Below are 72089 nucleotides of genomic sequence, written 5' to 3'. Positions count from 1 at the left end.
CACTTGTATAATTACTTCATCTTAAAAATACTTATTTATCTATGCTCAACGTTTTTGAAAATCAGAAAGAGATTGCCGCCATAAAAACTTTCACTGTAAAAATTGTGCATCAACATGTCCTTAGATGTGTGAATCCCATCTGTAGATAGAACAGATCGTTGTGACTATGAATCATTGTAAATGTAGTATATTTGCAGGCAATATTCCGTAGAGCAATTTTCCTGTGGGCAAGTATGTTTCTTTTTATCATAGATCCCTTCGATAAAAGGCTCCAAATTTTTGATCTAAAAAAAAAATAAGATAAGAAAAGAAAAAGACTCGAATGGAAGTTTCAAAAAATTAATCAATTCTAGGGAGTGCAAAATCGAATGACGATCTTAAATGTATTTTGAAAAAGAATTTGCTTGTTACACGAGCAAGAAGTAAAGGGGTTTTCATTAACAGCGCTCACATTTTTTTTTTTTAAATAAAACGAAAACGGTTTGAGATATCGACAATTTCTTTATTTGCCGTTAAAATAAATTCAAGTTAATTTATGAATGAAATTCGATGTCGTTTGAATGACCACCACGTGCACGTTTTACGAAGTCCAATCGTTGAACCCAATTTTCGACTACTTTTCCGCATAAATTGGCTGAAACTGCAGCAATTTCGCGTTGAATATTTGTTCTGAGCTCTTCTAACGTCGACGGATTATTGATGTAGACCAGGGCTTTCACGTGACCCCAAAGAAAATAGTCTCGAGGCGTTAAATCGCACGAGTGAGGCGGCCAATTGACTGGTCCATTTGAGGAGATACGACGCTCACCAAACTTACTCTTCAATAAATCGATTGTAACATTTACTGTGTGTGAAGTGGCAACGTCTTGTTCAAACCACATATCGTCCAAGTCCATATCTTCCAACTCAGGCCAAAAAAAAATTGGGTATCATGGCGCAGTAACGATTTCCATTCACAGTAACGTGGCGATTGTCATCGTCGACGAAAAAGTACGCCCCAATGACACCGCCAGCATGCAATCCACACCATACAGTAATTTTTTGGGGATGTAATGGCGCCTCATGAATCACGTGTGGGTTTTTTTCGGCTCAATAGCGCATATTTTGCTTGTTAACAAAGCCATTGAGCCAAAAATGTGCCTCATCGCTGAAGATGATTTTACATTGAAAATCAGGATTATTTTCGAATTTTCCTTCAGCCCATTTTACGAATTCCCGACGTTTGAAGTAGTCAAGCAGCTTCAGTTCTTGTGTCAACTTGATCTTATACGGGTGTAGGCCAAGATCTTTTTGCAAAATTCGCCACAACGGTGTCACAGAGATGCCCAACGATTGAGAACAAATTTGGGTCTTCTTGAATTGATGCACTTGCGGCAGCAATATTTTTTACACTTCGTGCATTTCTTTGTCTCACTGGCACAAGAACATTATGTAGCGTGTATGTGGACTCAATTTTTTTCACCAAACGTTGAATTGTTGATTTTGCAGGTCGATTACGTTGACCATAAATTGGCTTTAATGCTCTTAAAGTTTGGATCAAAGACTCACCACTTTTGTAATACATTTTAGTAACTTGCAAGCGTTGCTTGAGTGTGTACTGCTCCATGATGAAACTACAATTATTTCTGAGCACAAATGTCAAAGAAACAATAACAAATATGACGTCGTTTTCGAAACCTATCAACGTAAAATGTGAACGTCCCTATTGAAAAACCCTGTATGAAAAATGAAGTTTTGTAAATTTGTTACGTAGAGGCACTAAAACTTACAGATGGTTTCTCCTCTGAAAATCGTACCACTCCGTCATTGGCCCTGGGATTACTTTTTTGAGAAATATTCGAATACAAGTTTTAGAGTGATTAATTTCTTAATAATATTAACTCCCATAGTATCAAAACTGAAATATTGATTAATGCCATAGAATGATTTTATTTATTTTTTAAAAATGATCATGCTTAATACAATTTATCCCCCCCCCCTCATCCCCTACCTCCTGCATTGATTATTAGTCTAAAAAAGGGGGCATCAGTCGGAACAATCGGAATATTTATTTAATAACTGATAATTTTTGGAATGTATTACTTAAAAAATATATGTAGACACGTTGTTACCTTTATTTTATCACATAACCTATCATACGAAAATAAACATTAAAAAAACCAAAAATCAGATGGTAGTTGGCCCATTCTAGGCCAACTTTTCCCAAATATTAAATTATTATTAAATAATTGTTGAGAGGTGTTCACAGCTTAAAAGAATTAATTCAAATTAAACCAATCAACGTTTAGAACACCTATTAAGGAAATAAAAACATAATCATCGATAGCTGCAATGCAAATTTTTACGTTAATGAAGTAACGCCGTGACATACATTAAGTAGTATATCTTCTTAACATGCACTCTGATAATCCAATTTTTGGTTTAAATAATAGTATAAGAATGTTTAGCAGAGCACTATTTATAGTTTATTCCTAATACAGCATGGTTTCAATCTATGACAAATCTGTATAATAATTTTATGCAATTATAATCATACCTCAACGATTCAATTATAATTACATCCGCTTCAACACTTATTTATTACTATTGCAAAAAACCAACAATCCCAAAAGTCCCTTAATCAATACGTTATTTTAGGGGAATCATATTTTGATTTCCAAAAAAAGACTCTATTTATCTCAGAGTAGGTGTAAATATTTAGGAATTAATAAATTTAAATTGATTCTTGTTTGCTCTTTAGAAAAGATTTTTTTAGCTTCTTGATATTTTAAGTTATTATAATACATTTTTTTTTTTTTTCAAATAATATTTTGATTTTTATTTATTTATTAATTATGGTTGTATTTTCTATTTAAACCGGCGGGACCTCGCTAACACAAAAATATATGTACAGTATATTTTTTTCTCAGTTGTCTATGTTTCTGCTTCTTCTCTCATAATTAGAGATGGGATGTTTGTAAGAGCACAAGGAGAAGGTTTGAGCAAGACATATGGTATTACTGAATTAAGACACTTGTTAATATCAGCTGCTTGTTATATGATTTTGGTGGGAGAAAATGAATTACTACTATAAATAGGAGAACCATCTACATTTAAAATAGTATTAGTGCTGGAAAAATATTATAAATTCATTGAAATTCATATATATTTATTTTATTAGGGATTTTTAAAATTATTTACCAAAAAGATGGGCAAAAATGCTTACAACAGAGGGAGAAGTTAACAGCAGGACCACCTATTAAATAATGCTTATAAAAGAAGGAAGATAACTTGCAACAACCGTTTTTCCTTTTCTAATCTCTAAACCATTTTTTTCTTTAGACAGTTCCCTTATTTACTCATATTAAGTGTTTAGATCTTTGATTAGTTGAATTCGAATCACTTTTGTTAGGCTGTGAATATTCTCCGCAAAGATTGAATAATAACTCCATAGTTGGGAAGAATGGCCAACTACTAACTGATTCTGGGCCTTTTTTCTATTTCTCTTCGAAGGAAAGGTTTCTTGATACAATAAAGATAACGACATGTTAAGTCAATTTTTAAAATGTGCCCTTTGTCTTTAATAAAGCCGTATAAAGCCCGGTATTTTCGCCTTAAACTATTTGGCCTTGTGACATTTTGCCTTAAACCAATTCGCTTTGAATCTATCTTGTCTAAAGGATATTTCCCCTTAAAATAGAAATAAATGAGGTTTATACGTCGTTATTGTTTAGTTTTGTTTGAAATTGATGTTCCCTTTGAATTTTTTTTTTTTTTTAGAAAAAACGGAAATGTGAATTTGAATAAAACGCGCTAAATGGTTGTATTCCGTTAGAATAATTATAGATTTCCTCATATTATACTTTTTCGTCAATCCATGAGTCTTGTCCAACATGAATAATCCATCATTTCTAATGATAATTAATAACGGAATAGTGATCAGCACTTCCTCCGTTCGAATCGTTGTCCTGTTTTTATTTCCTTTTTTCTCATTATATTTATTTTATTAACTCTTAACATAATGAGACTTTAATAATATTTATGTATTGAAATTTTGGGGAGTAATTATATTATTATTTATTTTTATTTCAGGCGAAATATCCTTACAGAAAAATGATTTTAAGGCGAAATGGTTTAAGACAAGATAACTTAAGGCAAAATAGATTAGGACGAAAGTATACCTAGTGCCAAAGAGTACGTTTCTTGAATTTATTAAACTGTCCCTGGGAAGGATGTAAAAAGATGCAAAAGAGGTCGATTTGTCACACAACTTTATCACAACGATACCAAATTACGTGATTTTTTCTAGATCAATTTTTTAGTCCAGACTCCGGTCAGAGACCGTGGACTAATTTTTTTTTTCGGTCTCACTTTATGGAATCATTTCTTAGGTCTTACGCTATGGACCGATTTTTTTCGGTCTTACATATTAATTTCTTTTTTTTTTCTAGATCAACCATTATTAATTTCAACAAAATCTCAAAAGTATACAATATATACAATTGCTAAGGCATTAGATCATTCTTAATTCATCAAGACCGGAAGAAGTGGACTTCTATGTTCTCCGAGAGTTAGGACCAAATGTTGGAAGATACTTCTAACTTGAGCATCCATCTCAAGAGATGTTCGAATTCAGAATTCCGTATTCCAGGACAAACGACAGGCTTAAAAATCATCCCATCTATCTCTGTTCAAACATCGTATGACATCATTGTACATCAAAATACATATGATGTCATGTTATAAACAATTTATTAGTAAAATCTGTCTAGGCCGATTTTTTTGGGACAGAACTAGATAGATTTTTTCCTCTGGACCAATCTAAACCTAATTTTTCTATGTGACCGGTCCTTCCCGAGCCTTTTTTTGGACCGAAATATTTTGATCCAGGAGAAAATATAACAGTTTAGGATTCCCACACTGAACCCTAACATTAGAAACAATATAACATGTTCGTATCAAGATTAATAGAACTACAAGGTTATACCATGACGCTTTTACGAGTGATGTTTGACTTCCCCCACGCTTTTTAATAGTGACGTCATATTGTATAACTATTACCAATAGTAGCTATATATCGCCCTCCTAGGTTGTTACTGTTAGATAACCGCTGTTATCCTCTATGACATCAAAATCGGTCTGTTTTGCCTGGCAGTCGGAACGGTACATAAATCGAGTATTCTAGTAAGTCCGACTACATGAAGGTCTAACCTTATAGTTCTATTAAGCTTGGCTCTTATGATATTGTACTATAATGAAAAAAAGAATATTTTTTGCAAAGCATTTGAAATTCTCTTAACACATATCTCATATATCTTATTTGGCTTAATAGACAATCGATATTTCAATGAAAAATTCTAAAGGCCAACAGTACCACGGACTGGACTGAATAAATAAGGACCAAAACAACACTATTTGCCTGCATGTAAAAATAAAGAACTCAAAAATTAACTTGGTATTCCTGACAATTTGAAGACTTTTTAGGAACAGGGCAACTTAGCTGTCATGACGTTTTATAAGATCATCTGCAAGCCGCCGTGAGAGGAAGAAAATAAACACAAATCCCACTATGTATATAACGAGGATATATAGACTGTAATTACTCAAATGTCGATCCTCAATTATAGTCCTATTCTTACGAGGACTTAAACTTAAATTCCCAAGTAACCCTTCATTGTTACTCCCAGTCTTTTATAACACCAGTTCAAGAGTTATATAATCATGATGAACAGCTTTGAAAAATAAAAACCTCCCCTGCATTCTAGGACATATTTTATACATTTCTGCACACATATTCGTGTTTACACTTTATACTTAGGGTGTGTTTTCCCTTCAAGAATGAAAGACTACTAGTTGAAGAAAATAAAGGACACTGTTGAGTTCGCCAACAACAACTACAAAAACTTGCAACCTGAAAAATTGCTTATGACTTACATCCCTACTCATAATAATGAAATTACAACTTTAGTGACAAAATTAAACGTAATTTGACATGATTCATATTTCTTGAATATAAGTACAACATTGATTAAAAAAAGGAAACGAAGTGGAAGATAGTCTACATACTACATAAGTAGTAGTTTATACCCTTGTTTCAGTAACTAGTAATAATAATAATAAATATATATTTATAAAATACAACATTTTTCCAAATGGCCAATAAAATTCATTTGAGGGACATACAAAAAGCAAGTAGACAACGTAAGACTCCGATTAATTAAGAGCCTCTGGTTTGTGTATTACGATTTAAAAACATATTAATATGTAAATGAATACTGTAATAAATAATAATTATAAATAAATATAATGCTTGAAGAGATGAGTGCGAGAAGGGCCTTTTAAGTAATTTTACATATTCTTAAAATAATGATAAAATAATAATTGCATATAAAGATGACTGATGATGATCTATTAATAATAATAATAATAATTATTGAAGCATAAGGGCATCCAAATTCTTACGAAGTATGGTTTCCTTCACAGACGTAAAAACAAACTGTATGTTTCTTGTATCAACAGCAGTGGTAAAATGATGATATAAGGCTTTGGAATGAAGTGTCTGAGTGGATAAGAAGAAATAAAGAATGAAAGCTTTTACATCATCGATGTTATTTGGATCCCCACCAAAAGAATCCACGTATTTACGTATTCGACCACCATCTTCCATAAATTCTGGAAAATTTATAGAGATATCCAGGCCTTTTGTAACAACTTTCTCTATTAACAAGTCCATTTTATTCAAGAACAGAATGAAAGAAATGTGATTGAATATTCGGTTATTGATGATAGTGTCAAAGATATTGCGGGATTCTACAAGACGATTGACTCGTTTATCCTCGGAGAGAACTTGATCAAACTCTGAGGAGGCAGCGATAAAGAGTATTGCAGTCACTGAGTCGAAGCATTGGAACCATTTCTGCCTTTGAGTTCTCTGTCCACCCACATCCACAAAAAGAAAAGGCACATTGGAAATGGTGAGCGGGAATTCAATGATGCCCTTAGTGGTTTTTCTACAGTAAAGAATATCTTGGTGAGTTGGAACGTAGTCAATGTCCGCAATACGGTCCAAATTTTCATAAAAATACCGCAACGAATCTGTAAGCTGATATTCTGAACGACGTTCAAAGGCTGTACGTATCCCGGGATCTTTCCATAGGGACTCTATCATGGTTTTAAAGTCTCTAAATGACTCATTTGTAGAAATAAGATTCACTGAGTCAAAGAGAAGAAGTTGTTGTCCATAGAGAACATTCTCTGGAAACATGAGGGGAATTTGTAGCTTACGATTCGCATCAACCAACACGCGCATTCCTTTAATTATATTTTGGAAAATGATTTTTCGAAAATCATTGAGCTGATCAGGACGGAAGGTCACACCGTGAATAATCTTCATTTGCTTAAGGAATGTGGATTTTCCAGACTCTCCCGCTCCTAGAAGCAAGAGCTTCACTTGACGCCGCATTCTCCTTTTATCTGACTCTAATTCACGATCAATTTGCCGACTTCGTCTCTTGAGTCTCCTCTCCTCTGGATCCTTTTGCATACAAGGAAAGAGCCAAGAAGAGAGGAAACCGGGATGGGAGTCTCTGTTATTCTCGTGTAACTTGACCGGCATTCTAATATCTTATTCGTCTCTTCGGTACCCAAGGAGATGATTCCCTTTGGATCCTCTTGGAGATGATGGACAAAACTCAACACACAACTTTTCCACACGTAGTGGAAGTAGAAAGGATAGAACTAACAAGGAACTTGACCGGTATTTTATCCACAAATAAATAAAAACTTTGTATACACTATTCAGGATATGTCGATATCCTTTTTGACTTTTGTCCTTCCCTGGATTTGTATTATTGTAATGAATTTCCTCACTGACCCAAGAGTGAGATGCGCTCCAGTAGAATGACCACACTACACATCTCAAAATTCCTGTTCTTCATTAAGGATATGCAGAATGAAAGAAGACATATTCACACTTGGTTGAAGAGAAGCACATACAAGAGTCAAGGCACAGACGTACACTCATAGAGAATCAAATCAAATTAAATACTGCTACATAGAACAACTACTAATAAGCTAGAAGCAAGCAAGCAAGCAGCAGCTAGCAGCCAGGATCGACTTTATCTTCAAAAAGTTATTTTTATTATTCTTATGTATGATGATGATGAAGAAATAGAAGAAGAAGGAGTACTCCTTTATTCACACACTTACTCACTCCTTCAAAATCAACGTCCACTTTTCTTGAATGTAATGTAATGTTATGTACGTGCTAAGTGTATACAGTATACAGACTACATATAGTTAGTAGTTACAATACAATATCATAATAGCTAGAGGAACAAACAGCGTTCTTACCTGTCTCAGCTAGCAGCTCCTCACTCCCAACTACAGTACTACTATATTGGCATTGCACCTCCTCTTCCTACTAGGATTACAACCTACTTTGCATATTATTACATATTGTTGGCATGGTTACACACACATGTAAGTTGTAACCATGTAGTATCTAGTAAGTTCCTACACCCAAGCAGGTCATTCCTTGACCATTCATTAATCACATGTTATATAATTTGGCGACTCCCCTATACCTATACGCCATTATATTGGCATCAAAAGAGTACTACATATTTTTATTCAGAAGTCTTAATTCCATTTTAAACGATTCATGGCTACAGACTGTCATTGACAGCAATCCATCGCTTAATTAAGGACAATGAGAGCTAAAAGAAGGTGGAGTCCTGGCTCAAGATAGATCCTGGGATTTTTAATTAACATTCTTGAAATTATTTTTAATAATTTTTTAGTAAGGAAGAAAAGTTATGATTTTAGTATCCCAATCTTAGTCATCATATACAAAGTAACCTTCACGTCCACATAATGAGAATGAATTTGTTTGAGAGAAGGATCCTACCTCTTCTTCTTTTTTTCATTACCCGGATACTCTTCATTATAGTGTTGTGCCAGTCCTTATTTATTCGGTCCAGTCGAGTTTTAGGAACGGTCATATCAATCCTTGGGACCGGTCCTTCAGCAGGGACGTCCACAGGATTATATATTTATATATATTTTTTTGTGTGTGGGGGTTTTTTTTTTGAATATTTTTTTTAAAATAATTAAAAAATTCATGACTATTCACAATAAAATAATTTTTTTGGAAATAAAATTCAAAAATTAAATTTCGAACATTAAATTTTTTGAAAAAGATTTGAAGTATTAATTTTTTCGTAAAAAAATTTCAAAAATTCATAGGTATTCACAAAAAATTTCAATTTTTTTTGCTCTGCTCCATAATTTGCCTGAATGACTTTTTCTTAAGGAAATAAATCTTTCAAAAATAAATTTAATAATATAGAGGGGGCCCCTTTTTAGACCACCTTCTGCCGATTTCCTGTTCAGATTGTCAAAAAAAGAAAATAAATAATGTTGCGTAACGTCATCTATGGCCCAAATTTATAATTTTTTCTAATGAAATGGACGGGACTGCACTCTGGAGTCTTTAGTCATAACTCATAAATAAGGCCTGACACAACACTACTCTTCATGATCATTTCGCCCTTGTAATGACTCATTACTTGCGTAATTAAGAATTGGTTTGTTTTTTAGTAATGGCCAATATAAATCCAAAGTATCCTTGATTAAATAATTTGCTATTGAAAGACAATCTTAGAAGAAGCATTGACTGTCTTCAATAGGTAGTGATGTGTGATGAACTACCAATGAAAGCATGTCTGCATGTTCATTCATCCAAGTATGTGTGAAAAACACATAACTTATTCGCAAACTAGACTTGATATCATGAGGTTTAAAGTGATGAACTTGCAAAAAATAATAATAATTGTTTCTCTCATTAATTATATTATAGATGTGTAGAGTGAAAAAGTCATTAATCAAGTGTAATACAAAGCCCAGCTCTTTTGGTGCGTATGTACATAAAGGTTTTTTGACACATTAAAATGTCTTAACCAAGTATAACTACATAATATAAACAATAAAAGGCTGAGTATACTTGCATAGAGACGTGTCATTAAGTTGCTTGAGTCAACAAATTAGTTGTTTTGTTTTTTAAATATTTATTTATACCTAAGAATGTGATCATTAGGGCGGTTCATGTGTCAACTTTTTTCCAAATTTCAATTACAGCTAGTGTGAAAAAGTTGCGCATTTCTTTTATACATTTTCCGAAAGGAAATATCAAAATATTTAGTCAAAATGAATCAATTATTTTGAATGGAATATTTTTTCCCCATATGTTTATATCCTTGCCAATAAAAACAGTGCTTACATGTAATGTTATGTTGGTCCTTATTTAGGACGGAAGACTGCAGTCCCGTATAGTTGATCCCTCCATATCCGTTCTAAAACTTTTAAAGTTCGGTCCTTGACAACGTCACTCAACTTTTTTTCATATCAGTTCTAGTACTGACGGTCCAAAGGACTGATAAGACCCAATAAATAAGGACTGATACAACATTACTTAAATGACGGTCAAATTCAAGGATCTCTATTATTTTATCCACATTTTCGACAAAGCGTGATTAATCTTTAACATCAAAATTACAGAAAGGGTTAAACAAAAATAGCGCTTGATTAACTGTTGCAGTATCAGGATCATAAACACTATTCACATTTCAGCTGCCTGGCTTGCGTTTTCGCCTTGTTTGAAGACAAACTGTAAAGTAAAGGGTATTTTCTCTTTGCTGGTGTACATCTTTGACACGTGCTCAAACAATACTGAGACAAACAATCACGAAATTGTCTCAAAAGTTTTTTCGTACTAAATCTTATCTCTCTAAAACTATCTACTGTAAACCGATCGCACTTATACAACGGGAGATACACATTAAAAAAGCTATCTAATGAAAAAATAATGGATTCCTTTTGGATACACCTATTATATGTTCAAAATTTCTTCTGGTAATTTTTTCTTTTTCTTCCATTGGTAAACGTCCGAAAAAAATTGAAATATTCTATAAATTACCAAATGACAACAAATGGCAAAACTCATAAGCATTTTAAACGATAATTATTAATTATCATTCAAAAGCATAATGAAATGTGAAAAATTAAAACTCAAAGCAAAGTATTTATCCCAAGAAAATGATATTACGGAGCAATTGGAATTTTTCGATAGAAATTTGACGTCTTCTTTGTGCTTAAAATTTGAAATGATCGTCAGATTTCGACTAGATAGAGGGCGCCACAGTAGCTATTCTTGAGTATTAATTAAGGACATTGAAGGAGTTGAAAAGCTATTTGAATATAGGCCGAAATATGCATAATTTATTTGGATGCAACTTTAATCCTCCCACTTAGCCTGATATCTGTGAAGGAAATAATTTTTTGAGTGATTTTAGGTGTGATAACTTTGAAAACTACACCGCATATCCCCCCCTCCTTTTTTTTTTCATATCATAAAGAAGCTTCAAACATCTTTCTCTGTTCAACAAACGCTTTGAGAACCTATGTGTAGTAAATTCTAAATAGTAATAATAACTAATAGCGTGCCATCAAGGTTACTCATGAGTTTTTAGCAGGTATTTAAACAGAGATGTATGTTGTATTTAAAGGATATGACTATGAGTTACACCATCACGGCCGTTGCTACGGGAAGAGAGATCCCCATGGAGTATAAGAGTTCAAAATAATGGGATGTGACTCGGAATTTTTTATGGATTCACTACGTGAATGTATTAAATTTTTTGAAAAAAAATTAGAAAAATTAAATTGTTTGGAAAAAAATCTAAAATTTTAATTTTTTTTCAAAAAACCACAACTATTCACACAGAATTAAAGTTTTAGGAAAAAGAATTCAAAAGCTACATCTATTCACAAAAAATTTCCAGTCATAAATTAGAATCCGAATGACAAATTAAACTTTATTTCCCCGATGCCGATTCCATTAAAAAACACCCCATTCCGATTAATGTCCCGTCACTGGATACCATGAAAAAGTGTGGGACATTTACGAAATTAGTAGGAATTTTAGTCAGTTATCAGCATAATAATAAATATATTTGCTTACAAAGAAACGTCATATTATTATATAACATAATATTTGTACATCATAAAATTAAAAGGAGAGAGATAACATTGCTTATGTAAGTCAAAATCTTTCAGACTTTGTTCATTCAATATATAGGACAAATGCATATACAAAAATAATGAGATTAATAAATATAAAAAAACTATCAATGGTACAATTTGGTATAATCCTGAGTGGAGTGTCGATTGAGTTATTTATTTAATTTCCCCTTATCTTTTCCCTTAGCTCTTCCAGAATTGCGTTTGTTCGATAGGCTTTTGTCTTTTCCACTTGATTTTGCGAGTAAAGGATGCACTTCTGTAAAATAAATTAATCATGAAAAAGTAGCAAATACGAATAATATAATTAATTTCTCAGTAATGATAAGAACTCTCATGGACAATTTTAGCGTGAGCCAATAAAAAATTCCCAGGGCTCATTCCTTTCTCACCATTTTTAAAAATTATTGTTCTTCCCAAGGAGTTGATTTGAACTCTGATTTACAAATACAAATCTTGAAAAAAAAATGAATACTTTTGATTCAATATAAAATCATTGAATCTAAGGAAATTGGCTATATTGAAATATTACTTATTAACAGAGCTTTTTCACTGACGTCATAAATTGTATCATAATTGAAGGAGACGTCATTTTGAGGGCCCAAATTTGTCCATTTTACAACATAAAATGTACAAATTTCCAATAAATCTTCAAGAAACTTCATAAAATGGCTTAAATAATGAAAAAAAAAGACTTAACACATGCATTAAATACTTCTTTTACAGTTCTAGGACAATTGGCTAAAACATTTTTGCCGAACGGACATTTCTCCGAAGGACAATTTTCCGAACGGATATTGCACCAAATACCCATTTTTGACAATTGGCCGAAAAATTATACTAAATTAATTGATATATACGATTCAATATTTTAATTTATAAGTATTGTTGATATACAATATACGTCAAATAGGTACATTAATGAGTTATCTTATTATAGAGAAATATTTTATATTAATTATATACATTAATAATAATTTTCTAAGCACAACACAGTAGTATGTGCTTCGAATGTAGTCCGAATCTACCACTGGCGCGTTTCTAAGTACGAAGGACCCCTTCTAATATGATATAATACATTCCGACCCACGGGTTGTGTAGATGAGCTGCTGTTCCCCGAAGCAGGTTAAATTCTTCTACCGCCGCTTCTCTGATCATCAAGGAATCCTCCTAACATTCCAAAATACACTCCAGCCCTCAGGTGCTACATGTGAAGTACTGGGACAAGAGACCGTTTAAACTCTACCCCGCCGCCGCGTTTCTAAGCGCCAAAGATCCTGTTTAATATAGTATAATATCCCCCAGCCTTCAGGATGTGCAGGTTAACTGCTGAGCCCGATGTAACTTAAATTATTCCGCGGCCACTTTTCTCAACATCAAAGAGCCCTCTAATATCCGAAATACATCCTGGGCATCAAGTTGTACATGAAAGTTTTTGGCCAAAAGGGGCTTTAAACTCTACCATGCCACGTTTCTAAGCATGAAATATCCCGTTTAATATTTCATAATACATGCCGGCCCACAGGTTGAGAAGGTAAACTACTGAGACCCGAAACTATTCCACTGTTACTTTCCTGAGGATCAAAAAACACTATTAATATCCAAAATACACCCCGGCCATCAGGTTGTACAGGAATGTTCTTGGCCTAAAGGTACTTTAACCGACTCTGAACTTGACCACCGCCACGCTTCCAAGCACCAAGGATATCTTCTAATATGCTATGATACACCCCAGTTTGTGCACGATATATCCCTTAAAATCGGATATGTATTATATTTCATTAGTCCAATAAATGATAACGAAGACATATATAATACATAGCTATTATATTTCTAAGTATTTCTATTCAACGCCATAAATCACGTAAAAGTTGCAAAAACAAGTACAAGTAGATGGTGCACAACCCGTGGGCGGGGATGTGTCATAGCATATTAGAAAGGATCTTTAGGGCTTAGAAACACGACGGCGGTAGAGTTTAAACTACTTTGGGGTCCAGTACTTCACCTGTACAATCTGAGGAACAATATGTATTTTGGATATTAGAAGGGTTTCTGGATGATTAGGAAAGCGGCGCCTGAAGAATTTAATCTGCCTCAAGCCCAGGAGATCTATTACTCAACCCATGGGCCGGAGTGTATTCTAGTATATTCTAAGGGATCCTTGATGCTTAGAAACGCGGTGGTGGTAGAGTTTAAACTGCTTTGAGGCCCAGTAATTCATCTGTACAACGTGAGGGCTGATATGTATTTTTGGATATTAAAAGGGTTGTTTGATGCTTAGAGAGTCTGCAACGATGAAATTTGACATACCTCGGAGCACAGCCGTTCACCAAAACAACCTGTGGTTTGGGGTGTGTTATAACATATTATAAAAGGGTCATAAATACTTAGAAACGCGACAGCCGTGGAATTTAAACTGCTTCGGGGCCCAGCGATTCAGCTGTCCAACTTGTGGGCTGGGGATATTAAATGGGATATTTCATGACAATCATCTTCATCATTCAATAATTTTATCGCCCGAATATAATATAAATTGCAATGAAATTGAACACGATAATAATATGTAGCAATGAAATTACTCACAATCATATTGCTTACAGTGATGTTGCTTGACGATGATATTACCCATAACAATTTTGTCTGGCAATGATAATGGGGGAGGGGGTATGGGGGGTACAAGAAAATTTTACAACGTAACGATTTTGTCTGCAACCTTTTTACCACTCATATAACAGTGAAACACTACTGTGTTGTGTTTATATAATGTTCTTTAATGAATATCGAATATTTTTCACCAATTTACCTATATGACATATATAACATATGAGCAATACCTACATATATATCATAATATCATTTTAAATTGAATTTAAAATATGCAATCGTATATATCAATAAATTTAATATCACTTTTCGGCCAAATGCCCCAAATAGTCCTTCGGCGAAATGTCCATTTGGCAAAAAAGTTTTTGGGATAAAAGTCTGCTCACGATATTTATAATAAACTTTAGGGTCAGATATATAATAAAACTAAGCAATAGAGGGATAAATCTGTGATAGCCAGTAAGGTTTTAGTCATTTTATTTGTTAGTCACATTTTAACATTAACATTTAACTAATTTCCCAAATATTAATGAAAAAGGATTTTCATTGTTATAAAACCAGGTTGTTTAGGCCCTCAAAAAGGCCTACATCAACAAATCTGACGTCACGTGAAAACGTTATAAAGTGAAAAAGTCTAGTTGTATTTAAGTCGTAGTTACCATTGGCTTCAAATGAACTCGAATGGCATTTTTTATCAAATAGTTCCTTCTAAATTTTCATTGAAACTTTTTCTACATTACATAAACTTTTAAGAGATATTGCATCAAATTTGGCCATATAGGTTTTTTCTTTCTCAAAAAGGTCATAAAAAAGTTAATCAAGGTCAAGTCATAAAAATGACAAGTTCTTTGTTTATCTAATTAAAAAATAAACGTATTTCCAAATTAGGGTATACAATATCAAATCTAAACCATTGTCTGTGATACACGAAGGAAAAGACACTTTGCGATTGATTCATAATCCCCTCCAGACTCTTCCAGTTCCTACCTGACTCTCCAGACAAATCATTTGTTAAAGCTTAAAAAGTTTGTAATCTCAACGTTGTCTCGTCGGGCCCGGATCGCAACAAAGAAACTCTTATCTTTCCCACGATATTGGACCCACTTCGTTGATTGATGCCATTTTTTTAACTGACACCAAACACTTTGGCTGGGATACGCTAACAAACCGACAGATAGGTTGAATCGAGGGTAAATTTCGTTTAAATAATATTATAGCTCTTTTAGACAGGTAAATACTGAGTGCTCATAAAAATATATAAAAAAATTCTAGCAATTTTTTTAAATGTTCCTTTACCAGATGGATTTGCACTGATAAAGTATAAGTAAACAATGTAGTCTTACATTTACTTCGTCTGAACTAGGAATCTTCTTTAAAGTCCATAAACATTTATGTTATATATATTTCCTTCTCTATGAATGATCGGGGCGAACCTACGCACATTGAGTTCAATAGAATAAAATATCCCGAGCGTGTTGTCCATTGAGCTACGACGTCCCACGCAATTGTATTTATCTAAATTTGTTAATTTAACGAAAAAGCTCTAAGGTCTAATTTTTCCTTCCCTTTTGACTAGTTTTTTTATTCTTTTTCGACCTCGACTGTCAAAAGGAAATTTGTATTATTATATTTTTTTTTTGTTGCCAACTATTAATTATTATTAATAATAATAGTTTTGAATTATTATATACATTGAATTGATAATCTAAATAATAACTCAAAATGAAATGACACGAAATCCCAACAAAGCCCCTGAATTGATATAAATTAATATAAAAATCCAAATCTAATGTAATAACTTTTTTGAGTTCATAAAGCGTAGAGACGACTACTTTAAAAACATATAAAGTCAACTCAAGCAAGCCGTGATGTATACGGATGATATTGAAACAAAGTCACGTTTTTTTCTTGTTTTTTTAAAGTTGTAAAATTTCACAACTATAGGGTTATTTAGCTACTAACTCTACATATTTATATAAATGATTCAAAAACTTTGTCAATCATATTTTTATAAAAAGGAACAATTTTAAACCTCCATTTCTTTACTTTTTCACAAAAAAGTGAATTAAGTTACACTTTAGTCTCCATATTTCATTTAATGACGGGGTTTTTTTTTTGTTCTTATTTGTGTATATACTTTAATTTTTTGTAGAACAATTTCAGCGTGGGCCCCTCCCCCCTAAAGCCGAACCTGAAAATACTCTCCATGGATATTCCATTCACATGATTGTACTCACCGTCTTTTGGAGGGTTTTGAAGAGTAACCTCTGTTACTTTAGTTTTCTTCTTCTTTGGACTAGAGGATTCCTTAGAGTCTGTGGACGTTGTTCTCTTAATAGAAGAATCTTCGTTTGTTCCATCAACGCCGTGAACCCAATGCTCTTCGGGTTCCTCAATTTCAGGAGCTGTAGGCAAATAAAGTAAAGCATTTTTATCCTCTTCATCTTCATCACTACTACAAAATGCTGGAATTGCTGCATTATTTGAGACATCCACCTAATTCAATGATATGATTTCAATATTTGTTATGATATTTTATCAACTACTGGATGGTAAAACTGAAATTAAACCTTACTGTCTATCAAATTATATCCCTCTAATACCTAGTTTGATTATATATCAGAGACTAATATATTATTACAGCATTATACAATCTTATTTCCATATTATAGACAATACGTTAACAGTTAAAATGGAAATAATATGATATATTTCTCGGATTATCCTACTTTTCCCATATAAATGCAACATGCAATGCCTGTATGGAAGAGTGCAGACCTGAACTCTCGTACAAAATATATGAAGTAATAGAAGAAGAAAATGAAGAAGGTTGTGTTCTAAAATTTATGAAATATTCAAAATGAAAAAAATGTTGAATACAATTTCAAGGGCTAACTACCATAGAGAGATATCTCAGGTCGACAATGATGGATCTCTAGATGGCTGTCTTACTCAAGTTCCTGGTCTTTGCGAGCTTGGCAGTGGGGGAGGTGGGATTTGCATGGATTGACTTTTTGAGCCCCACCACGAACCGGGGGGATCGTTTTTTGTCAGCTCTCACCTTATAGAGTTCCCCTTGGCGTCAAATTCATCACAAATCCAGTAAACTGTACTTTTCGAGTACTTCAGACGATTGATAAACTCATGGAGAGTGAATCCCGCTCGACGCAATTCTCGTATTACAGTGCTTCTGGTCTGCTCAATCTCAAACTATTTTTTTTTGTTTACAAACAGGTGACTAACCGAAACTCCAGGATTTTTTATCATACGACCTATATAAGCCAAGATATAACAGAATGAAATTGATGTTTATCTGGACCACCATGGAAGTAATCAGGATCTGACGGTAGTAGCACAAATACCCCAATCAATTGTCGTGTTCTTTACTTTTGTATTGGTATATTATTTACACATATATGTCAACGGTAAACAGCAATAGCAATACATTTTAACTAACTAAAAAAAATCCATAATTTATATATACAAATAATTACAATAAATTACAAATCTAGCCATATTATAGGGATTTTTAGCACATACAATTACTTTGACTACATTCATCAAGTAGTATATTTATTTTTAAAACCATTTAGTGGAATATAATTAAGATTTATTTAAAATTTGTACATTTTATGTAGTAAACATATCAACTTTGAACCCCCCTCAAGATAAAATTGACAAATTTCTATGAAATCTTGATGAAACTTCGTCAAAAACATGACACCTGCATTGAATATTAGTTTATGCCAATGATATCTGAATTAAATCAAACTAAAATATACTGAAAATCCCTATAAAATATATAAGCTTGTACATTTTTTTTGATCGAGTAGGGATGAGAAAAGTAGGATAATTATGTAAAAATATATACTTCTTTCGAATATAATTGTTTATTTATATTCTAAAATATAAAAATAAGATTGTATAACGATGTAACAACATATTTTTAACACATCTTAGTGCCTAATCTATATAATAAAACTAGGTAATAGAAGGATATACTTTTGATAGACAGTAAGGTTTTAGTCATTTTATTGCTAAGTCTCATTTTGACTTCAAATAGTCAAATATTTTGCAAATAATCTAAATTTTGGAATGTTTTGAGTAATACTAATTCAACAGAATGAAAGATTAGTAACTAAGTAAAATATAGATTAAATACTCATTATGAATTTGTAAGTTTTAAGATTACTCAAGGAGTAAAAATTTAATTTTTTTGCTTTATTAGAGATCCCACGAGTGGAATTTAAACACCAAATTTTGTATGAAAGTCTTGGTATTTATAGTTACAAAATGTATTTAATAGAATATGTCCTATAATAAGTCCATTTCCTTAATATACAGTTTGTGACAACAAAATATAAATCCTCCCTATATCTTGTCCAAATGCTCTTAACTACATTTTTGCTTCATATTTTTAGTCTAAAAAGTATCAAAAATGCCAATGGTAAAAAAATAATGGTATCGTAACAACACTAACGTATATAAATACATTTGATAATATGACAAATTAATTATTAATCTTACTTCCACATCATCATCCTTTTCCTCCTCATTGAGTTGAATAGACTTATCTTCGTCCTCAACATCAAACTCTGACTCCCTTTCTTCATAATCGACATTCTCGTCCAATTCCTTAAAGTCGGGTGCAAAGGCAGACCAATTTTCTACTTGTTGTTGAGCCCAGACAGTCACAACACCCTGGGATATAGATGCTACAATGGGTCGGACAGGATGCCACTGTATCAAAAAGAATAAAAAACATATTGCTGATAATTAAGGAATTTAAAAAAATCAGGATTTGAACTTACAACCACATCCATTAATATTTCCCCTTTGGTTCCATGTAAAATCTTAACTAAATTTCCAACCGATTTTTCCCAAATATATAATGCGTGTTGACGAGCAGATCCTGCACAGACATACTCTCCATCCCCTGAGAAGCAACATTTTTTCCACATTGTACGATTCACTAGATCTTGCAGTTTTTGAGTTGGATCTGGATCTCTATTCAATTAAATATAAATACAGTAAATATGAAAACTGAAATTGTAAAGATATAAATATGAGGGATCCACTAGCTAAAAAAATTAATTGGTAAAATACTCGTGAGCATACAAAGAGTTGCAGTATAGTTTTGATTGTGATCTTTGTCAGCAGATATGACGACAACCAAAGTTGCATACATATACATTTCTTTTTGATTTAAACTCACAAGGATTAAAAAAAAAATTAACATCCCTATCAATAACTTACTTTCCATCTGGCTGGTTGAAAACCTCATCCATACGGTAGACTCTTATCACACGATCTGCTGTATTAACTAAGAAGCTTTTAGATCTTCGCGCAAATTCAATACTTTTGACCGCCGTTGTCGATTGAGCCGAGACACGGAAGGAAGTGATAAGTTCCAGGTTACTAGAATTAAATATGGACACTTTTCCCTTGGAATTCCCAGTGAAAATGTATTTTCCTCTGTGATCATAGGAAGCCACTATTTGCGAATCATTTTCATCATCAAGAGGAATAAGTCGATGGGATCCATCTTCTAAATCAACAACTACCGCCGCTGTTCGCATTGGAGATACTAAAATATATCTGGAAATAGAGAGTAATTAAGAAAAGGAATCATTAAATATCCAGCACTATTTCACTCATTGTAATAAGAAATAAATATTTTAGAGGCAGGAAGATTAACTTTAATAAATATGTTTCACATCCAATGAATTTGATTAGTATTTATTGATTAAATGTAAGTAATCTATTTGACTTATTTATGTTGAATTTTTGAACTTTTCGTATCTCTAAAATATTCATTTCTTATTACAATTACTCATATAATTGACATAATTATATTTAATTTCGAAATATTTTCACGAAACCTTACATCACATACTTATTTAATATTCTATACAAAAATTAAAAGTTAAACTGAAAAAAATGAATCAAAATCGATATTTGAATTTTAAGCTTCCGAATAAAGCCTTTCCATTTACTAGATTTTTGTATAATTAAACCCCTTTAGTAGGAACTGTATTCAAACTAACTTAATAAATATTTTATCTTTCAAATGTTGGAATGTTTTATACCTCCGGCAACGAAATTTATTTACTTGTTACAGTTTGTCTGTTGGTCAGCAGGATTACGGCTAAAGTGACAAATCGATTTTGTTCTAACTTGGTACAAAGATTATATATGGTAAAAGCAAGAAACCATTAAATTTTGAGCGTTAAAAAAATCACCACAGGCGGAAGTTTGGACTCTGCCGAGTGCCCATTCTACTAACCTCCGCAAAAAAAGTAGACGGAGCTAATTTTTTTGGCTCTGTTTGTTAATCACCAGGAGTACAGCAAAGGTTAAGATTCGATTTTGATCACACTTGTACGAAGATTATAAATGATCACAGTAAGAGGTGATTAAACTTGGAGAGGTGAAAGCCAATGTAACAAAAAGTGTAAAAAATTGACCATAACTTGGAAACAAATTGATCTACATTAGATTTTTAGTTTTAGGCGGAGGTTTTGGGTTCTGCAGAGTGCCTATTCTAGCTATTAATTGTGATTACCTTTAATTTTCATATATAGGGTTATTTCATTTCGAAATATGGCTCTGAATCGAAATTATACAATAGAAACGCGATTGAGAAAAAGGCTTTAAGGACCAAACGTACTTTTAATTAAAAGATGGAATACTACCGATGGAATTTAGGATGGAATTGCGCTTGGAGCACAGGAGATGGAAAACGAAATCTCTGTTCGCATTCTCCCGTTAAAAGATCCCAAATGGAGACATTGTTATCCGTAGAAGCCGATGCAAGTTGTCGGCCCGACCTAGACCAGGATATCGAGCAAACTGGATGGATATGAGCCTGGATGATTTTCGCTATGCCTCGAGTAAGAAAATCCCAAATAACTAAGCGACCATCATTGCAACCCACGGCTAAAAGGGTCCCAAAACGATTGAATTGGCAGGTGATTGCCATTGTGATACAATCCAGGGTACCGTCATTTTCCTCAGGATAGTTTTGACCGAATGATTCCAAGAGCTCAAGATTCATTTTTTATCAATTCAATTAAAAATCATTCAAGTTGAAGTTCAACGAATCAAAATAAAAAATAAAATAATGCAATTAAACTAAATAATATTAATATTATTATTCAATATTTAACGTATTAGCCTGTTCGGAGAAAAAAATTATTGAACTATAAAGTCAACAATAATAAATATAACATTTTAACGTGACGTCACAATTATGATGTCGTCATTTTTCACGGCTCGCTTTTTGAAATCAACAAAGATGTACATTTTCAATTAATTAAATATCTTAATTGGTATCAGAACAACTGTGCAACCTCATTGGTAGATTTAATAGTAGACATTATCTAAATATACTGTATTTATGTCATATTATATTAAAAGTTTAGCTATAAGCTTATTCTATACTAAAAAGTAATACTTGAGTTTAAGGAAAAAATAAAGTGGTAGGTTCTTAGTCAATACGTACAATTTATTTTATTCTTCAAAACATCATTGTCTTTTCCTTATTTATAAGTCACGTGGAGTAATATGTATCTCCACCAAATCATCAAAATTTTAATACTGAAAAATAATATAAGAACATTTTACGATTAAAATGGATACTATGAATTATGATTTATGACTGATTGCTTGGACCTATGTCTTACATATATAATCTTTAATAAATATTTATATATAATCCCATGACAAAAAATTGGCTGAACAATTATTTCTACTAAGTTATTTTATACGAAGAATTTAGGGAACAATTTTTGAAGGAGTATACATATAATAAATACCTGAGAAGGCATTTTCGGAAGGAAAACACCTTAAATACGATGAAATAGAATCAGGAATATGAAAATTAAATACTTAAATAGGTTAATTATGTCAAATTTTTAATATATGTATTATTTCAAAATGATAAAAGTCATACATAAGTATTCCAAATCTTATCAAAGTAGTATCAACGGCATATATTCGTATTTGACAGTTTCAAAATACTACCATAGAGACATCTCATTCGTACTTCATCTTTTAAGAGTCATCTAATTATATTAAAACTTTATACTTTGTACTTAACAGATATGCAAAATAATTTTCGTATTTTAATAAAAAAAACCTTTTTATAAAAATGAGCTATTATTAAAAATGTATAAGATGTGAGATGTTAAAGTTTCAATTTATGCATTTAATATTAACTTTATTAATATGATAAAATTATTTACACTCCAGTCAAAATAAACGCACACCAAAAGCAAGATACAAGTATCTTGGTCACAATAAAATTAGAGACCATAGTCCATAAACACACTTAAATTAATTTCAGTGTTCCTTACTAAAAGGAAAACCCGGCTAATTTGTATTGGTAAGACTGGGAACTGATGTGTTGACGTCATAGTTAACAGCCCTTAATTTTGACAGCAAAATATTTAGAATCCTTCTTTTCTTAATTCTACGATCCTTAAATCCACCTGTAAAGTTGTATCTTTTTTATTTTTACGGTCTATGAGCCAGGCAATTCCATTGTATTCATATAAAAAATAAAATGGTATGTGTATTGTAAATTAAATCCATTAAGTTAAGAATTATTTATTTGTTTTTTTCATGATTGAAGGATGTGCGGGTATTTTCTAAAAGCGATTTTGATGTAAATACATGGATCAATGATTCCTTATCCCAAGAAGGCGGTGGCGTGGACTCCGCTCCAGACAAAACAGCCTCCACATTAGTGATGAAGCTTCAATTACTTATCGCTAAATTGAACGGAAATCTTGAAGAAGAGTCTGGATTTCTCATTGGAAGTCTTCCCCGTGTTCTTCGAGAGGCAGAGTCCCTAGGTAGATATTTGCTTTCTTCTATGTTATAGAATTTACTTCATTATTAATTATATATCCAATGGATTCAAGGGCAAGAGACACAATTACTCAAATCCAAAATGCAGGCGGTGCAAAAGGAGATGGAAGAGACGAAAGAAGAAGAGCTCATTCATCTCGACACTCTCAAAGATAGAATACAGATATTAAGGAATGCTGTTCAAGAAGCAGATAATTGGAGTGTTCTCACTCAGGATATCCAATCCCTTCTTTCATCTGAGACCCCCTTATCCCTTGAATTTATTGACAAATTCACATCCCTTCAAAACTCTCTTAAAATCCTTGCTCATGTACCCGATTATGGGGATCGATTGAAACAGTTAGAAGGACTAAAGAATCAAATGGAGGCACGAGTGAGCCCTCTTTTGATACAAGCCTTTAACAATGATGATTTCGAGAATGCAAAGTTTTTCCATTCCATGTTTATTGTTATGGAACGAGGAAATCAGGTTCTCAAGCTTTATTTTAAGAATTTCAAAAGCAAACTAATAAGGAAGTGGAGAAATATCGTTGAGAACGAGGGGGATTTGGTAGATTGGTGTAGATCTTACTTTACATTTGTGCAAAATCAAATCTTTGAACAGCGATCATGGTTCACGAAAGTATTTTCTGATGCAGATCCTGCTGAGAGTATGTTTGATATCCTAAATAATGCATATACATCTCTGGACCCTAGTTTCTCTTTCTGTATGGAGGCAAATCTTAAATTACAGAAGGAAGTACTCGACTACTTGATTAGATTGAAAAATGTTTTCAATGAACACGCTGAAAAAATTTATATTGAATTTGTTAAGGACTTGGATCATGAGAAATATTTTAGGGAGTTTGCTGTTATCTTTTACGAACCTTTTAAAGTATATATTTCTCGCTATCATATTTATGAATTATCGATACTAACAAATGAACTCCCAAGTGAATCAAGTTCTTCCAAGGAGTTAATCATTGAATCACAGGGAATATTCCAGAACTTGAAAAAAATTATTTTTTCACTTGAATCTGGTTCTAAGCGCTGTATTAGCTTTACGGAAGGAACTGCCTATCCTGATTTCTCCTCAATATGTATAAAGTCGATTATTTCTTCATATATTGGAAGATATAAATCCCTTTATCGAAAGTTAGCTCAATCCAGTAGTGCAACTCAAAACTGGACAATTATTCAGAAAATCCTTTCTCTCAATCAAACTGCTGGGGAGTTGCTTCTTTGCATGGAAGAGTTAGAAGTTACCCTTACACTTCATTTTATCGAGCATGCCAAGAAATTTCTTTCAAAAGATTCAACAGAAAGTCAAAAGGCCCTGGACCAACATGATTTGTACTTGTTAGATCATGATGGAAGGCAAAAACTTGAAAAATTTTATTTTCTTGTGAAACAAGGAAAATCTTATCCCATTTTGAACGATTCGATTCAACTTGTAACCGGGATGTTGGAAGATCTTCAGTCTGCAACGTTTAAAATTCTGTTCCACTCTATTCAGGAAGAACTTAATATTATACCGTCTTTGCCGATTTGGAAGGTTAATCAGTATGGTCCAAAGGAAGTTGACCTTCCAGATTGTAGTTTTTCTCCTCAAGAATATATTACGAAAATTGGTCAATACTTGATGACTTTACCCCAGCATTTGGAACCATATATGTCCGATGATAACATTGCTCTCTCTCGATCGCTTCAGGTAAATTTACAATAATGAGTACTTCAGTTTTATTAATAATTAATTTATAGGAGTGTCTTTTTCCATATTCTGGTTCCATTTCTCCCAATGATGTACCTCCTGTTGATTTTATCTTGGGATGCATTGCAACTGCAACCTGTGAATGTTACATGGAAGAGATCCTTAAAATAAGTTCTCTACCGAAAAATGCGATCAAGCAACTTTTTACAGACATTGGTTATTTACGTGATATTCTTGAGGATTTAGGCCATCCTCTATCTGAACGCCTTGATTCTTTGATGATACTATTGAAAGTTCCTTACCAGGAACTATCTAAAGTTTCTAACAAGCATTCCTCAAAATTGGTAACATTTATGCTAAGTGTTCGAGGCTTATGAGGAAATTGTTATCCGTCTAATTTTAGTTCGTTTTGTTTGTGTTGAGTTTATGTTATCTATTTTACAATTAATTAAATAAGTGGCAAAAATAGATTGATTACTTTATGATTACTTATTTCGTCATTATCTTGGTGTACCTGAGATTTGAATTATTATCAAATAATCTTGATCAATCAATCGAAGTTGATTTTGAATTCAATATTTATCATACTTTTAGGTATATTAACATAAAATATATATCCATAGTCAACCTAAGATTATAAATATTATAGGATTTCATGGATTTTGTAAATTAAAAAAATACTCATCAATTTCCATCCACTAATTTTTTTATCCGATTCTACACCACATATATCATAAGACCAAAGTAATTACATTTCAAAATTAGAGAGTGCATGAAGTAAAAAATAAGTCAAAACTATATTATGCTGTAATGAATTTGATGAGTCCCTAATTGTCTTTTATGATAGAAAAACTGAGCTAGCTACCCTCCCCTTACAAAAATCCTACGAAGGATCCGAAAATAGTCTACTGCTGATTGCTTTATAGCCCAAAACCAAAAATATCATATGTATTATTTTTTTTTTAAATGAGATCAATAATAATGTCGATAATGATTTATAGAAGATAAAAGAGTGAAAAAAGCTGGGAAAACGACATTAATAGAATATATTTTATTTAATAATATTAGATTGGAATAGATTAGACCAAAGATGTCCAACCTTTTAGTATAATTGGCCGCATTGCCACTTGAAAAATTTTAATGGGCCCCAGAACCTAGTAAATTAAATTACATGAAAAAGGGCTTCTTAAAACAAAACTATTAAATACATATTTATTACTAATTCAGGCTAAAAAAAGGCCAATCTGGAAAAACTGTTCAGTGGTGTCCTTTGGATGATATTTTTTGGGGCTTGGTTATTGTGATTGTTTCTTAAATTAATTTTTTTTCTCCGCTGCATAATTTGATCGAATGACCTCCTTTGGAAAATAAATCCTTAAAAAAATATCTTAGCGTATTAAAAAAAAAATTCCTAGAGTTATAATTTTTCAAAAATTCCTTCATTTGGGAAATATTTTTCGTTGTTTGTATGTATTATGCGCGTTCTATTCGTTATGATGACAATGTGACAATTTTGCTAAAAAATACTATTTGAAGTGAGAATGAGTAGTCAGCCGCACTTAAATATTAAGCAGGCCACGGGTTGGACATTCCTTGACTAGACCGAATAAATAAGGATTGACACAATACTACTAATTGATTCATTTTCGATAAAACGATGTTTATTTATAGAATGTAGTTTTTTTAAATACTTTGTTTTAAAAAGAAACATTTCTATCTATTTATAAAAAGTCCTATTCTGGAAATAAGGCTCAATATCATAAATATACAATATCAGTGTTTAGTAATCGAGTCTCTCCTGGGGGATATTTCTTATAAGAACTATAAAACAATCAAGAAGTTACCTTCAGGAAGTGGTATTTCATAACTTCAATATTACTGATACTTCTTGGTGTAAATCCTAAGCATTTCTTAACTGGCCCGGTTGTTTTTTTCCGAATTGGTAATCTGAAGAATATATTTTCATTTCCTTAGGAGTTGTCTTTTTTATTTAATTCCTGAATAGTGAAATCCCTTTCTTAAATAGATTCAGGTATTTTTAAAGCCTGAATTGAACATTCGTGTGTACTCATGAAAGACGAAGTGTAACTTTGAAGATTTGTTGCAGAGTTATAATTGTAAGTCCTTATTGAACTCAGAGTAGAATTGAGGATAGATATTTGAGTAATTCATGCCAATTTCCTTGTTTATTTACTTCTTCTTCACTCACTACGTATCAAAGGTAACTTCCTCTTGCTTTCAAACTCCGCGCACTTTCCACATGAATATATCGTCTGTTCTATTTGTCGATTCAATCCCGGCCATAATACGGACTCCTTCGCCCTTAACTTTGTTTTACTTATGCCCAAATGTCCTTCATGCAACCGATGTAGTATATCACACCGTAATTCCAAAGGTATTACTATTCTCTCTCTGTAAATAACTAAATTACCCCAACGAAAAATGTTATCCTGATATTGATATAACGGTCAAATTCCCTCTGGAATTTTGTTAATATTTTCAGGCCACGCTTTCTGTACACATTCTATCACCTTACGCAGCACTGGATCTTCAATAGTCAACCTTGATATTTCAACTAAACGTTTGTCAGATTCTGGTATGCCGTCGATTATTCCTATAATAATATAATTAATATCAGCTCCAATCCTTTTGTCTGACGACAGATGAGTGATGACTATCCTTTGAGGCATCCTTCACTCTTCTACTCAAAAAATCCGCTATATGTTGCGTTTTTCCTAAGATTTACCTAGTACCTAATATCATAATCGTACCTCTGCATACGTAGCTTAAATCTCTGCATTCTTAGAGGCAAATCAAGTAATGGTCTACTTCCCAACAGACACTCTAATGGCTTATGATCCGTCTCGATTTGAAATAAATTCGGCAAAATATTAGCAAGCCCAAACCACTGTCAGAGCTTCCTTTTCTATAGGAGCATACCTCTTCTCAGCTTCTTTCAGAGTCCGACTTGCATACGAAATGGGGATCCATCCTTCTCCTTTCTTCTGTATTCACACGATGCTCTTCCTTTCTGTCGTATCTTCCCATCGAGTCTATTTTCGAAAGTTCACTTTGAATTTTCTTGAAGCATTCTTCATGCTGCTTGTCCAATACATAATGAACATTTTTTTTAAAAAAAGAGCGAAGTGGTGTCGTCAATTCCGTTATATTAGGAACAAACTTTGATTTACCATTCCCAAATATGAACTCAACTCTCCCACTTTTGTCGATGCTTTTGTCTCTTGAATTGCTTTTATTCTTCCAGGATCAACCTTGATTTTATCTGCTGATATCGCGTAGCCCAAAAAATTTACTTCAGTAACTCCTCGGATACACTTATCCTCATTCAGCTGTACTCTATGTCTCTTTAGAATATCTTGTACTTTGTTTACCCTGGTATCGTGGGAATCCTTATCAATCCCAGTGATCAAAATTTCAACGATATGGACACGCACGCCTTCAAAAGGATCTAATAACTAGCACAGTTTTGCCAGGAAAACCTCTGGTCCACTCGAAATTCCGAATGGGAGACAATTGAATTTATATGGGGGTGATAAATGTAGTGAGGAGACTACTCTCTTCCTCTAAAGGAATATGATGAAATCCCATAACTTCATCCAACTTTGAAAAATAACACCTTTTATTCGAGCTATTATGCTGTGACACGAACCTATTTGATACCTAGGAATCCGAATATATTTTTCAGTTTTTGATAATCCACACATAAACGTATTCCCACAGCCTTCTTTACAACTACAATACGTGAACACCAATCCGTTGAGTCAATAACTTTTTCAATGATACCATAATTTTCTAATTTTTTTATTTCCTCTTTTACGAAATCATTCACAGGTATTGGAACTTTCATTGCTACTAATTCGGCCCATGGGATTGCTTCTTTCTTTAGATCTATTTTATATTCCCCCGGAATACTCGGAAATTCCAAATTATCAATAGTTTTTTTAATTAATTTTAAACCCATAATTTCGCTATATCCCAGTAGTGGTCTCTTTACATTTCCAAAAATTACTCTTCCCTTTAGTTTTCTTTCTCCACATTCAAACTCAATCCACGTTCCGCCTTCCATTTCTATTATATTCCCATCTGGACCTCTTGATTAAGGAATTACTCCGATGTCGATTCTCAATTATATTCTGAGTCCAACAAGGAGTAACACTTATAACTCTGCAACAAATCCTTAATGCTGATCTTGTTCTTTAACGCACTAATGATTACTTTACTTTTATTGTTCTCTCTTTTTAAGAATAAAATAACAATGATAGCAGATTTAAAAAATAAAAAAAAACAAATTTTCAGGTTGCAACTACAAAAAGTAGAACTCCTTCTATTATCATATTTTTCTCATCTTTGCTCATAGAAACAACCTCATTGCCTTGAAATTACATTTTTGTCTATTTGAAATTCTACATGGGGTAATTCATAAACATATGGTTCTTTTTCCACATAATTATAACTCCCTTCCCCGTTATGTGGACTTACATGATTATTTTCTTCACTCCCTCCCAAGTACCATAGAAATACGTAATTGATATCGTGGATTTAGGTCAGATCCCTCGAAGTGAACAAATGGTTTCTGAATGCCTCCAAAGTCAAGAGTATGAGGCTTTCAGAAGGATAATCTTTGTATGCAAACTTTAATAAATAAATATGATATCCATTACGTAACTAGACAGCTGCAAAATTATAATTTATACAATGCATATTACTCGGTCATATAAATATAATTGGTTCACATAAAAAATGCACTAACCTAAAAGTTCATATTTGCCTCATTATTGAATAATTAAATACTACTTTAACTATGAATAAAAATTCATAAATGGAAATGGTCGATATTTTTTATTTTCACATTAAAAAAATGAGACTTATTTTTGTTACACAATAATAAGTTGAGATTAATTGGGCATGAGCATGGATATTTCTATGCAGAAAAAGTAATTTCATATTATTTCAATACTTTTTAGGAAGTGTTACAATCATCCAATTTAAGGCAAGTATGCCCTATTCTGTTCGATAACTTCTTAGCAACGATAATCCAACTTCATAATGCCCTTCTGGTAGAAGTCCTTGTCCCAATTCGTAAAAAAACTAGGGAAACCAATTTTTAAAGACCTCGATTGAGGCCAAATTTGTACCTCAAAGTGCGTTGGTCATAGAAAAGAACAGGTGGTAGTCTGGACATGGTGCCAGGTCCGGACTACATGATGAATTCCTAATAACTTTACATACGAGTTCCAAGAGCTTCTGGGGCGTCATCAAATATCTGTCCGGCCTGGCCTTGTCTTGATAAAACACGATTCCTCTCCTATTCATCAATACTAGTAGCTTCTGTTCGATCAACAGCTTCAAAGGGTCGAGTTGTTCAGAGTAAAGGCCATAATTATTGTGATTTTTTTTTTTTAATTTCTATAAAATTCACAACTATTGTTGTACAGCATGAACCGAAACATTATCGTCCCCGTATTCATTCCACATTTTCTTCGTTGCCTTCACCCAGTTTTTCCCTTTTAGATAGTAAAAATGTAAAATACGGCGAATTTGTTCCTTTGAGACCTTCATACTCATACTTTTATTAAGAAAAAATAAAATCTTTTCATATGCATAATATTCCCATGGGATAACTTTTAGTAAAAATATATTATCTTCAAACATTAATTAAGAGCCATAAAATGGCACAAAAAAGTAAAACGTATATTTTCGTACAAAACACTGCATGGGTTAAAATCGAAGAAGGATGCTATTGTGGGAAAGGCAAATTTGGCTTACTAAAAAGTGGTGAATTGATCTTAAGATGGTTAATAACCCCTGATGTAAAAGGATTTTCCTTTAAGAAAATTAGGGCGTTTCATTATGTGACCATATGATGCAATTTGAGTATACAGTGAATAGGGCATGAACAAACTAAAAATTATAAATAATCTACAGGGTCCGGTCTGTAGCTTGTTATTTAAACTAGTTGTTGTTTTAAAAAAATGATACAATATAAGGGAATTAATGTTTTGAAGAAAAAAATCGTATAATTTTTTCGTCAAAAAATCTTTAAAGAGTAACATTCATTCACATTAAGAGCCCCCTAGAGAGTAAAAGCAAGACTTACTGTTCTTTCTTATCCTAGAAATAACAATGTATGGAGTCGTAACAAATGGCCTGTAAAGTCTCAGCCTTAACAAAGAAGACACGTTCCTTTCCTTAATTATTGGCTTTAATAAATTATGGCTATTGAGCCCCCATATCCGTATTCTCTAGCCGTTTCTGAACTTGAACATGATTTTTTCCATCAAGAAGCAGTGTAAAATTAAAAAAACGAAATTATTTTCACAAAATAAAGAACAGATTGTCTTAAAATTTTGATAGCTGTCTTTTGAAGGTTGGTACTAACAGAAAATACCTTGAATTAAAAAAAAATGAGCCATTTATGTATGAAGCCTGGGACTTTTCAGCCCATGTGTTATAATGTGAGTTATGACTTATAGATTTAATTAGCAGCAAATAAATTTATAATTCATTTTCATAGGATATAGTTGTTTCAAATGTCGTTGTAAAAGTTGCTTACAAATAAGACTACTGTATAATATATAAACAGCGGCGTCTGCAGGATTATATAATTTTTTTGGAGGGAAAACGAGAAGGGTTCGTTATCAAAAATTTCAATATTTTGAAAAAATAATTCAAAAATCCATAGCTAATCACAAAAAATGTCTACTATTAATTTTTTTGGAAAAATAAAAATTCAAAATATGTCGCTATTCACAAAGGATTATTATTTTTTATTTTAATCAGAAATTAATAGCTATTCACAGAAAATTTATGTTTTTTTTGAAAAAAAATTCAAATATTACATTTTTTTGATTTTTTTAAATCCATATCTATTCACGAAAAAATTCAAAAAGTCCGTTGCTTTTCAAAAAAAGTTAATTTTTTAATCAAAAATTACAAATATTATTATTTTTTTTTTGCTCTGTTGCATAATTTACCTTTTTTTAATAAAATAAATCTATGAAAAAAATTTACCCCCGTTTTGCGTTAATTTTTTTCATATTGAACAAAAAAAGTTCTAGTAAAATGAAAAATTACTTAATTTAGAGTGGAAAATCCACCCCCTCTATCCCCTGTGGACGCCCCTGATAGAATTTCTGATGATGCACTTCTATATCATATTTTAAGGAATTCAACGTTAGATATTTCTAGGTTTTAGAGGAATAAGTCAAATCGGTTTAAACTTTTTTAATGGCCTTTATCAATCTCTTTTTCCTTGAGATTCGATGGGAACTTATGTGAACATAATATATTCTACTTTTTATGTAAGCCAAAGTATCTGTTTTACATCTCGTCCTATACAACGATCTGGTATTCCCACAAAAATTAAAGTTTAATAAATTTTAAGAATGAAAAAAAAATAACTTAAAAATAATATATACGAGTATATTAACTTATTAATTGTAGTACACATACATTCAAGAGGAAAAAAACGTACATTAAGTTATACTAGGGCTGGGTATATGGTTAAGCACAAGGAGAGCGCGGTAGCGAGCCATACAGTATTATTGATTAAAGTTTTTTGTTTTTTTTTTTCAAATTAATCAGCAATCTATTATGTTATGATAGTCGAGAATGGAATATGACCTGTTTCTGCTCTCTCTCTCTATATATATAAAATGAGAATTCTCTATATTTCAAATACCGCTAGAGGAGAGTTAATTTAGAAATAATTTAAATTTTTTCATCCATTTCAGTAATAATATTAATTAATTGCACAAAGATACACAGGAAACTAAATATTCTTTATTTGAGAGATATGTTATCACAACAATGAATTGTCAAAGAATGAACAAAAAGAAAAAGGAGGGCATGCAACAACTGTTTTTTCTATTCTAATCTCATCGACCTAAAACTATTATAATTATGTTTAAATTTATGTATATATTATTATACATTTGTAAAAAAAATTTTGCCAAATATAGGTGATAATGCTTACTTCAGAGGGAGAAGTTAATACCACCATGATTTATTTAATAATTAACAAAAAGAAGAAAGTGCACACGCAACAACCGTTTATCCATTTTTAAATTCTAAACAAAGTTTTTTCATTGCAAAAATAACATCCTTAGCTTTAGAAAAGGAGTAGATAATGTTTAAATGAGATCAATGACTTTGTTAATAGATATAATGAAATCTTTCATATACATTAGATGAAAATATAGTTTCCGGACCCTTCTTCAAGGGCAATTGGCACCAAGGTTAGTGTGTATAGGGGGAGGGGGCAGTGTTGCACTCATCCATGGAGTATTAGAGTAGAAAAAAATGGGATCTAAGTCGGAAATTAAAGATTATTTACACTCTAACTTTAAAAAATTAAAATGAAGTCCTTTTGAAAAAATAAAAATATTCATTTTTTTCAACTTTTTAGAAATAAATAAAAATATGACCTTCTCAAAAAGTGTCCAAAAATAGCTCAAAATAACTCAAAAGACTCATTCAAAATACTCTTGTAACGGAGGAGATGGAGTTCTTTCATTGTTGGTGTCAAAAGTCGCCTCTCCACCCTCACAAGGCTCTTTCCACACACTTTTTTTATGGCTCTCTGGACATTCAGTTGTGAAGCCCCAAGATCTATTGCATGAACCCTCATGGACTTGAGGAAATTGGCCTTGGATATTTTCTTTCCATCATCAGGGCCAGTTTGGCCTTTTTGACAGACTCCTTCTTCTTCTCTAACGTTTCAGGCTTGCTGACGGTGGAGTGTAGACCCCTAACTGCTTGGAGGGAGAAAGTGGAAATTAATTACTGAGTTAGTAAATGTTCATATTTCAATGGACCACCCAGTATATCCTTCCTACAAAGTTTCATCAAACTCAATACTTAATTTTTTCTGTAATACTGGTAACTAAAAAAACCGAAGCGAAAAAAAAGCTCCATTCAACTTCGTTGTCCGAGGTATCATCATCTCTATCTTATTATCAGGTACAATTATTATCAAGAAAACCACCACCTGTATATGTAGTGTATGACGGCATTATCTAACTATCACAATTTTTATTGTATTTGTTATCTCCTTATTTTCCTCTGCACAGAGTTCTGAAAACATAATGCAAGAGCATTTTTGCCCACAGGCTGAACCCCAAATTTATTATTGTTATTTAAGCCGTACAACACGAATATGACCATTAAAACTTTCAATTCATGAAGGTTTTCCCTTTAAAGCCTTTTTTTTTTTAAATCAAGTTTTTAGGGTATAACTAAGATTGAGTGCCATATTTCGACATGAAAAAATGATATATACGAAAATCAAAGTAAATAATAAATTGATAAAAACATTTGAATATTTAAAAAATGAACTGTTTATTACGTTATCTTGATTATATTGAATAAAAAATGTGTATAATCTTTAAAAAAATCGAATAAGATGAAGGACCTTAATTAGGGTGTAATATATTTTTATTTTTCTTCAAATACTTTATATCATAGCTGAGCTTAAAGAATAGACCTTATATTTCAATTTAAAAAAAAACGCCTTTATAAAAGGTAGATTTTGATTGATTTATGGTCAATTAAGTTTATATTATTTATTTAAAAAAATATAAATATAATAAGCTGGTTAGTTTGCCTGAATATAGATTACATTAATTTTTCGACAAAATAAATTAATTACATAAGAGTCTATATAATTACATATTTTATATGTAAAAATCTATTAATTGTTTTAATTCCCTTACATATAAATTATGTAATCATATAGACTCATAGGTAATTATATTTTTTCGTTGCAATATTATTGTATATAAAAATGTATAGCTACGTTTTTAATAAAATAATACAAAGCAGTATTTATAAACTATAAGGATTTTAATATAATGAAATTTAATTCATTTTAAAAATTGTGTAGAAAAATAATAAGAAATAAAAGTTGATATGATTGACTTATTTGGCTAACTAACCGACGATTTGGGGCCTTTTTCTGATTTTTTTGAAGGCAAGGTTGTATTATACAATAATAATAACGATGTGTCTAGGGCCAGCCCTAACTAATTTAGAAACCAAAACTAAGATTTGGGATGTCACAAGGAACTGAATGACTTGGTCCCGAACTTTCTTTTATTTAATTATAGCAACTGGACATTCCGAATACTTAGAATCAAAGAAATAAATCAATTGCACAATCAAAATACTCAGAATCAAAGAACTAGAGCAAATGTAAATTCAAAATACTTAGAATCAAAGTAATAAACCAATTGTACATTTAAAATACTTTGAAATAATAAAATAAATGAAGGAATTGCACATTTATAACACTTAGTAAAGAGTAGCCTTTCATATTTAAATTAGTGATGGGTCGATTCATCGGAATCAGAGAATACGGTGTTTTTTCTGGAGTCAGCATTGGGAAAATAATGTGTAATTTGCGATTCCGATTCTTATTTATTATTCGTATATAACTATTTATTACTTTTCCAAGTTATGAAATAAAAAAATATAATATATGAAATTTAATTTAATTTTTCAAATAATTTTCGGTGAATAACTAAGCATTTTTGGAATATTTATCGCATGTTTCTCCAAAAAAATTATATTAGAAATTTAACTTTTGAGATTTTTTGAAATTCTAAATTCCATAGCTATTTACATAAAATTAAACTTTTTCAAAAATGAAATTTTAAATATTAAATTTTTGGAAAACAAATTTCTAACCAAAAGCTAGCCTCTCGTTTTAACCTTTTTGATACAACATTTTTATTTCAGCAACTCAAATCACTTGAAGAAATTTAGCCCTTATTTTTGTTTTTTCTGTCCATTTGATGTAAATATAATCAAACCTGCTCCCCCTTTTGACACTCTTGGAAATCTAACATGTATAACAAGGCCCCAAATCGTCCGGTAGTTAGCCAAATAAGTCAATCATACCAACTTTTTTTATCTTCTAGATAATCCCAAGCTATCATTGTCTTATTATTTCAACCAAGTCTTCTTGACACCATTTAAAAAAATATTTTAAATTAACTCCTAATATTCATTACCCAGCTGACAAAAAATCCCAAATATAACTTATGTTACGCTTGACTAGGATTTCAATTTTCATGCTATTACGTTTCTTAAGAAGGCATTTGTCTTATTTTTTATCATATATCCTACATAGTGTAAAAATAATTTATGTGTGTGTTTTGTGAGTGATGTATGTCCCGCTTAGAAAAACAATAATATAAACGCATTTGCTTAAAAAACAGAGACAGATACAGACTTTAAACATACAATAAAAGTTAGGTACGTGAGGCTATGTTTAATTGTGATCGGACCAGATTCCTGGCCTCTGGAGTAGAAGTTTGATTTTTTGCCTATAAATTGATTTTTTTTTAAATAAAACAAAATGGATTCCCCGTGTCTCAAAGTTTTTTTTTTAAAGGTATGAGTTGTCAATTCTAAAATTCAACAAAAAAAATAATCCCAAAAAACGAATTATTGTACTAACAGAACGTATATTAAATATGAATTAAAAAAGAGAATTAGGAAGAGAATGAGAGAGTTAATCTTAATATGTATCATCCATCTTCAAAGAAGAAACATGGAAAGTTAGCAATGACAATAAATAAATTATATGATCAAAAATTTGAAAAAATTGCTTTATTTTTACCAAAAACAGAATTTATACATGGTCATATTTTTTATGGGGATGATATAATATTTTTAAATTAATGAATCGAAGATTTTATGGAAAAATACGTATAAAAAACGCCCTCGGGATAAATTATTTTCTTTAACTTAATGTGCCTAGGTTAGCATCTCGGTTGTTCCTAGAGAAGTTCATATACATGATGTATATGAACTTCAAAGAAGATTCCTAGGTCAGATGGAGTCAATCGAATACCATAATGTTTACAGTGCAACTCCATCTGACCAATTCAAGGAACATTAAAAAAAGCTATTTTTTTCGGTTGATTAATTAATTGAAGATTTTGTGAAAATTCATATAAAACTATCCTTTTGTCTAGAAAAATTGAAACGTCAAAATTTTCAAAATTATTCGTTCAAATTTAGTCTCTGCCAAAAAATTTAACTCTCAACTAATAGAAAAAAATTTTTTAGTCTTCCCCCGGAAAAAACACAAAAAAACTTAGGGATCCTGTACTTTCAAGAAGAGAAGCTTAGGGGTTTGTATTGTTTGTTTGTTTTTCCTGATTTTTTTTCTTGGAGCAGCCTCAATTGTACCACAAAAGCTTAGAAATATGATATATAAAGGATCCTTAAAAAAATTAAATCCCTCTGGCTATAAAACATTAAATATATTTTACCCATTTGATGTTGAAACTATCCGATTTTAGAAGTACATAGAGCTGATTTTGTTTCAACCCTCCTGGCAACAAGGGTTGCAAGATACAATAAAGGTAACGTCTATAATACAATGTGGAAGGATATAGACTGATTTACAAAAAAAAAAAAATAAAGATTGGAAAATAAATATTCTATATAATTTTTTCATAGTACTAGATCAGGGGTCGGGAACCTTTTGGGCTGAGGGAACCATGTACACAACATATTTTCAAATGTATTTCTGTGAGACCCATATAATATATTTAATACTAAATCCAAGTAAATATGTGTATTTTATGGTAGACCAACACTTTTTTTAGAGCAACAAGTCACTGAATTACTTTTAATAAAGCGCATAACATCATGCATGTCGTATTCACTTGTTCATTCACATAATAGGAAATCAGAACTAAACCAGGGGTGTCCACAGAATTATATATACATATTTCAAATAATTCAAAAAATAAAAATTTATCGAATGACATTTTTTTTCGAAAATAAATCCTTAAAAATCATTTTTACCCCTATTTTCTTGTTGAAATTTGTTCTTTCGGCAAAATATTTTTTTTTTTTTTTTTAAATAGAAAAACTTTCTATCTCCTCTTCCTTAGCAGACGCCCCTGATAACGTTGTGTCATACTGAAGATAGCAACTATCAGCAGAGTTGCTACACTATTTTTAACGATATCATTTCTATTAGTAAAGATATGACTGCGAGCCAGATGCAGGCATAAAAAGAGCTACGTACATCTGCCCATGGCCATGGGTTCCCAACCCCTGTACTAAACCAATAATCTTCTTAAATACGTCGTCATAAATACTGAATAAGATTATTGTTTTAGGCTAGAATTTGTATATTTTTTTATTGACAATATGAATACCCATATTGAGTTAATCCAAGTCAATACCTATTTTTGGTGAGTCATTGTCGTATGATGAGAAATGAAGTAGTATAAAAAATGAAAAATGGAGAGATAAGATTTCTCTTATAGATTTTATTATTAACAATGTATATGCTAATTTTGTGTGGTTATGTTCAAGAATGTGTTATATTGTATTATCAAAATAAAATGGAGACTTATTTGATGAAGGAATATTTCGGATTTGAGTTGCAATATTTCTACGAAAGGGTCTTGTAGTTGAGGCCCTAAATCTGGAATTTCCTCTTCCGTTGAAAAGTAAATCATCATTATCGCCATTTTGATTGAATGCGCCTCGATTTGAAGAGAAAGAACTACTACCGCTTTGACTATTTCTATTTGGAAGAACTGTTGAAGGAATAAAACGATTGGGTCTGTCATTGAATCGCGACGGAGATGTGGAGAATCTTCCTCGAGAATTGACTAAATTGGGTCTGATGGTTGAAGAAGTTGTGGATATTCTATTGGAAAATGGGGTTCGAGTGGGAAAGCGAGTGCTTGGATTGTTGGTTGTGACTCTACCACGGATATTTTGATTGAATCTTGATGAAGAGGTTGTTCCAAAAGGCGACGAGGTAGGTCCTGATGACAAACTGTTCCTTATTCGAGGATTATTTGGGCGTCGATTTGGAATTCCAATGTTGTTACTGGATGGATCAAGGGTTCGAATTGGAGGATTTCGAGAATTTAATGAGTTTAAAGGAATGTTTTGTCGAAGTCTTGTTCTCAGAAGAGGAAGAGAGAGTCTTCCACCTTTAATAAGATTCCAATCATTCAGTGATAAGTAAGTTATGGTTGGGTGATATCCGGTTTCATCAGCATAATATACAACAAGCTACAAGAGGAACAGGAAAAACTTGGATTTTATTTCCTATTATGAAATAATACATACGTGACCAATCAACACAAAAACAAGCTAAAATGATTTTTTCAAAATGAGTCAGGATTAGTGTTGTATCAGTACTTATTTAGGACTGAAGAATATAGTCTAGTCCACTTCAGTCCTAAATTTATAAAGTTTTGGTCCTTGATGACGTCACTCAACTATATCTATTATTTTCAGTTCGATGGTTTTAATGACTGGTCCGAAGGACTGATAGGTCCGGTCCTAAGATCGGATTGGACCAAATAAATCAGGACCGGCAGAACACTATTCTGCATTATATGTGTATTCATCGACTAATTATCGACAATTTTTATTCACAAATTATTAAGATAAATCCATTGGAGATGCTGTAAATGACATTTAAAGTAGCAAAAACTCATTACCGCAATGGAAAAATCAGAAATTGATTGTTTGTATTTGAAAGGTCATATCGGGATCAAATTAAGACCCATAAATCAATACAAGTTTTTAAACTATAATTAACACTCTTGGGTATCGCAACTTATCCCAGAAATATGAATAAAAAGCCTTCAATTGATATAAATATGTTTATGAAATATTAGGCTGTATGTATACTATTATAGGACGTAAAAAAAAAAGATAAGGCATTTCTCTTTTTTAGGTTTTTGTTCCAGATTGTTTTTGTATTAAATTGCCATCATAAGTAAGTAATATTACCTGAACTCGACCATCTGGAAGTAGCACATGGTACTGTCCTCGAACTATACCATCCTCTCTTTTTGATTCGTAGTGGCCAAAGTCATTCTTAAATTTAGGTTTGTCTACTGTGTAACCGAATTCATATGTCTGTTTATTCCCAAAGGTCTGCAATGAAGAATATTTATTAACTTTTGAATTAATTTTATATTATAATTTGTCTAATCATGGAAAACCCCACAAGTGAAACAGAAGAGTCTATTTGTGCATAATTTGGAATGATTATTGTTACAAATAATAGCAGAAGTGTCTTGTACTAATTTCTGCAAAATACTTAATTACCGAATTGTGACATTTTTTATCATGACGGTCACGTAATTTTGAGCACTCGCAACAGCTCTGCATGCGCACGTAGGACGTTTTTTGTATTTTTGGGCCTAGCCAGAAGTCTTTGGCATCAGTTAAAAAAAAAAAAATAGGATGGATCAACGAAGTATTTATTCAACAATCGTGGAATATGCAGAGTGTCCTTGTTCCAATCTGTGCCGGACGAGACAATGTTGAGATTACTTACTTCTTAAGCCCGGAATTCCGAAATTTGCTGGTGGAAGGTCATTCGTACAGCAACAAGCCTCTGCTTCATGAGACACTGCGAAGAAAAAGTCGACCAGGTTGTTACATTTTTTTTTTTTTTTTACTTTCTTAGACTCAGTGTTGGGCCTCCAACCCCTCGGACCTCAATCCCATGGACTTCTTTGTCTGGAGTAAAGTTGGGCAGTACACTAACACATTCTCCTGAAACACTAAATCCGGGCTGATCTCCAGGATCCCCAAGAAATTATGAAATCTGCCAAGGGAGACTGTCATGAAGACCTACTCTCGTTTCCGAGGTCGAATCGAGGCGGTTATTGACGCCAAAGGCAATTTTATTGAATAATAATAATTTTTTTTATTCAGTTTCATTTGGGATTGGTTTTCATTAAAATCGGATGATTAATTTAGGAGAAATTCCATCTTTCAAACAATGTTGGTTTTAAGATTATAGATAATTTTAGTTTCTGATTGCAGTAATGGATTGTTTTTAGATATGCCCCGAATAAGTTACATTTGTAGAGCACTAAGCACAGTTAACAAAACAAATCTATAGTTAAAACATTATCAATTGTTAAATTATAAATTTGGAAAATGTCTTGGAAAAGAAGAAGTATTTTGCGTACGGTTCCAATCAAATTAAAACACGATGAGTGACCAAAAACTTCAGATATCATTGGTTAAAAAGGGAATTTATATCACCATTTGACAATGTCTAACTTGCCTTCTCACATCAATACAGTGAAATATTGTTCGAGGAAAATTTAAAATCACTATATGTAGTAAAGCAACCTCATACTAAAATTAGTTAAAATCTTTAAAACGGCCGCCGCGAGTTTTGGAAATACTAAGAATGAAGCCAAAACTATCTTTATAATTCTGAGACACTTAAAAAGTTTTAATTGACAACTTCATACAATTTTATTTATTAAATTACTTCCTTTTCTCTTTTCACAATTTTTACTCTAAAATTATTTCTCAATTATTTTTTTGTACAAGTTGCAACCAAAAGATGAGAACAATAATTTTAAACGAAGGATATATTATAAATCTTTTAATTTTTGACTATTTCAATAAAAATTGCTTAAATATAAGTAGTCTTTGGCACACTATATAGTTCAAATGTATCATAAATACATTGAATAGATCTAAATGAAATGATAGTATCAACGAATAGATGGTAACTAAAATTATCCATGTTTTAATTAAGTAATGCATTTTAAAGCATAGAAATCGCAACTTGTACAATGTCCTTATACAAGTTGCAACTCGTACTTAACTTAAACACCACAAAATTGTCAAGGTTTGTGACAATGATCAAAATAGTTATCGTTCTGTCATAAAATTTTAAAATGGTAATCCATTTGTCTTTTTAAAATTTTAACTCTGGCAAATTCGACAAAGGTTTTTTTATAAGAAAAATGAAAAATAATTTTAAAATTGTCTAAGTTAGTCAAAAAGCCCCTTCCCCTTCCACAAAGAAAAACCCAAGTCATTGCTCTTAGAATATGTAATTATTTTTTTTGTGTCTTTGGATTAAAAAAAAAAAAATCAAGAAATTAAATTTTTTTGGGAAATTTGGATAATTTAATTTCTTAATTTTTTTGGAAAATATTTAAAATCTACAGCTATTCAAAAATTCAACGTTGTTCAAAAAATATTTAAAATTTGAAATGTTTTTCAAAAGTCCACAGCAATTCAAAAAAATCCCCAAAATTCAGAAAATAAACTAAATTTTTGGGGGAAAATTTCAAATTTTTTATTACAAGGTAAAAATTCACCCTGTGGGCACCCCTATTATCCAGACAGGAACTTACACTCTGTAACACTCGTTGAGCTTCAACAAAGGAAGTGGATAAGATAACCACCAAAAATGTAAAAGTGGGAACACTAATTTTCAATGATTTTAGGATCATGTTGAAATTCACACTATTCTGTAGTTTTGTGATGATTTGATACAACTGAATGAGTGTGTTTCAACACAATGAATGTTTAAAAATTAAAGCAACCATCAAGATAATTTTTCCTACAGCAACTACTGTCGTTGTCGCTAAAACTTCACATCCGCTAACTCCCTCACTCGTGTGTTTTTTTAATATGTACGCACACATTATGTAGATTGTTGGTACTTTATAATGATCATTAAAATGTCTAGGTAATTAAATCGACCTTAGTTAAGTTGTAAGATTCTCACTTTTTATACACATATGTAGCCCGTCAATACAAAAGCAAGCTAGAATGATTTTTCTCAAAGTTGAGTATGAATTACATTTGTACTTTACGACGAATTATCGTCAATTTCTGACAACAAATATTTATTATTAACCCTTTAATTTTGTCACAAATTGTACTCAAGGTAGTCAAAATTAATTGTCCTAATAAAAAAAATGAGAAATTGAAATATTTGGGAGAATATAAAGTCCTTAAGAGGAAACTGTAGCCAAAATTCTTGGGCATCTTGTATCATCCCATAAATTTGAATACAATGCCTACAATTGACTCAAATATATTCTATGAAATATAAAACTGTTGATATATATTTGATATATAATTAGGATTTTCTTCTTTTTGTTGATTCTTGTATTTATTTTGACGCACCTCATTTATTTACGCAAAAATTTAAAAGTTGCTGTAACTTTAATTCTTAACCAATTTTATTAAAAATTTTCACAAAAATCAACATTACATAATAAATTTGGCATTAAATCAATAAAATTGGCGTTAGCTAGAACTAAACGTTCACAATGTACCAGAAACATCTCACTGCCTTATTGACCGTCCCAAAGGGTAAAGTCCGGAATGCCCTGCTTATCCCAGCTCTCAGGGATCTTATGGTGCTATGGGGACCTTCATAGCAAACCTGTTCAACATTTCCCCAGAAAAAATAGTCTAAAGGGTTCAATTCTGGCGAGTTAGGAGGCCAAGAAGTGGGTGGGACGTACGTCACATTTTCATAATCAAGAAAATCGAGTGATATTTTGCTGCTATGAAAGGATGCTCCGTCTTGCTTCCAGATTCAAGATCAGTATTCCACTATAGTGCAGATCCTGGGAAAGATTTTGTTGTACAGAACAAGGGAGGTTATAAGGACCTTTTTGCCAACATTACCGGAATTATTCTCCATTAGTGTGTGTTTGTATTAAAATCGGTTTGTAGGGTTATGGGATGAGGCCGGAGAAAATTGAGAACGTTTAAAAGAACTATACTGTACATATGTACAGGGTGGGGATTTGAAATCCAAGACTATATATTATACTATACAATATTATGTGACACGCAAGGATCCAAATAAATCCATAGATAATTATTATATTTAGCTTAAATTGATGCTGACAGATTCCGTGTCATGGCAAAAATTTTAATTGGTGCGGTTTGTCCATACCCGGTAATTGGAATTGCGTTTATTTCGGGAAAAAATAGTATTTTTAAGTCCTTTATTTGTTTGAAGCCAAGGAAATGATGCCTCCTAGCTATCTGGATTTGAAGGCCTTGCACTACTATGTGACGGGGTGTCTTGAAGAGGTTCCAACAAGCGTGCACACAACACTCATGACTCTTTGCGGGCTTCCATTCTCGAGGCAGTGGACAACATGGAAAAAGAGTTTCTCATCATGATATGTGCCAGGTTAGAGGCTGTGGTTGTATGTGGAAGTGGTTGGTTTGAATGTTTTACTTCGCTATGGACCCTGCCATGTAAGAGAAAAAGCTATGTGAGTTAATTTTGGGAAAATGATTAAATTTTACATTATCCTTAATTTTTCCTGATATAAAATCCACACCTTCTATGTGACAAAAGCACAAAAGTGAACTCTTTTTTTCTTTATTTTTGTTTAAGATTGTTTTAGTATCGACGCATCTTATATATGTGTAGATATTTGAAGAAATCTAAATATCAATATTTAATCGTTGAAAAGGATTGAGAGTAAGAAATGCCCTCTTTCCAAATAAAAAGCAAACAATATTGATTCACCATCAAATATCAGTTCATCCATAATTAAATAAGGTAACATCTATGGAAATGTTAAACTTTCATGCTAATTAAATATTTACATAATTGTAGACTTTTTTAATATGTATTAATGAAGTTTGTATGTATACGTACGGCTTTGTTTGTAGATACAACGCAGTAGGAACGTGATCTATCGAATATCTATAATTTTTAGAGTATTTTTGTCATTGTCTAAATTATTCATTTACATAGCACGTCCTTCACTTTTTTGTTAAAAAGGCCAACATCAGTTGGTAGCTCTTAGACAATTCTTCTCAACTATATAATTATTATTAAATAGTTGTTGGGGGGTTGTTGACAGCTAAAAAAAACTAATTATAATTCAAGCAATCAACGTTCATATTTTAAACAAACAAACAATAACAACCGATATTAACGGTGGTACCCCTGACAATTTGAAGAATGTTTGGATGGAGAGAAGCATGGCTTTCATAATGCTGTATTAGATTTGTGGAAGCAGCTGTGAGTTGAAGGAAATAAGGACATATCCCACTTTGTATAAAGCAAAGCCATAGGCAGAAATTATTTTGATAGGGATCCTCATTTTTACTCCGAGTCCAACAAAGACTTGCCCTTATAACTCCTCAAAGTAACTTAACGTTACCCATGAGCTGACGTCATGGGCGTCCGAAGAAGAATTTTTTTTTTTTTTTTGCTAGAAAATTTAATATTTGAAATTTCATTTAATCTTTCAAATTTTTTTACACAAAATAATATAGCTATGTTTTTTGAAAATTTTCCCCAAAATTGAACATTAGGGATTTTTTTGAGCAACTTTGGGGTTTTAAATGATTTTACAAAAAACTTCCTTGTTTTATTTTTTTTGTGAACAGCTGTGGGCTTTTGAAATTTTTTTTTTGAATTTTTCCAAAATCCAAAAGCCAAGTACCAACGTATAGAAGACCTCTACAACTCTAGCTAAAAAGTAGAACAGAGATTTCTTACCTTCTTATCACTACAGAGCCTTTTTTTAAATATACTCAACCAAATGTTATATGTGTAACAAAAAGAGTTGGTGCAGAGGAGTGGCCCCCACAAAAATTCAATGATATTTGTTTTTATTGTAAATATTTCTCATTTATTTCCCCACACTCCGAAGATTATCCCATTATCTCTGATGCAGGCCTCATCACATTGACGGATGAACGTCCAGGCGAATTTATGGATATCGGCAAAGATATGGTTTCAGTGGAGCTTGTTTTTAAATTCTCCACAATTGTGTGTTGGACATCATAGATATTCTTCTCCCCATAAGTCCACACAAAATAGTCGAAGGGGCTCAGATTTGGGCTAGACTGCGGCCAGAATTCTATTGACTAGAATCCGTTGGACACCAACCTGCTTCTCAGGTAGTTTTGGACAATGTTGCATGTGTGAGAGATTCTCTCCATCTTGGGTCCAGATTCTCTCTCACTTTCCAGTTGCCGAAATAAAGTTCTTGTGTCGTATTATCCTTTGGTTTTGATATTTTGCACCAACCTTCTAAAATGAACAGATTTGGGACTAGATGCTCTTGAAGTACGTTTAACATAACCTCCAGTGTTGTTTTAGATGTTCATTGATCTATAGATGGCTGTGTAGGAGACCCCAAACCCGCGTTAGAGATACATTCGCTTGTCTCCAGCCAAAATCTGCAAACAATTTTTTGACGAAGCACAGCCACGATTGAATTTTTTAGTAATAAGAAAATCCATATAAAAAACACATATCGGTTTATTTAGTTTAAAAATCACATAATGTGATTAAGAAAGAATTGCTCCGATTGATTAATCACTTACTACCTATATCAATTTTAAAATGTGTACTGCATATTTATAGACACGCGTTATATAATGTATATATATATATATATATGCTACACCACGTGCAAGATTTTTGCACCAACAAACTAAAAATTTCTTACAAATTGTCATATTATGTAATATCTTCCAGAGCCCTTGACCGCGGAGCATTAGGTCTATAAAAAGCCCCGATTATAAACTAATGGCGCAGAACAACGAGACAAAAGAAATGCAGATCTAACTTTTTTTAAATAAATGGTATAGGAAATAATTCCAAGGAGGAATTAAGTAAACACATTTCGAAGTTTTGGGAGGAATTAGAAAACAGTACTATACTATATTGATAATGAAACCCCTAAACTTCTTAACTATAATGTGGTTTTGTAATTACGGGTATTGGATCTGAATCCGATGTTTCGGTTACAGCTTCGGTAAATTTGTAATATCTGGGATCTGGTATTTTGAAAAAGATCCAATATTTCTTAATATTTAATCCTTGTTTAAAAAATTTAACTTATCTACTGGATCCGTTTCTGACTCCTTTGGCTCTCTTTTTATAGAGGTTTATTTTTACCTAAAAAAACAAGCATCCCCAACCCGAAAAATGCCCCTGTTGTGTGATATTTGACTTCATCAATTAGTTATTAGATTCTGATTTTTTTAAATATATTTAGCTCTCGTCCGTATATATTGGAATACATATATTGTATGTATTTTCATATTTTGGCTCGTATGCTGGCCTGAACCCCGACAACTTGTAGCCTACCTTAGCATGCAGCCCGATATTTTCTATTTTGATCAGCTTCTATCTATTTATTTATCTGTTTGAACTTAAATTGAAACCGTTGAAAAGAACAGAGTCTACCATTTTAAAAAATGGTTAATTTTTTTTAACTTTTTGGAATCGACATAAAATTAAGCATTTATTTCTCATTAAAAACTCTGCAAGGGATTTAAGCCTCGTATTGATGCAATTATTAGAGCTGAGGGCTCATATATTGAATAAAAGTTGTGCCAAGTACTATTTTCAGATGATTTTGATATACAAATGTCCTTAAAAAACCTTTCGTTTAAATTTTACTCTTGAACATTGAAAATAATAAAATATGACCACTAGAGAAGATCAACACTGTATTTATCTTGATAAGTGATTAAAGTGACATCCACATAAACATCGTGTGGTTATTCTATTGTAATCATACCAATAGTTCTAATAGTAATTATTTTCCTGAAATGTACTTGAATATTACGTCAAAAGATCCGAACGGATCCGGATATGAGAAAATGTAAATCTGACCTTTTTTAATCCCTGGTATGACTGGTACAAATCAGAAAACCCATCAAAAGGGTCAATTATTATATGATCAATGATAGCTCTACTTGTAAAGTTATCTCTAAACATTGCATTACGAAAAAAATGCAATATTCTGTCCTATTTCCTAGTAGGAATTGATGCATGAAACTATTCACAATTGGGAGTCTCTTTCAGGAGCGTTGTTCTCCAAGAATATATGTATTTAAGTACACCATTGTTCAATTCGTTCACTTACTTCCGAATTCCCAAACGTAAAAAAATAATAATTGCAAGAAAATCTAGATAAGAGATTTTTGAGGATCCTTGATGAATGTTCCGCTTATATATAATTCAAGGTTCAATTCTCTCATTTGACTATATACATTTCATCTCTAAAAAAAATGTGTTTCATTTATACTTTGATAATTAAAAAAAAAATATTATATCTCAAAAGTGTAGCAGATTTAAATATTACTACAAATTAGTGTTGGGTTTAGTCTGAAAATCCTAGACCGGTCTGAGAGCGTTGGAATTTTTATTGGACCTTTAAAGAAGTTTGATATAAATGGGTCTCAAAAAATTATCGTCTAGATCAGGCAATGAACATAAATTGTTGATGATGTCGTGCAGTTTCAAAATGGTGAATATCAGTGAACAAGAACGTCATGTGAAGATTACATGAGGTTAAGCGAGGAAAGAGGAGAAAATTGAGCTATATATTCAGACCAAAATGAATAAATTCTTATATTGAGACCAAAATAAATCTATCTACAAAATGAGGCCAAAATTAATCGATCTAAATATGGATACCGAAATAAATCGATTTATACATTGAGGCAGAAAAAATCTATCCCCGAATTGAAAATAGTTAAATTTCGCTCGATATTCTGAGATCGCCATCTTGGCAGAAATATCTGTACAAATCGGCTCAGAAAAAATCAAGTAGAACCGAATAGAAAAAAAAAATGGTCCCAGACTGAGTTTCAACCCTATTAGGTATTTTAATTATTCAATGAGAGGGAAAAAAGTCCCCATATCTCTATAAAAGTTGAACCTTTCAGTTATAAACATTTAAACAATATTAAAATGTCGTGAATTAACTCAAAAATGCAATATGTGATGTGAGTAAAGTACACTATGCACAAATATAAATGTGAGATATGAAATATTGAAACATTTAAGGGGGAAACAACTTCAATATATATGAATGATTAAAAGATGAGAGAAATTTTTTAGTATTTGTTCCAACTGTCTCCTTAGAACTGATAGTTACAGTATCAAAAAATTTGTCTTCAGTGAATAAGTTTTAAATTTTGGAAAAAACTAAACAATTGATAGTAAAATAATCAATAAAATTCAAATGCTTTAGGTTACAGAAAAAATAAAGAAAAAAAAATAATTATATTGTTAAAAGATTTGATTTTACTTTCTCAGTTTTTATTTAATCTATTAAAAAATTGGCAAAAATTATTGACTTTGAGAGAGAATAATCTGCATTATATTTTAAAACTGTGATGAAAATTTTGTCACCGTAGTTGTCTTGGTGCTTGAGAAAAAGCAAGGTGGTGGAGGATAATTGATAAGGTGAATCGCTCACGACTTTTTTAATTTGACAGAAGTAAGCAGACTCATTTTAATGACGTCACAAATCTATAGGAAAACCTTGCATTGTATTTTACTCTAATATTAAAAGGAATCTAACTCAAAATGTAAGATTTGCTACTCATAAATAGGGAATGTAAAGCATCCTCACTTTCACATTGCTTACAATAGTTTTTAATTCAGACCAATAAAAGTTCTATAATTAATAAGAGGCAGGATTTTGAAATTGGATTTTTGAAACCACAATATCAAAAAATAGCATACGTATGTCCAAAATAAAACGAATTAATCAATAAGATAAAAAAAATTAGTTACCTTTGGAGAACTCAAAAGTATGGAATGCAAATTTTGAAGAATATCATTGATGCTTCATTATTTTTTCCACCAATATTAAAATAATCCTATTATTATATTTGTACATTTTAACTATTGTTTCCAGTAAAACAACTTATAATTAATTGAATGACAAACACTTAATAATTTATCTACTTGTGGGGAAATCCAAGATCTTTGTAGTTTCCAATATGGTGACGATCAATTTGGCTGCTCAGAAGATTATTACTCACTCAATAAGTTTGGGAATTGCAATGGAATTCAGATATTTCAAAAAAAGTTAATAGGCCTGTTTTTTTATTTTGTAAAACACAACATCACATAAAAATATTTCAAATAATTATATTATTCGTAATTAATTTATTTTTGTGGAGATTCTAGATCTTTGCCAGATTTATATTCCAATAAGGTAAGACACAATTTAATTGTTTAGAAGAGGATTCCCCACTCAATACATTTTGGGAATCTAAGGATATTCAGATATTTCAAGAGAAGTCTACAGAACTTAGTTATATATTTTGTAAAACCCATAATTATTTAACAGCTCCAAAGAATTATTTATGTTTAATAGCCTATTGCAACTGTCCCCGATCTTCCTTTCTCTTTAGGAACGTTAGGATAATCTCATACTAGATAAATTTGCATAAATAAATAATTATGTAATGAGATCAGGAATATAATAACAATTTGGGATAGTCAATTATATAGAGGTGAGTGAGGATACTTGTTACGGAGGAGACATCTTACACTCCAACTAACTTTAAAATGTAAAGTAATCTAACCACCCTGTTCTTATACAATTGAGTGACTTCTTTTGGCTATCAAATCAGCATAAAACCTGGGTTGACTAATGCTTACAGCTATAGAGAATTTTGACATTGAAATTGTTTACTGAAAAATTAAACATTTTAGGTAAGAGTTTGTTGATATATATTTCTATTATAATTCGTCTGAAATTTAGTAAGTAGACGTATAAAATAACAAAGCATGTTCCTATGACTTTTTTGGGCCACTGAGTTCATTAAGAGCCTGTTTTGGACCGATATAAAACCTCATTTTCCTTCTCTCTATCTCTACTCTATCCTCTTCTCCCCCTTTATCTTTCCCAATCTGTTATCTCGCTAACACAAGAATACTCCATGTATTTTGTTGTCAGCTGTCGATTCCCTCCACTGACTTAATACGTCATGGGCATAGAGAAACAAACACATCTTTTTCTATGGCCATGTCTGAAGAATTAAACCAAGAAGCACATCGATCACCGTTAACCTGAGGAAATTGTATGATCAATATTTGTCATAATGTTTACGCGAAATGTCGCTTTTCTATTATGTCATTTATTTATTGTACGTACTACGTAGTATTAACAAGTTGAATAAGTAATAATACGTACATAATTTATTCTAGTTATTATTATAAAGCAAATTTGATACAAACCAAAATAATTGGCTATTGTAGTGTCCGAGGAAGTAAAAATAGAACTGAGTCAAACTTCCAAAAGCTTCAAGGAAACATTTGCTTTTTTAAATTTCCCATTCCCAAAAATCCAAAAGAAGTAGCAAAAAGAAAAAAAAGGATATCAAATCTGAAAACCTGCTCGCCATTCTGTATGTGAAAATTATTTTGAATCCTAATTCCTTCTCCATAATTTCTCAAGCAAAAACTAAGTGAATAATGAAGGAAATGTTTGAAATAATAATACTTCTAGTGGACAAAAAATGTAAATTTTGACCAAGATACTTTCTTTCGCTAATAATGGCATTAGCCTTCGATGCCCTACTTGATTTAATACTTTCGTCATGGCTATTTGATAACTTATTCATGTTCATATATAAACGAAGTTATAACTTAGGAATACATATGCTCCGTTGTCACAAGGACAGGAATACAATTTCCCGTTAATCCCTCATAGTATATATAGGGTGAGTGCTCAAAAATTAAAATCATCCTCGAGGCCCTCTAGCCTCAGCTCCAAAAGGCTCACAATTTTGTAGAAGATTGGCTTTCAACTGTAGTACTATGTGGTGGAATCAACGATGACAATGTACAAGAGAAACATTTAGAGAAAACTTTTCTTGAAAAATTATCTTACTCCATGTATATTGACCATTTTATTATTTCTATGAAGAAATGTTGACTCTCATATAGAAATACAAATATTTAGCTACACTTTTATAGGAAAAGATACAATGCAGGATTTTAATATTATGAAGTAAATATATTCATTTTATAAATTTTAGAGAAATAATATGAACATGACAGTCTAGGAGTACTTAAAAAATAAATAGTTGTTGGTGTGATTAACTTATTTGGCTAACTTCTACATGGTTTATGACTTTTTTCTGTTTCTTCAATGGCAAAGGTTGCATGATACAGTACAGGTAAGGGCATGAATTCCACATACCTCACTCTCTCTTTTCTTCTATCTCCATTCTTTGTTTCCATTTACCTCTATTCAGCCCTGAAATGAAGGCACCCTCTGCTAGTCTATATAGAAAGTAAACCTATTTTTATAAGTAAATATATAATGGTGTTAATAATTTTTGAACAAAGCCCCCTCCAAATGATGAAGCAACCAACGCTTTTACTCGATGTATATTTTTTTGAAATTTTATGAATCCCAAATAATCAAATAAAGTTATAAGTAATAGGAATGCCCCTATTAAACAACAAATAATCTGTAATCGGACATTACTGCAAATTAGTTTTATAAGCAAAAAGACAGTTCAGATTTTAAACTACAAAACAACTCTCACGCTAAAAAGTGCTGAGGTAATACAGCTCCAGTGATTAGTACTCAGGTATGTAAATCATAAACATTTTTAGCAGGTGAGTTTTGTTGCTGTAAGCAATCTGATCAGTTTTATATATATTCTACGGCTGCTATCAATATTCTTTCATTCTCAAAGAGAAAATATTTTAGTATGTAGATTTTCCAAGTGACGTTAGCATTGTTAATTCAGTCATTTCTGGGGCCAATTAATCAAGTTTTAAAGGAATTACAAACCTTTATTTGCCAATATTAAGGAAACTAGTGAGCTATTGGAAATAAAATAAGACTAACAAATAATAGGACTTAAACTTTAATATCTATCAAAAATCTATTCTTCGGTTAGTTGAAAAATATTTTTAAATTTTTAAAGACATTCGGTGAAGTCTCATCATGATGTATTAAAATTTGTCCATTTATTGTAACAAATATATCAACATTGAGGCCATAACATGGTGTAAACTTCAGTTATGATGCAATTTATAGGTTTTAAAATCTATAACTATTCACAAAAAATTAATTTTTTCGAGGAAAAGTGTGGAAAATTTAATTAAATATAAAATTTTCTTTTAAAAAGGAAGAATTTCTCGGGGGGGGGGGCTACAACTCCCCCATACCAACCCTATTGGACGCTTTTCCTTCGGTGTTATGATAATTCATAGATTAGCTGTCAAGTAACTATATAATCCTTCTCTGCATCGTACAAAAATATAGGCAGGAATTACTCCGATTACTTCTTATTTATACGCTATGTAGAACATTTTTTCTATAAACAAGGCTAAAAGGCCAGCCAGATGACTGAAAATGTGAAAAGTGTTTATGGTCCTAATACTCTAACAGCCAATCACGCACGATTTGGGTTTTGTCCATTCTGTTTCGGTAATTTTGATGTTTGATGTTAAAAATTTTGGTTAAAATGGTTGAAATTGTCAAGTCCGACCGTCATATCAACAATGTTTTGATTACCAAGAAGATAAAGGTGAATGAAACAAAAAAAAATCCAATAGAAAATTGAATTTTTTTTTCTACTACATCTCGTATATTGAATTGAAGTTTGACATTTAGAAAAATTAAATTAAGTAATATTTTTTGATAAATAAATAATCAGGCGTTTCATGATAATAAATGATAAAATTTCAATGTGTTAGCTAAAATAGGAGACAAACAGAATAGAGTGTAAACAATGTTTGAAAAATTGAAACAGTATATACTAATTATTACGGTTTCTTAAAATTAAAATTAGCATTTAAATCCCCAAAAATTGTTTTTTGGGCGAAAATGATGGACTCACTGGACAGCCACAGCTCAAAAGGAACTTAAACTTACATTTTTTTGGTTGGGCTGAGTTGATTGTTCTCGACTAGAACACCAATGGTGTCCATGAACCTCCATTCTATTGCTTAAGAGAAGCGCCGATTCAGGTTAACTAAGTATTGGCTGTGATGGCTTAAGGTGTATTCCGGAGGCAGAAGGGTAGCAAGGTTTGCTTTGATAGAGCCAATCTGATTTGTTGAAAGGCTCTTAGTTGTTCAAATCTACAATTAAACTTGGCATGTTTAAGTAGTTTGCCTTTGTGTTCCATTACTTTGTACACAAATGTATCATAAAATTGCATAAGCCCAATAAAGATTGATTTCCAACAATGCTCCAATAATTCCCTTCCTTCCCCAAAAAGAAAAGAAATTTTGCTATTTAATTGATTTTTTTTAGTCAGGATGAAAAGTTTACGCCAGAAAAGGAAAAAAAATTGATAATTGATTATTTTTTTTCCAAAAAAAAATAATTTTTGACGAATAACTATAGATTTTTGTAATTTTTTTGAAAAAAATCTAATATTTGAAATGTTTCTCAATAAAAAATTAGTTTCCTATTAATAGCTAGAGATTTTTAAATTTATCTCTAAAAAAAATTAAATACTCGACAATTAATTTTTTTGTGATGGCTATGGAGTTTTATAATTTTTTGGAAAAAAAGACCCAGAATTATCCCCCTCCCCCCCACACACAAACAAAGTTACAATGTTTACTGCCAAATGGCCACGTATAATAAAAAAATGAAACGTTGTAGCTGCTCCTGTTTATATAATCTCCTTAGAATCAATAAAGTTAATTAAAAAATAGTTAAATGATATCTACATTTTTTTATTTCATTAAAATATAAATAAATCTGAAAAAATAACATATGAATATGATAGATTATGATTTCTTCTTCTTCCCTCTTATTTAGAAATATTTATAATATGATTTCTAATAATACATACTAATTTGGTCAACTTTTATGTCATTCTTTTTTTAAAAAAATGCAATTTGTTCACATTTATGAGATATTTGAATTAGAAATTAAAACAATCTCTCAGGTACACATATAAATACTCAATTCTATTTCATAATTAATAGAAAAATATATCTGAAATATAATTTTTATATAATACGCTGCATTTCATGATTTGTAATGAACCACTTGGTATTTATTTTATTAAATTTTCTATTCGGGTAAGCACTATTGGTAAATTATGTCCTGATCCCCAGTTCAAGGTAGCAAGTCATACATTATATGCAATTCCATACATATTAAAATATTTCATATATAATTTTGGTTTGTTTGATCAATGAATAATTTCAATTTACATTTAATAGTCGAGTATAATGTAAACAGCTACAATTGTATGGAAAATCATTTAAATTATTTAGTGTTGTCATGATATCATTATTTTTGTACTGCCCCCAATTCGAAAATAGGGGAAAACCACGGATTTTATTTCACTAACACAAAAATATAGGATGTATTTATATGTCAGGCGTCGATCCTTCTACATATTATTTCCTCACAATCATAGGGATATTTATTAATGTAAGTAGTCGTGTGTATTTTTTTGTTGGTTCTTTTTTTCGAATTTGAAATCTTAAGAAATAATTTTCTTTGACTTACCTGTGGTCATTGTTATTTATTTCATGAGGAGTAAATCACTTCCTTTTCCACTACATTCAATGATATTCCAAACCTGAGCCAACATTCCTATGTTCTCATTTAAGGCAGATCTGGGACAGAGTTATAATTGTAAGTCCTTGTTGGACTAAGAGTAGAATTCACGATGGATATTGGAGAAATTCATCCATCGGTTTTTGTTTATTTCCTTCTCCTCCTCGTCACAGCTGATTGTAGCTGATCTAATGAAACTTCATAAGAGCTAAGCTGCTTTTCTCCAAAGCCTTTTTCTAATTGTGAGGGTTACTATTTTCATTTTCAGGTTCCTTTTGCAACATGCCCGAAATTCGATACTATGCTGCTTTATCAAATTGACCGGACTTTTGGTGATTGCGGTATCCGTGCCCTCAATTATTCCAATTTTTCAACGTCTATGCTATGACTTGAAGTCAGCACCCTTTTAATCTTGTAAGGAAGACTCGGGGAGCACCCTACGTCCTTCATGTTCTCCTTAATACTCACTCAGGCTTCGAGCAAATCATACATCCGTTGCCCTTTCGCCTTCGTAGGGACAAACAAAAATTTATATTGTTTATTAACTGGATTAGTCCCTTCTTTTAATAACGTAACCTAGTATTTTAAAATATTCACTCTAAAGTAATCCAGGTTCATTTAAAGTCATGTAGACATCGTACACTGTATTAACATATTTATTATACATATCAAGTTTTCTTGAATAAAGAAATCAATTCATAAATAAAAATAAGTAGAATTCTTGCAATCAAATTTCATAATTTTCCATCTTTGAAAGGAGTTTCCACTCCTGATCCATTAATATTAAATAAAAATATATTCAAATTAAATGAAAGATTCCGAACAAAACATGTCAAGTAATTTTTTTTTGAAAGTTTTAACAAAAACAGTGTGAAATTTGGTCATGTTATTATAATAGGCTGACCTTATCTTATAAAAAAAAATTAGCTTGCGCACTATAATTCCATATGAAATGTTACGACTGAAGTACAATATTCTTTAAATATATAGTTTACACAATCTATCTTCTAAAAACATTTGGATTAATACAAAATGTTCCATGGACTAATTGCAAGTTCCCTTAATTATTATCAATTTCATGAGTTAATAATTAATTTTCCAATGCGTGACATTTGAATATTTGTAGTTGTAATATATCATACACATATTTATACAAACAGAAAAGTAGCAAATATCCCGACACGAAAGTGATTATAAAAATTAACTCTTTATATATATGTATATACATATAGGTGGAATGCTATGTACAGGTTGCTCGGTCAAAAATATCGGGTTGCAAGAAGTGTGTTTACACTTTGATTCTAAGTAATAATAATGAAATTTAGACATGTTAAAAGTGGTGTCTCTAGCAACTGTTTTGAGCCCCCTTAATCGGAAGCCCCCTTCCCCACAATTTTTACTTACACTTATCCCCAAAATCATTCATACACCCGTTAATTTTTGTGATGAAACTAATGCATTTTTGTCAAGTTAGTGTATGAATTATTTGTACCAAAAAGTGAAAGAATGATATCAATACATAATTCTAGGAACTTTTAATTTCATGGAGATTTCATTAATGGATAACCAAAAAATACAATCTTCAAAATTATTCATCTCCAAAAGTTGTTTTTTTTTGTTTGTTTTTTTTTTGGGGGGGCTGAGGTGAATTAAGGTCTGATTGTGACAGAAATAAACCTCCGTTTCTCTTTCTATATCTATCTCTTTCTCTTCTAGTATCTTTTCTCCTTTTGTCTCTTTCAACATCTCTCTCTCTGTCTATTTTCTTCTACCTTTATTCTTTGTTTCTACCCTCTGCTAATATATACACAAAGTAAATCTATTTACATAAATAATTAAGTAATAATGTTGACTATTTTTGGGGCTAAGCCCCCAAATTTTTGACAAACATTTCATTTTTAATATGGTTACTTTCATTTTCCCCCCAAAATTATGAGAACTCAATCTTACTAATAAAAGATTGCTTTTTTTTTCTAGATTGCGAGAGGCCGACCTTTGTCTCTTCAAAGATAAATGCACTTAATTGCAGATTTGAGCAACTAAGAGGATTTCAACAAATCAGATTGGCTTTATCAAAGCAAACCTTGCTAGCCTTCTTCCTCGAGAATACACCTTAAGCTCTCACGACCAATACTTCGTTAACCTGAATCGGCGCTTCTCTTCAGTAATTGAATCAGAGTTCATGGAAACCATTGGGGTTCTGGTCGAGAACAATCAACTAAGCCCAACCAAAAAAATGCACGTTTAACTGTGAGCTCCTGGCAATTAAAGATATTTTAGATGGTCACCAGAGGTTGTCGATTTCATGGTTTTCTATCACCATAGGCTGTTAACGACTGCATTGGAATGGTTGGAACCCATCTTGAACTGCAATAGAACACAAAGCCATTCCATTATTGCCAAGTTCATTGTAGTATTATGCCCAAGCCTGGACAGTCAAGCTTCTTTGCTGACACATTATCTAGACTCATAGATCAGCTGCTACATCCTTGGCTCCCAGCACTTTTGCCGTCAAACGTTACAAAATAGATCTTATTATTGATATTTTATATTGGAGAGAACTTGCCTTTTTTTAAAGACGTGTTTCAAGATCAAGAGGTAATCGATCCCCGGTGCCCTCAGTTTTAATCAAGACATTTAACAGCCATTAAATTTTAGAGTGCATACACTGATACACAAAAATAATAAAATATGAAATACCCATGACATATAAATTGAGAAGAGGGAATAAACTTTGTAATTTTTTTTTGAGTTAGCAAAGTAAAATCATGATCTAGAACAAACTTATATGTTCGAAACGTAAAAAAAAAGTGAAGCCTGAAGACATCATGGAGGCCTTTAAGGTCACCCATACCATGAATATATCAGAGTAAGACAAGAAGAAGGTGCCTCCGTCTACTGTGAGCCAGGCCATCCCAAAGGCTGGAGAAGGTCCCTTAGAGGAATTGAGAAGCCACTCCTGTCTTAACAATGATAGTTTGGAAGTACTCAAGAGATAAATAGTTTTTGTTATTGTTAACTTAAGAATTATTTAGGCTGCATGTTAGTAAATATCTTTGTTTTTACACTTTTTTAAAGGAGATTATATGGTTCAGAGCAGAAAAAAAGCAGGGAGAACAGGTCCAAGGATTTTCGATCATAATATGTTCAACTATGACTAAAGAAATAGTATTAATTTAAACTTCTTAATGTCCCAGGAAATGCCGGTCCACCTACGCTAGTTTGTGATGAAAATCATATGAATTTTTTAGCTTGTCCATTTTCTTGGAGTTAACAAACTAAAGAAGTAATATTTTGGAGCATGAGCTGTTGTTTCTAGAGACACCCCATCACACTGGAACTGAATCTGGTATCAGCTGGTAGAGGTTCAACTATGAGTTTCTAACTTTATTGCTATATAATAAATCATAATTACACAACATATCAAAAATCCTCAAAAGTTGTTCCTCCATTGATCTGTCCACATAAAAAATACAGGTAGTGGTATTGAAGATTTTTCACGCAGTTATCATTTTCAGTCCTTCTTTGAGTCAGAGTAAAGTTGAAAATCGATTTTGGAGTAGTTTGTAAGGTTAATAAGTTGATTGTCGGAGGGATTGATCTAGAGGGGTAGAAAATTTAATATTTCAAAAAAATTTAATTTGATTTTTTCAATACTCAAAAATATTTATAAACATATATATAATCCTCCGAACTTCTCTGATTATATTATTGAGTGGTGATATAATTATTTTGAATAAAGCTTTTTTGATACTTGGAAAAAAAAAAAAAAGCGTCTCCCAATTATTTATTGTCCAACAAAATTATCGGTTTCCCCTATGTCTATGGTGCTACAAGTTAGTATTGCCTATTTAATGGTGAATCCAGACCTTTTCTTTCTTCTTTACTACACCAATTTTAGATAAACATACAGCGTTATAATTTGAAATTAATTTAATGCCAATAATGGAGATCAAATTATTTTTCAGATTAAATCTTATATATCTACATAGATTAAAATTGACATGTTAACAGAATGTAAATTAAAACATCATCAGTTTTCAGTGTCTTATACCTCCAAAGAGATAAGAGAAAATGAATTATATAAAAAATCTCTATAATCTACTAACATTAGGCTAGTACTCCATCAACATCATGAAGCTATTCTGTGCCTTTTTTTTTATCCATTGCATTCTTGGTAAGTGATTTATATGTAAATAAATATCCTGAACTAACACGCAATATATTCCCTTTCAGCAATCATCTTCAGCTGAATATGAAGGTAAAAGCTAACAGAAAACTTTTATATATTTTAAATACTTTCTGCTACGTATGTGTTATAGATATTTGTGGAATTGAAAACAAGAAACTCTCCTCGAGAATCATTGGTGGACAAGAAGCTGACCCAATCAATTTCCATGGGTCGTTGCTATCGAAATGAAAAAATATATGGAGTCAAATCTATATACAGGATCCATTGTGAATAAGCAATATGTTCTAACTGCAGCCCATTAAACTGAAGGAAGAATTGGAGTTTAATGGTAATTAATTTTATGGGAAAAATAATGACATTACTTTCAGAATATGTTCGACCCATTTGCTTGCCAAAGTACTCCGATGTGGGAAAAACTTTTACTCATGAAAATGTCACGTCCACAAGCTACGGATGTATCAAAGGATCCCCAAATCCTATTAGAGTGCCCCAATTACACTATGTCAATGGATTGAGGGTGATTACAAATGATGTTTGTGCTCAAACATATGGTTCAAAGATCAATGAAGATTTTATTTGCATCGATTTTTAGGGGGTTAGAGGAGGTCCAATGAATTATGAAATTGAAGATGGAGAATACATGCAAATCGGTGTTGCAGGCTTTGTTGGAGGAAAAACTTGCAATGATGGACAGCCTGAAGGATTTTCTCGAGTCACTTCCTTCTTGGAGTGGATTGAGGGGAACACAGGAAGGAAAATTGAGGCTTAAGGCTTTGAACAATCCTTTAAATATATTTTAAATGGCTTATTATATAATATCTCGAGCTTGGTAATAAAAAAAATGTCATTTCTCAATGACTCTACGATAAAATAATTAAATGGTTCAAAAGTCAAAATACTTACTTGCTAATCTTTTATATCAGGGAACAATCATTAAATCAAGAAAATATGAAACACACTTCATTTACCTGAGTATATTATACGTAATTTATTTAAACGCCCATTATCGTCAATTAAAATATGTGTGGGGTGTCAACACAAAAAGGGGCTAGGTTTTTGTAATTTTATTACAAATGAAAATCAACAAAAATTTTAAATGGTAAATTTTTCGAAAAAAATTTAATTCAAATATTATTTTTTTATAACTTTATCAATTAAAAGAATCAACAATTCAATGCTATTCTCAAAAAGTTATATATATTTTGGAATTAAATTTAAAAAAATCTGCAGCTGTGGACAAAAAAATTTATGATTAAATTTCAAATATAATATTTTTTGGATATAAATTTTAAAATCTATAGCTATTCAGAAAAAAAATTAATTTTTTCGAGGAAAAGTGTGAAAAATTTAATTAAATATTAAATCTTCTCTTAAAAATGAAGAATTTCTTTCGGGGGGGTTGCTACAATTGAAAAATGACTTATTTTGTCAATTGTAATTCATAGAAATTTATAGCTAATCAATCCGTTTTGGAATTATTTGAGAGCACGACCAAGATGGACACCAGCAATATTAAAATACGCTATGTAGAACATTTTTTCTATAAACAAGGCTAAAAGACAGCCAAATGACTGAAAATGTGAAAAGTGTTTATGTTCCTAATACTATAACAGCCAATCACGCACGATTTGGGTTTCGTCGATTCTGTTTCGGTAATTTTGATGTTAAAAATTTGGTTAAAATGGTTGAAATTGTCAAGTCCGACCGTCATATCAACAATGTTTTGATTACCAAGAAGATAAAGGTGAATGAAACAAAAAAAAATCCAATAGAAAAATGAATTTTTTTTTCTTCTACATCTCGTATATTGAATTGAAGTTTGACATTTAGAAAAATTAAATTAAATAATATTTTTTGATAAATAAATAATCAGGCGTTTCATGATAATAAATGATAAAATTTCAATGTGTTAGCTAAAATAGGAGACAAACAGAATAGAGTGTAAACAATGTTTGAAAAATTGAAACAATATATACTAATTATTACGGTTTCTCAAAATTAAAATTTAAAAAAATATCAAATTACAATTAAAAACTTTTTAATGAATAAATACCTTGCAAAACGTAGAGAAAAATAACAATAAAGACAAAAATTTGATAAATTTATTTTTGGTTTGTTCTTTACCAGATCGTAGAGGCGTTAACATTGATCTCTCAATTATCTCCTACTTTTAGTCCATTTTTTTTAAACCCAATGAAATAATAATATATATTATATATGCTTAATTATAATTTTATAATATCCTTTAAACACTTATACTATTTTAAATATTGAAAGGCATTCCTTGAATGGCAGTAAAAAACTTTATCCCTCCAAAATATATAACAAACAGCTCATTTCAACAAGAGTCTTAATCCGGTAAACCCTTAAATTTATCTCATGAATACCACACTCTACAAAATGCCCATTCCTGTTCAGTTCTACATATTGTAGAACTTGTCCCTCAAAAATCTCTTCAGAACCCTTCTCAGACTAATAAACATGGTTGATGTGAAGTATAATTGTATACAGGCTTGTTTAGGTATACCTGGACCATTTTTAACTATATCCTGAACAATATGGAAAGCACTTAACTCCGTTATTTTAATTTTTAAATGAGAGGTTGAGCAATAGCTTTATTTTAGTTGCACAATATGTATTTATATAAACAAAAAGAGACAAAAATCAACAAGGTCACCCTGACAATATGAAGAATGTTTTTTGAGGTAAGCAGCCTAGCTTCCATTAGATCAGCTACTATCAGTCGTGACAAGGGAGGAGGGTGAAAAAAAATAATAAACAAAGACATTGTCAAAAATTACTCAAATGTATATCCTCAATTGCTGGAGGTCAGCCTCATTTCCCTGGCGAAAGCAAAGAGGTAATTGTTCCAAAGAATAATAGATCTGTTATAGAAACTATGCTTAAAAATGCCAATCTTTGGTTTTGGTAGGTAGATGTTGTTTTGAGTGGAGAGTCTCATTTTGTGGCCTTTATTTAGTATCCAGGTTGGGGGAGATAGGTTAATCTTTGTGCTCAAAATTCGGTGTAATGTAATAATATCTTTAATTGCACCTCTATGAGACAAAGGGATGAGGCCAAGTCTTTTGATTTTGCATTCGTAGTTCTCGTTATCTCCCAATGAAAGAAAAAACGACACAAACATGGCTTGAACCTTTTCTAAGGAATCAATCAAGTACTTTCTTGAAGTATTCCAGATCTCAGATCCGTACATTAAAATTGGAAGGACAAAAAGTTTATACCGCTTTGCCATAAACAAAGGGTCACGACTTTTGAAGCTTCTTTAAATCATTCCCAGGTTACTATTAGCCTTCTTTATAATGTATTGAATATGCCTCTTAAATTTCAAATAATGAAAGATGTATTCCAAGTAAATATCTACCTCCTTCAGACTTGGGTGGATGAACTCTTTTTTAGAGAGAGGAAGCAGGGCACATTTATTAATATTTATAGGCATTCTCCAAGTCAAAGTCCAGTTGTAACATATTATTTATTAACATGTATTACGTCTATGTCTTAATAATTTATGAAATTTATAAACTTACTTTTGCATTATTTTTAGTAAAATATCGCTAAAGGAATATAGTAAGTAACCACAAATTTGTACTTTTTAAATTTATGTTGTATTAATAACCAAAACTTGTCCCAATGACATCACCAGAAATAGAAAGAGAGAAATTTGATACTTAACTATTTTGAAGTATGAGAATTCCAAAGATGAAGTCAAAATTAGAATATTTAAATTTCTTATAATCTCAATTTAGATTTTTTTTTAAATCTGAAATACAGTAGCAAGTACCTCGATCAACAAAAAAAAAAGTCCAAATTTTTATTAAAATGTGGAACTTCAGCAACATATTGGACATAAATAGGTGTATCACTATCCCAAAAATTGTGTTGTTTTTATTTAATCATAGCTCCCAGGGTGGGATCTCAAAGTTAGGTTATTTTCTCTAGAAATTTGGTTAATTTTACTTACATTTTTATATTTTAAACTTATTTTATGATTTATACAGACAGAAAAAAGAAAACTGAACTAGCAGTTAAAAATGCTTAGGTTTTACAATTTTATGTATACCCATGGTTGGAATGGTTTTTGTTTCCTTCATAGACGATAGGGGTAATTAATTCTCTCACAACAAAATTATTTTAGACTTGTTTGATTTGTTACAAACATTTCTTCTGTATATCGATCGCTTTGATAAAATAGTTACATATTATATATCTTGTTCTACAAGAAATGGACAATTGGAATTGTAGCCAATCAAACAGATAAAACCTAATGATTAATAATTGAGTGATGTACTTTGTTTGCGAGTAAAAGTAATTATATACAATCACGCAACAAGATTTGCCTACCTTCAAAACGAAATACCAATGCTATGTAAAAAGGAAAAAGTAGAGTTTCTATGAATAATACAATCAACAAATCAATTATTTAATAACATTGTTCTCAAAATTAAATCAAAGTAATATTGATCATTAATTTATTTCATAATGATTTAATTGTCTTTACTAAATAAGTATAACAAAACATGTCGTTTTTCTTATCAATATAAGGATAGATGTCCATACTAGGGTTATTTTTCTTTTGGTTCAGTCTTAAGTGATTTTTTTCTCGAGCCATTTGCAACGATATTTCAGTCCAGACGGTTTCCAAATTGCAGACCCATTTTTTCGGTCACAATAGTCCTATACCGGGTGTGAAGATCAAATCGGCGCTTGCATCCAATTTTTTTTTCTTTTGCAGCTGTCTGATGGCGTCTCTTTTTTGCCAGCGGAAACGTTGTTGTATCACCAAATTTAATGAAGTTTTGGACATCATAGCGACAGCTGCTCCAGATATAAAGAAGATTGAATTTACAGAGAAGAGACGGTGTTGAGCCGTGACGATGAGTTTTGTCCACAAAAAACATAGAGACTTCAAATAGGAAGATCGAACGCTGAAGTGACTGAGTAAGCACTGATTAATGTCTATGTGGCTACGTTAAATCTAAGATAAATCGAACATATCATTCCATCAAGGACACTATTACCAACAAGCCAAAGAACTACCATGTAAATGCCAGCTCCTCTTTCCGACCCCGAATCTAGTTTTTGATTAATGCTGGAGACAGATAGATCAAAAAAAAATCCTATATAATGCCTTTTTTGAGTTCATAATACGTAGACTCAGCTGTTTAAATAATACAAGAGGCTGCTTATGAAAACAGAAGAAAATAAAATACTAGTAATAGGACGATTAATTGGAATCAAAGATTACGATACTTTTTCAGGAATAGGCATCGGGAAATATGATGAAATAAGATATAAAATTGCGACAGATTCGGCTCCAGAGTTTTTAGCTTGGATGATAATGAAGGGAATGCTACTTTTTCTTTGTTATAGAGGCTTTTTTAGTGGAATTTTTAGTGTTGTATTCCAGCTTGAGAAATTAGAAACCAAATGGTCAACAAGCTAGACAATCACAATTGTTCAAACTTTAATACGTGGGTGTAAAAGCATTCAGAAGGAATCACAGAATTGCTACTGCTACAGTCCGTTGTGAAAAATCATTGGCATTCGGATGGGCAGTCCATTAATTCAACAAAAGGTCATGAAAAACATTGGAATCTCTACTTACATCAAGGGATGTACTAGTGTTATAGATCAAGATGGGAACCTTATCCATAAAACTAAAGGATTAAAGTATTCTCTATTGTTGTACAAACTAGGGTTACTTTGAATGTTGATTAATATGAGGTATGCATTGGAACTTAAGCAAATCGTGCAGTTAGTAGGCTAAAATTCCTGAGACATCAAGAGAATCTTCTCCACAGGATACTAGAACCAAAGATATATCTGATGGCAAAAATTTATTAACTTGTCTTGGACAATATCATTTGGTAGCTCAATTTTTCCATCCATCTTAATAAGTTTCTTCAAATAAAAACGACGTGCGACAAAACTAAATACAAAATGAGGGCTCTTTATTGAAATAACAAAAATTAGACTTATTATTATAGGCCTATAAGTTATCTCATTTGGTCTTTCGCTTTTGATTTTTAAATGGATTGCAGAGATATCACTGAAAATCTTATTAGTGATAGACGTATTAAGTTTGTCTTTTTTGTTTGTTTGTTTTTTGCGTTAAAGTACTTAAGTCCAGTATTTATATTTATAATTGTTTCAAATAATTTTTTTCACAAAATGTAACATGTCTTCCGAAAAGCACAAAGACTCACAAATATGTGGCTTGTGGAATTCGTCCATAGGCGTTAGGTAGTTGTTCAAATAGCATTTTTAAGTTTTTGCCGTATACAGGGACCAATACAAAAATAAATGATACAATTGGTCCCTTTTATTTAATCAAGAGTTTGAGGTGATGATAAATTAAACTTTTTAGCAAGGGGCTAAAAACTAGATTGAATCTTATATATACAAAAATAGACTTTTGAATCTTCCTCCACCTCCCTTCTCCTCCGTTTTTTTTTCTGTCTAGAAACAGTTTTTGTTCTTCATTCTACTATTAAAAATTAGAATGGAAGGGAAGATCGCATTAGCCAGTCAATTTGTTTTGGAAGAACACTTCCAAATTCAATCTGGCCAATAATTTTTCAGGTAGTAACATGAAGGGGAGATTGCATTAACCAGTTAATTGGTCTTGGATTGCTGCAATTCAAAAGAACACTTTGAAGAATTTAATCTATTCAATAAAGCCAAATAGTGGCATTGTATAAATAATTTGACACATTACTTTGGTAATATTTTGAAGTACCTATGACCCATAGGCATTGGATATTATGCAAGATACTAAATTATTTGGAGGTAAAGTTTCTATGTAGATGGTGCATGTATTAAGTGATCTTTACTTTAGGAAATTTAGGAGTACGTTAGTTTATTAACATGGGGTTGAGCAGGGTTTCATTTACAAATGTTATTATAATAAACTTTTTATTTGTGATAAAAAGACACATTAACAAAAGAATCAAAAAATACATATATTAATCATAAATTTGGTTTAACTAGATACTGAGAGGATTGTTATGTAGCTATCTGTTGAATGTTTACTCTTACTGATGATTTGGTATCTTTGCAATTTGTTGGGTTGTCTTCTAAGTAAGCGTAACTGTGGGAGTATCGCTGTACACAATACCTGTTTAGAAGGAATTCTGACGAACATAAGCTTTTTTTTTATCAAACCCAGGAGGCTTCAAAATTTTATTTTAATTTTGTTCTTGGGTTTTTTAATTATTGATCTCGAACAAATTAGCTTTATACTTTAACATTCGATTCAAATAGACAAACATAAGTTATGAATAACATTATGTATATGAATTTTTAAATTATTTGACTAAAACACTTTGTGAACAAATGCGGCCCTCCTCACTGTGTCCATGGAACGGACAGGCTCATACTAGTATTACATACATATTATTTAGTTATACTATGGGGCTGGCATTTTTTTTTTAGTTCACAGCTCCTACATCTTTTGAATTCTGTAATATTATAATCTCGTTAATCTAATTTTATTTCAAAAGAAAATTTGACAAAAACACATAATATTTAATTATTTATTCCCTACTTATTTAACTAATACATAATTAGAAATTTTATTTAGCAAAATTTACCTATAAGCCCTATCACTCATAAATAAATTATGCTTTTATTGTGATGTAGCGTTCTTGACTATAACCTTTGATACCCCGACAATTTATACAAGGTGCAACAACATAACATCCTTTTTTATAATGCGTGGCAATCAGTATGTGTAAACAGTAGCAGAGTGGGCGTGATTTCATTCTAGAGGCGAAATTCTAAAGTTTTCCTTAAAATACAGTCAATTGCTATCATGCGTTGAAGTCATTTGTAACATGCGGGTGCCTTCGTAAATAAGTATTGCAAAAATTAAGTTGGGAAAAATATTTTATACTATTAAACTAATTGCAATTAAGGCCCTGAGTTTTTATCGGTACTATTTATGATCATCAGTTAAATGTTTTCATTTCTAATATTAAAAAAAAAAAATTGTATTTATTTATACACGAAAAACTCAACATATCTAAAATTGGTGCCATCAGATTTGATGTTGTACAAGAATTATAAATTGCTGTGATTTGTTCTACTTCCGTAATTGGAACCAGATTTATTTTTGGAAAAATCAACATTTTTAAGGCCTTTTCAAAATCGCCAATAATTAATTATCTAATCAACTAATAGTCATTCAGAGTATAAAAACAAGATGTTCCAATTTAATTTTTCATTGTTTTGTATCAAATATAATAATCCTTTAAAACCTCTCAATCAAAAGTTATTTAAAGAGAAAGAACAAAATGAAAATATCAGAGGCTATTAAAACACCAAAGTTTGGTGTATTCAGTGTATGAACAATGGGGGTGGGGGCGTGATTTATATTTTAAAAATATATAGAACAAAATTCTAAATCTATGTACTACCATTTTGAAACAAAAATAGAACTTTTCCCATTTATAAAACTTGTTTTGTTTTTTTTTCGTATAAAAAAGACTCACGTCAAATTTAGGATTTCATTTTATGTTTGAAAAAATTGTGCAAAACGTAAAAAACTGTGGCATAGACGCATGAGATTTGTTTGAGTTTCTAGTGTTTTGTAGGAGACTTGAGAGTCCTCGAATGGGGACACTTGTTTAATTGCAAAAAATATTACATTTAAAGAGTTTAAAAAACTGAACTATTAAGTGAGGAACTATATGATTTTTCTCGTTATTGCGGATCCATAGTCCGACCCGATTTGTGGGTCCAGTTGGCTAAAAGTAAGGCTGCACATTACTTATATCTCCAGAACAAGTAGGAATTTTGTATTAGTTGCAACTAAAAAATTAAATGAAGCATTTTGAATAATTAATTAATTTACTGTTGCATATAATATATACAACAATAATTCATTTGTTGAAATGCATTAGATCTACCTACCAATTAGTAATCGTTGAACTTATACCATGTATGGATTAATGAAGTAATTTGGACATTTTGTTGAAAATCTTTCTCCTCCCCCCTATTTTCTTGGTAATTACATAAGTAGAGATGAGTAGTTTGTAATGAAAATACTCTCCTTAAAAATTAGAAAAGGAAAAACGGTTGTTGCGTACAATCTTTCTCCTTTTTTTGTTCATTATTTAATCAGTCGTTGTGGTGTTAACTTATTCTCCTGAATTAAGCATTATCGCCTATCTTTGGTGTAAATTGTTTTAAAAATGCATAATGAAATAAATATACACAAATTTAGATATAATTAAATACATGATTGATCTTATCTAATAGGCACTTTTAATTTTTTTTCAATTTTTCGAGAGTAAAATTTAAACAGGAGGTTTTGTGAGGACATTTATTTTACAAAATCATTTGAAAATGGTGCTTGGCACAACTTGTATTCCTTATGTGAGTCATCAGTTATAATAATTGCCTCAATACAAGGCCTAAACCACTGGCAGACCCTAACTATGTGGTCAGACTCGAGCTTGATTCACTTCTTCTTGATGAAAACCACTAAAGAGATTGGATACTCCTATGAGGAGAAGCATACGCCCTATCCTTCAGAAATGCCTAGATAGAGTATTCAAAGGGGTTCGCTTCTAGAGAGTAGAATGCCTCATGGTGAGGCTTTCTCGAATGAAGGCCTGTGTCTTAACGTTTTGACCATGGGATTTATTTATTGCAATATTATTGCTTGGTAATTTATTAAAAAAGTAACTATACATTTATATTTCTTTATGGTAGCCAAAATTCCTTCATTGTTAGTGGGCCAATATATATGTACGACGAAAGATCAACAAAAAGTTGTATTCCTGTCCTTTTGGAAACGGAACCTAATATTAATATAACTAAATACTTCGTTTACTTATCAAAAATAGTACATTATAAAATAGTCATGACGTATCAAGTCAGGGGGTAATCTACAGCTGACAACAAAATAATTAGTTGGAGGAAAAGTAATTTCGTATTTCCCGCTTTTTTTAACTAAGTTCATAATTGGTCACATCAGATCATACGATAAGGTGTTACAAAAGTGTGAATGCATACTTGAAGCACTTTTCGGACTGTATTATGCTTGTCTGCTCAGTCGAGTATGGAGGTCTCAAAGGAATAAATGTGCCATATTTTACATTTGTACTACGTGAATGAGAAAAACACGACGAAAACAACCTAGAAAATTTTCGGAGCCGATACACTTTAAGTTCGTGTTGCACAACGGTAGTTGAAGCATTTTTTTTTTCTGTTCAATTCTTTCCTCTACTGTGAACAACTCGACTGTTTAAGACTAGTGATCGAAGAGAAGCGACCAGCATTAGTAAATGGGAGAGAACACGACATCATCAAGATAACCCTAGGGCGCACATATATTTGATGATGCACCAGAACCTACAGGAGCTCAGATGCAAAGTTCTTATGCATCCGTCCTGACCTGGCACCAAGTGACTACTACATGTTCCTGTCTATGGGTGACGTACTTGGGGTCAAGTTGGATTCTTGTTGTCAACAATTGAATAGAACAGGGCATACATGCATTAATATGGATGATTATAACGCTTCTTATACATATAGCATTGAAATAAAGCAAAAAATACGAAATTACTTTTTCTCCAATCTATTAGTGCATTTTTGTGTTAGCAAGGTAACACCATGAAGGGTGAGCCCTTGTTGGACTCCAACTAGAGTTGAGAATAAAAAATGAAGTAATTCCTACCTATTTCCTTTCTTGATACGTAATGAAACTTGTGTATATTTCCCTTCTCTTATAGCAGCTTGCAGCTGATTTAATATAACGCCATGACAACTAAGCTGCTCTCCTCTCAAACACTCTTTCAATGGTCAGGACAACTAGGTTGTTTTTCGTTGTTGTTTTCTTCATTTTACAAGCTCAAAAGGCTTATGATTTACAAGAGTACTAATTGTATCAAAAGTCTTGGATAAGTATTGTTGATAAAATCCTTGAGCATGATTAGCCGTTGCAAAAGAGTGTTTAATGAGAGTCCCACTTATCTACATATTATTCATTCTTTAATTAGATACTATATGCTTATATCTGATAAACGCCTTTTTGAATAAAGATCAAAGATATCATTATTCAAAGTCCATGAATTTACCTAAATTAAATCAGTATTGTCATGTAGGACTTTGATAATGCCAGTTTTTTCTCTTAATGTCATTTTATTTATAATTATTTATCTTTGCAAAAAGTGAGAACCCTCCCACCGGAGTTCCCGGTTCAAAAAATACACCTGGAACTCCTCTTAATGCTTAATACAATTCCTTGCATTATAAAAAAATATTATTTCATGCATTTAATTAAGTCATGACATATATGTACATTTATTTAATGTTATTAAATCGCATTAGTGATATACAATTAGTTTGAAAGGCATTTGTTCATATTTTATTTAAAACTCCAAATTCATAGTTGTTCAACAATGTAATAATTTCAAGTAATATATTCAAAAGTTTTGTAGTAAAGACCAGTTCACAAGGTGTTGACACTTAAAGAAAAATATACAGTCTATCTTGTTGTCAGCTGTCGAGTTGTCTTCTTCTTTCCCCCTTAATCAGTGTTCTAAACATTGATGAGTTAAATTAGAATTAGGTCTTGTTATGCTAAGAACAATGCCCAACAGTTATTGAGTACTAATTCCATAGCTTGGAGGAATTGCTCCATAATCGCCGAACTACCAACTGATTTTGGGTCTTTTTCTGTTTCTTTTTAGGTTGCAGAAATCAAAAGGCATAACGACGTGCTTAATAATAGCACGATATATAAAGGTTACCTCCTAAAAATGAGAGAGATATAAAAAAAAATACTTAATTGACTAAGATTTTCAAGGATGTCTCCCTAGGCGACCACTTGAAGGTGGGTTCAATGAAGTAGCACGCATTTCTTCTTGAAGTTAAGTGCAATAATAATAATAATAGATAGGGAGAAACTGTAATTGGCATATCACTAATCTAGACCATTAAAAAAATGATCTTGTTTTATTTATTTGTTAAATGTAATTGTTTTGGCCTTCGTTAAGACAACAAAACCAAAACTTTAAGAATTTAAGAACTAAGCAAGGAACTCTCAACAGGCGTTATGTGGGCCAAGTTGGGCTCGTGAGTGTATTTCATACGGCCCGCGAAAATTATAGAACTTCGATATTTGTAATGGTGTATTTCAACTGGATAAGTAGCCATTTTCATATTTGCTGGTTCATCAATTTGTAAAAAATGCGCATATTGCTCGACGGCAAATTGAGTTGATTGACATGCAATCAAATGATGAATTCAAGAATTTGTTCAATCATTATCTTCTACTGAAGAATTCCCTATTGGATTGCCACCATGTTTTGAGTTTCTAAAACAACTGGCCTTCGTGTTTGTGGAATGTTTGGATTAACATGGTTGTGTGTGTTTTTTTTTATCTGGAATGAATATTGAGAAAAATAAAAATCTTTCTAAAGTTATTGATAATTACAAATATCGTACAGTGTAAGGTAACAAATATATCAGTAGGATTTTCCTTGTTTAAGCTACGTGAGCT

General features: G+C 31.6%; 4 protein-coding genes and 1 pseudogene across 5 annotated transcripts; 2 read left to right on the top strand and 3 right to left on the bottom strand.

Annotated features, from left to right (window-relative positions):
- Positions 1–6087: 6087 nt before the first annotated feature.
- On the bottom strand, positions 6088–8357 carry cta (Guanine nucleotide-binding protein subunit alpha cta). Its single transcript, XM_040712320.2, has one exon. The coding sequence runs from the start codon at positions 7592–7594 to the stop codon at positions 6410–6412; it is 1185 nt and encodes a 394-aa protein (XP_040568254.1). The 5' UTR covers positions 7595–8357; the 3' UTR covers positions 6088–6409.
- Positions 8358–11966: 3609 nt separating this feature from the next.
- On the bottom strand, positions 11967–21886 carry Rbbp5 (retinoblastoma binding protein 5). Of its 2 annotated transcripts, XM_040712390.2 has the most exons (6): positions 21357–21886; positions 19918–20259; positions 19473–19668; positions 19189–19401; positions 16899–17157; positions 11967–12316 (listed from the first exon to the last, which is right to left on the bottom strand). In XM_040712390.2, exons 1-6 carry the CDS (start codon positions 21716–21718, stop codon positions 12210–12212), a joined length of 1479 nt encoding a protein of 492 aa, XP_040568324.1. In that variant the 5' UTR covers positions 21719–21886; the 3' UTR covers positions 11967–12209. The 2 variants fall into 2 exon arrangements, with proteins under 2 accessions (XP_040568324.1, XP_040568325.1); XM_040712391.2 differs by lacking the exon at positions 16899–17157 and having other exon boundaries at positions 21357–21876.
- A 1026-nt stretch (positions 21887–22912) lies between these two features.
- On the top strand, positions 22913–25713 carry Cog7 (conserved oligomeric Golgi complex subunit 7). Its single transcript, XM_040712450.2, has 4 exons — positions 22913–23230; positions 23297–23519; positions 23589–25225; positions 25276–25713. The coding sequence occupies exons 1-4, from the start codon at positions 23228–23230 to the stop codon at positions 25600–25602; spliced, it is 2190 nt and encodes a 729-aa protein (XP_040568384.1). The 5' UTR covers positions 22913–23227; the 3' UTR covers positions 25603–25713.
- Positions 25714–38506: 12793 nt separating this feature from the next.
- Positions 38507–42594, bottom strand: LOC121118579 (uncharacterized). Its single transcript, XM_040713158.2, has 3 exons — positions 42418–42594; positions 40031–40177; positions 38507–39301 (listed from the first exon to the last, which is right to left on the bottom strand). The coding sequence occupies exons 1-3, from the start codon at positions 42514–42516 to the stop codon at positions 38594–38596; spliced, it is 954 nt and encodes a 317-aa protein (XP_040569092.1). The 5' UTR covers positions 42517–42594; the 3' UTR covers positions 38507–38593.
- A 1596-nt stretch (positions 42595–44190) lies between these two features.
- On the top strand, positions 44191–60425 carry LOC121117578 (collagenase-like; annotated as a pseudogene).
- The last annotated feature ends 11664 nt before the right edge of the window (positions 60426–72089 follow it).

Source organism: Lepeophtheirus salmonis, chromosome 5 (genome assembly GCF_016086655.4).
Source record: "Lepeophtheirus salmonis chromosome 5, UVic_Lsal_1.4, whole genome shotgun sequence".
NCBI classification, from domain to species: Eukaryota; Metazoa; Arthropoda; class Copepoda; order Siphonostomatoida; family Caligidae; genus Lepeophtheirus; species Lepeophtheirus salmonis.
Note: the sequence above shows the minus strand (reverse complement) of the source record. Positions and strands in the feature narration are given on the sequence as shown.

What these genes read in the sequence shown, in the direction of transcription:
- cta (XM_040712320.2), bottom strand. Translation starts at nt 7,594, where the DNA reads ATGCCGGTCAAGTTACACGAGAATAACAGAGACTCCCATCCCGGTTTC.
- Rbbp5 (XM_040712390.2), bottom strand. Translation starts at nt 21,718, where the DNA reads ATGAATCTTGAGCTCTTGGAATCATTCGGTCAAAACTATCCTGAGGAA. An exon ending in TTCCATCCTAAATTCCATCG is followed by an intron (nt 20,260 to 21,356) that starts GTAGTATTCCAT and finishes CTCTATTTCCAG; the next exon opens with ATATATTTTAGTATCTCCAA. An exon ending in TTCAACCAGCCAGATGGAAA is followed by an intron (nt 19,669 to 19,917) that starts GTAAGTTATTGA and finishes TTAATTGAATAG; the next exon opens with AGATCCAGATCCAACTCAAA.
- Cog7 (XM_040712450.2), top strand. An exon ending in TCGAGAGGCAGAGTCCCTAG is followed by an intron (nt 23,520 to 23,588) that starts GTAGATATTTGC and finishes AATGGATTCAAG; the next exon opens with GGCAAGAGACACAATTACTC. An exon ending in CTCTCTCTCGATCGCTTCAG is followed by an intron (nt 25,226 to 25,275) that starts GTAAATTTACAA and finishes ATTAATTTATAG; the next exon opens with GAGTGTCTTTTTCCATATTC.
- LOC121118579 (XM_040713158.2), bottom strand. Translation starts at nt 42,516, where the DNA reads ATGATCCTAAAATCATTGAAAATTAGTGTTCCCACTTTTACATTTTTG. An exon ending in CTCAACGAGTGTTACAGAGT is followed by an intron (nt 40,178 to 42,417) that starts GTAAGTTCCTGT and finishes TCTTCATTGCAG; the next exon opens with ACCTTTGGGAATAAACAGAC. An exon ending in TTCCAGATGGTCGAGTTCAG is followed by an intron (nt 39,302 to 40,030) that starts GTAATATTACTT and finishes TTCCTCTTGTAG; the next exon opens with CTTGTTGTATATTATGCTGA.